The sequence below is a fragment of the Nomascus leucogenys genome, chromosome 16 (assembly GCF_006542625.1).
Source record: "Nomascus leucogenys isolate Asia chromosome 16, Asia_NLE_v1, whole genome shotgun sequence".
Classification (NCBI taxonomy): Eukaryota; Metazoa; Chordata; class Mammalia; order Primates; family Hylobatidae; genus Nomascus; species Nomascus leucogenys.
In genome coordinates, this window is record NC_044396.1 from 94,852,004 (window position 1) to 94,922,923 (window position 70,920).

At 46.6% G+C, this 70,920-nt stretch overlaps 2 protein-coding genes and 1 pseudogene across 3 annotated transcripts; 2 read left to right on the forward strand and 1 right to left on the reverse strand.

The window, feature by feature from the left end:
- Positions 1-1,386: 1,386 nt before the first annotated feature.
- On the forward strand, positions 1,387-13,524 carry GML (glycosylphosphatidylinositol anchored molecule like). Its single transcript, XM_030795376.1, has 4 exons — positions 1,387-1,445; positions 7,101-7,195; positions 7,803-7,910; positions 13,067-13,524. Exons 2-4 carry the CDS (start codon positions 7,123-7,125, stop codon positions 13,360-13,362), a joined length of 477 nt encoding a protein of 158 aa, XP_030651236.1. The 5' UTR covers positions 1,387-1,445; positions 7,101-7,122; the 3' UTR covers positions 13,363-13,524.
- A 15,805-nt stretch (positions 13,525-29,329) lies between these two features.
- On the forward strand, positions 29,330-29,894 carry LOC105739174 (annotated as a pseudogene).
- A 12,585-nt stretch (positions 29,895-42,479) lies between these two features.
- On the reverse strand, positions 42,480-49,931 carry LOC100605657 (cytochrome P450 11B1, mitochondrial). Of its 2 annotated transcripts, XM_003282349.2 has the most exons (9): positions 49,689-49,931; positions 49,149-49,304; positions 47,123-47,322; positions 46,782-46,985; positions 46,340-46,494; positions 45,804-45,970; positions 45,325-45,403; positions 45,048-45,245; positions 42,480-44,610 (listed from the first exon to the last, which is right to left on the reverse strand). In XM_003282349.2, the coding sequence occupies exons 1-9, from the start codon at positions 49,925-49,927 to the stop codon at positions 44,497-44,499; spliced, it is 1,512 nt and encodes a 503-aa protein (XP_003282397.2). In that variant the 5' UTR covers positions 49,928-49,931; the 3' UTR covers positions 42,480-44,496. The 2 variants fall into 2 exon arrangements, with proteins under 2 accessions (XP_003282397.2, XP_003282398.2); XM_003282350.2 differs by lacking the exon at positions 45,048-45,245 and having other exon boundaries at positions 49,689-49,928.
- Positions 49,932-70,920: the final 20,989 nt, after the last annotated feature.

Sequence of the window (70,920 nt, forward strand, 5' to 3'; positions counted from 1 at the left end):
CCTCAGTTTTCCCACTCACAGATGAATGAGTGCCCTTAGCTGTCCCTTCCCTTCCCGCTCCGGTTTCCTGTATGCAATGTGCTCAGCCTTCCAAGCCCCAGGAGGAGCAGGGATGCTCATGCTTCTTTATGTTCCCCTAGGGACTGGGGGTTAGCAGACCTCACCCCAACGTGTGAGGTCCTTTGGGCTCTGTCTGCTGGGGAGCCTGGAGCCATGGATCCTCCAGGTCAGCCACTACCTGGTCGCATGGGGGCTTTTCGGCAATATGCACTATTTATCTTCTTTATAAAAAAGAGACAGTTACTCTCTTTTTTTTTTTTTTTTTGACAGAGTCTTGCTCTGTTGTGCAGGTTGGAGCGCAATGGCGTGATCTCGGCTCACTACAACCTCCACCGCCCGGGATCAAGGGATTCTCCTGCCTCAGCCTCCTGAGTAGCTGGGACTACGGGCACACACCACCACACCCAGCTAATTTTTGTATTTTTAGTAGAAACAGGGTTTCACCATGTTGATCACTCTGGTCTTGAACTCCTGACGTCAAGTGATCTGCCCGCCTCAGCCTCCCAAAATGCTGGGATTACAGGTGTGAACCACCGCGAATTTAAAAAAGCCTTTTCTTTGTTCTTTGGACATACTGAAGGCCAGCCAGTGTGCCCCCATGCCCCTAATTGCAGTTATTTCCTCCCAAATAAAACATTTCAATTTCAGAAATTCACCTATTTTATATGACTTCGACAAGAGACAAGCCACACTGTGTAGGAGATGCTCGGGTGAAGCCAGCTGTCCCTGACCACACACAGCTTGAAGGCAAAATGGCAGGAGCTCAAGCGAAAGCCAGGCAGGTCTCCCCCTGAAACGTCTGCACACGTGGGCGCTGGCGGGGCTGAAGGGCAAGGGCACCACTCAAGCTGGCTTCGCTGAGGGTTAGGGACAGGGCCGGCTCCAGAGGCGACGGGGTCACACCCTGAGCGGAGGGGCTCCCGGGGTCCCCAGGGGTTATGGTGATGGCGGGACCACCTAGAGGGAGGGTCCAGGAACGAGGCGGGTGGACTGAGACCTTGAGGGCAGGGTGGGCCTGGGCGGTGCCAACAGGCTGCCGAGGGTGGCTGCTGTCCCGTTTCTCCAGCAGCCAGGGCCGTGGGCTTCTAGAACATTCCCCGTGGCTTTCCTGAAGGGAGCGTGGATGGAGCCAGGGTGTGCAGATTTCTGTGAGAAATATTTTCACCTGGGAGCCCCAAGGGGGACCCTGCCAACCTTTGAACACTGGCAGATGGGCTGGAGGCCTGGAGCCTGGGGACGGGGCTTTGAGGGTCCGGCAGGAGGGCGGAGCTGTGCGGCCGGTGGAGGCCCCGGAAAGTTCCAGAAAGGGGGTGGGGCGGCCGGCGCGGGAGGCTCAGATCACTGGAGGCGGCGGGCACGCACACTGCGGGCTCCGAGGGGCACAGGTCAGTTTTCTGAGGCGGGTCGGGACCCAGGCGTGAGACGAGTCTGCCCAGGGGCCCAGCTGAGGCAGCCGTGCCGGGAGCCACCTCGTCAGCCGCTCGGGCCGCCAGGACGCCGCCTGGGGGTGCGCCGCGCTTCCCTGGATGGGGTGCCCCCACTCCCCTGCGAACTCCACTCCCCTCGGAGTCCCAGGGAGACCCCCCGAACTCAGCTCCTCTCAGGGGTACCGGGGGACCCCTCAAACTCCATTCCCCTCAGGGTCCCAGGGATACACCCCAACTCAGCTCCTCTCGGGGGTACTGGGGGATCCCTCAAACTCCACTCCCCTCAGGTTCCCGGGGAGACGCCCCCTACTCCATTCCCCTCAGGGTCCCAGGGATACACCCCAACTCAGCTCCTCTCGCGGGTACTGGGGGACCTCTCGAACTCCACTCCCAGCAGGGTCCCAGGGAGACCCCTCAACTGTGCTCAGGGGTCCCAGGGAGATGCCGGCACCCCAACTCCGCTTCCCTCAGGGGTCCCAGGGTCCCCCTCCCCTTACAGCTCAACTTCCCTCGAGAGTCTGGGGGTGGGAGCCCCCGCTCAGTTCGTGAGCCCCCTTCCCTCGGGGTGTCCCGGGGGCCGCCCCACCCCCACACTGTCTGTGATTCCCCAAGGCGGGGGTCTCGGGCCGCAGCCCTTTCCACGTTCTGCTGCTCATTGTTTTCTGGCTCTTTGCTTTCGAAGGAGAGAAGGAGGCCTTCGTTTCCGGTCTTTTTTCCTTTTCTAATGGAGCCCTGCTTTTCCTTCCGTGTCCCTTCAGGCTTCTTCTGCCAGGTTTCTATTTTTCATTCTTTATTATTACTTTGCCCAAAATATTCTTGACTTCTATTGAGAAGGATTTGGGGGTCCATTTCTTATCCGGAGGTGTGTTCTTAATCTCCAAACAGATGAGGATTTTCCAGTTAATCCTTCTAGGGGTGACTTATTGCTTAATGCCACCATAGTCAGAAAATGGACTCTGAGTGTCCGAAACTGCATTAGGCTCTGAAGTATCTGTCCTTGTCACCTCTTGCAATGTTTTTCGCCTGGAAGCCTGCACTTGCCGACGCTGACATAACTGTTTCTGCCTTTCAGTTCTACAGCCTCCTTTGCTTTGTGATATTGTCATATAATTTATTTCTATATATGTTATAAACTCAATATTTCTTGTAGTGGGTCTGCTGATAATAAAATATTGCAACTGTTTTTGTCTGAAGCCATCTTAAGCTTACCCTGTATTTGCCCCGTGCATCTCTTCGTTTCACAGTTCCTGAGTTGTCACCTTTGTGATAAACTAGTAATAGTAAGTAAACTGTTTTCTTGTGCTCTGTGAGCTGTTCTAGCAAATTATCTAGGAGGAGGTGGTCTTGGAAACCCTTGATTTATAACTGGGCAGTCAGAAGTACACGTGGCCCAGACTTGTGATTGGAATCTGAAGTGGGGGCATTAGGGTGGGACTGAGTCCTTCACCTGTGGGGTCTGCCATACTCAAGGCAGTGCCAGAATTGAATTGAAATGTTGGACAGTCAGTGTACGGAGAGTTGGAGAACTGGTTTGTGTGTAAAAACTCACATATTTAGGGTCAGAAGTATGGTGGTGTAGAAATAATTCATACTATAGTCCCTTATTTCTGCCTCTTACACATCCTTTTATTTTTAAAATTTTTTCATCTTTAAAAAATCAATTTAGTAATCTTTCTCTTTCTCTTTAATGCTCTCATTAGAATTTTTAAAGTACTCGTATGCTAATGTCAACATTTGAGTGAACTGTGGGTTTATTTCTATTGTTGTTTTATTGATTAGCAATAATTTATTCCTAATTCTTACATATCCTGTGATGTTTTTACTGAATGTCTGGCGTTGTGTACAAAATAGCTGGAAAGCTTGGAGGTGGTTGTATGTTACTACTGGGGATGTGTGCCCTCTCCTCTCTCCAGGAGCCTGTGGGAAGGCCTGGACTACTGGCTTGCTCAAAGGTGGAGGCCAGTTGGGATGCTTGCAGCTTCAACCTGACCCTGGCTGCCTCTGGAACCAGCCCTGTCTCTAACCCTAACTGAAGCCATCTTGAGCGGTGCCCTTCCCCTTCTCCTACAGAGTGTGGCTTGTCTCTTGTTGAAGTCAAATAAAATAGATGACTTTCTGAAATTGAAATATTTTCTTTGGGAGGAAATAATTGTAATTAGGGGCATGGGGGTAGATGGGCTGGCATTCAGTATGTCCAAAGAACAAAGAGAAGGATTTTTAATATTTGCAGTGGCTCACACCTATAATCCCAGCACTTTGGGAGGCTGAGGCAGGCAGATCACTTGAGGTCAGGAGTTCAAGACCAGCGTGGCCAACATAGTGAAACCCCATCTCTACTAAAAATACAAAAATTAGCTGGGCGTAGTGGCGTGTGCCCATAGTCCCAGCTACTCAGGAGGCTGAGGCAGGAGAATTGCTTGAACCCGGGAGGTGGAGGTTGTAGTGATCCGAGATCACGCCATTGCACTCCAACTCCAACCTGCAGGACAGAGCGAGACTCTGTCTCCAAAAAAAAAAAAGAAACTATGTCTCTTTTCTATAAAGAAGATAAATAGTGCATATTGCTGTCTGAGTTTCATTGGCACTAGTAGGATTTTGGGGAGCCGGCAAGCTCTGGTTGATGAGTGAGTGAGTGACAGCAGTGGGTGAACCGAGGCTTAGAGTTGCAGCAGGTGGTCTCAGTAGCCATCAGATAAAACTGGTTTCAAGTTACCGCAGGCAGTTTCAGCAGTCAGGCCTCAGAGAAGTACATTCTTGGAGCAATGTTTTCTATCCTGAGTGCTGAATGGTCTCCCCACCTGGCACTTTACCTTAGTTGGGTGTGACAAGGGCGACCCAATTTGTATGGTCAGCTTTCACACCGAATCCTCAGCTCGGACGGGTTTCCCTTTCTAGGCTTTGACTTTCCCCTTGAACCTCATCCCACACACCTGTTCCATCTGGGCCACTGCCTAATGATGGAGCCCAGTGGTGTGACTGTGGCAGGCTCCCTCTAGGGGCACTTTGTATCCTGGGATCTGCCACACTGGGGGGATTCTACTTGGCCTTCTGTGACTCCCCAGGGTCCCTCCCACCACAGAACTTGGAGGCTCTTCCATGGGAAAACTGGCTTGATCTTTAGGGTACCTGGAGATTCTGGGCCACTTTGGTCCCCCGTGAGCCAAGACAGCACTCTGGTTTGCATTCCCTACTGGAGTCCCTGTCTGTAGCCAGCCTGGCTTTCAGCTGGTGCCCAAACTGACAAATGTATCTGCAATGACAAAGGGTACCCTGGGAAGGGCTCGCCCTCTTCGGAATTTCGGTTTACGTGGGCCTTGGTGCTTCCACATCTGTCCAAGGCCCTTTCAAATGTGACTTTTAACTCTGTAGATTGATTTGCCCGGTTGTCACATTCTGAATAGCCACAACCTACTGCACCCCATGTAGAAGTGGAAGTGACCTGATTTTTTTCCTGACTTTTTAAGGCTGTATGTTTACATTTGCATCCAATCATTCCTGTATGGGAATTCCTTGGGAGTCTAACTTGGAGATTTTGTTTCTTCTGCCTTTGCTCCTGGGGGCTTAATCACTTCTGTGCCTCTGGTTGTCAGTGGCACTTTTGTATTTGTCATTAGTCAACCGGAGGCTGGGGGTCTGAGTGGAGGGTATGTCCCCCTTCAGTGATGGTTTCTGTTGGCTTCCCAGGATGAGGATGACTCATGACCACTTGCAAGTGGTTTTTGTGTCAGGAGTTTATGATCACACAGTCATACACGTTCTAACTCCAGACTGACTGTTGAGAAAGCCTCTGGGTAAGGAATTCCTGGGAAACACACTGTTTTCATGCATCCTTTGGAAGATGAGGCCCAAAGTTACCAGGGTCTCTGCTGATGCTGATGATCCACATTTTCTAGCCCACTCGGCTTCTCTGACACCTTTAGCCTTGAGGATCCATGCTCTGTGAAGGATCCAAGCTCTCATTTCCCACTCACCTCGCCCTGGCTCTGTCTCCAGGACCTGTTCTGCTATAGAATCCTAAAGCTCTGGGCGCTGGGTGTCAACCTGTGCCCCAGGAAATCATACTGTTGTTACTGTGGACTTTCCAGTTTGCTTTCTTCTAGTATTCCATTGTAGCTCTTGGGTATTTTCCCATCTGCCCCACGATCCAGCTGGAAATCAGTGAACACATTTGATGGCAGTTTTCCTGCATGTGCTCTGGGCATTGACAGTGGAAGGGTGTTCAGAATGTCTGCTGTGCCCTCGTGGAGGAAGAGGGCCTCAATGTACATGCCCTGGGTCAGCAGGTGCCCTTGAGCCCGGCTTTGGGAGCAAGTGTTGGATGAGTGAAGGAGGCATCCAGGGAAAGCAGGCAGGACAGAGTGGAGACGGGGCTGCTGGGTCTCAGGGGAATGGGCATGGAGTGGGCAGGAGATCCACCTAGGGAGGCTGACTGGCCGGGCGAGTCAGGAGCCCCTTCCAAGGGTGGACACTGACAGGCCCCCAGTCTTGGTCTCCTGCATCTCAGAGGTACCAGCCCATCTTTTTTCCCAAATTTGATGACCTGGGGCTAGGGGCATTTTGAATCTCAGCCTTGCCCACTGGAGCTGGACTTGGTACACAGGGTGGGGCAAAGTGGGTACTGGATCCTGATCGTTCCTATCCCTGGGGTGTGGCTTCTTGCTACACAGTCAGCTTCCGGTTCTGTAGCCCCAGCTGCTCCTGCAGTGGGGGGAGCTACAAATCAGGCTCTGACCCCCTCCAGGTGGGGCCTTAGCATGAGGGGAGTCATCAGGCATCAGCAGCTGTGCCCAGGGAGTTGCCCCACCGAGCACTGAGGACTGACCTGCTCCCAACCAGGGAGATGGAGCTTCCCCCTTGAGTCGGGCTGCTGAAGGGGGGTAGGGGATGGAGACAGTGCGTTTGCAGGAGTAAGGGTGCAGTCGGGTCCCTGCGAGAAAATGTCTCGGTGATGGCGACTGATTGGTGACCTGGGGGTCACCAATCCTGAGCCCACATTTCTGAGCCCACAGTGCTGGCATCAGGACTCAGGTGTGAGGTGCCCCAGACCCTCCCCTTGCCAGTAATTAGCTGATGGCTCAGTGATGCCCAGGGTGAAGGAAGACTTGATTTTGGGAGGGGAGTTCTCTCGTGGTGACACTGAGGATGCCTTCAAGTTGGGCTTCTGGCATGTTCTGTCCTCGCGCCCCTTCTGTAGTCACCTCAGCCCTCATGTTGCTGAGTTGTGTGTGAGAGCGGGAAGCGCGTCAATGGGCAGTATCGGAGAACATTTCACAAGTCGCTTTTGAGGTTCAGAATCAACCAGTAGATACAGAAAAATATTTTGGAGCATGGGGACCCTTGGGTGAGCTGCCACATGAAGCAGCCCCAGGACCTCCCTGGCTCGAGGAGTGACAGCGAGTTTGTCTGAGGTGAGGGCACAGGCCTGGCAAAGCCTTGTGTGTGGGTGAGACCTACCCGACCCCAGTGCCTTACCCGAGGAGCTGCTGGCCCAGTGGGGGAGGCATTCAGGTGCGCAGAGTCAGGGAGACTCATGAGGCCGTTGAGGCCAGGGGCATAGAGCTGGCCAAGGAGCCATGGGTCACTAACGTGTTGTATGGGTCTCCTTACCTTCAGGTCCAGGCTCCTGCGTGAAGTGATGCTCCTCTTTGCCTTACTCCTAGCCATGGGGCTCCCATTGGTGGCAGCCAATGTCACCGTGGGTTCTCAGTGTAAGTATCCTTCCCTCTCACTGTCCTGGAGAGGACGAGAATTCACCTGGGGCTGCTGGGGGTCACTGGAATGATTGGCTGCAACGTGGAGCAAGTCTCGGCCAGCTGGGGCCTGCATTGTCTGTGTAATCAGGGGTGGGCACTAGGGCAGTCCAGGAGTAGTCATGAGCAAGAAGAGGGTTAGGATGGAGGAGCAGCTGACCAGGGACCAAGGGGGAACCTTGATGTGGCCCTTCCCGTCAGCGCCAGGCAGGAGGGGCTGTGTCCAGGGAAACCCAGGAGGATGCCGGACCCCTGTGAGTATCCAGTCTTCCTTGGCGAGGTGGGCCAGGTCTGCAGAGCATAGCAATCCCATATGTGACCACCAGTGGCGCTCTCTGGAGCCTGCGTTGGAGAACAGGGAAAGCTCTCCTTGTGCCTGGCCTCCCTCCCAGAAGCTAGCCTGGGCCAGACTCAGACTGCATAGAGAGCTGAGCTGTGCAGGCTAGGAGAAGTCCTTGGCAGCAGAGGGGAAGGGCTGGCCATTGAAGAAGGGTGGAGTGAGCTGGTCATGGGTGGAAAAGGCGTGGTGGAGCAGAAGCCTGAAGCCTGCTTTCTCCCCTCTCAGGGACTTATAATTTGAGATGCCATGACTGTGCGGTCATAAATGATTTCAACTGTCCCAACACTAGAGTATGTCCGTATCATATTAGGCGCTGTATGACAATCTCCATTCGTAAGTACCTCTTTGTCATTTTGACACATTGTAGATTAGTCCCCTACCTGGGTAGCTTCTGGGGCCAGGGCCAGTCTGCTTTCTTCTCTGCACCCAGCTCTGTTTCCCCTTCCCTTATGTCCTCGAATCCTGAGTGCGTTTCTGCACGCTTTGGTCTCAGCCTCATGATAGGCCAGCATGCATCATCTTGTAGAGCCAGGTACTCTGCAAAGTAGTACAATCTGTCCACACATCTGCAGTGTCTCCAGTGGGTAGGAGCATTGCTGGACCTCAGAGCCTCTACTGTCCCTGGTTGTGTGTGTAGACGCCCGATGCTGCCTGGGCGAGTCCTCACTGGCCATTCAATTTCTGGTAGTCTAGAGAGTGCTTCCAGCTCGGCAGGTCAAAGCAGTGGATGGGCCATGGACTCCCCTCAGGGAAAAACCTACCACACATAGATGGGAAGGCCAAGCATGAGGTCAGGGCACAGCCTGCACTTCCAGGATGCTCTTGCTGCTTCCTCAGAGCCCTCTCTCCCCAGGGCCCTAACCTGCAGAAGATGTATGGCCAGAGGCCCAGTGACCAATGGAGCAAGCAGGGAGGGTGCAGCCAGTGTACGTCCTGGTGCACAGGTGGAGGCATTGTCTGGGGCCCTGCTCAGGGCCTTTCCTCTAGCCCTTTTGTCCCCGGTGTCTGTGGTTGTGCTTGCAACTTCACATGTCATTCTGTGTTCCAAGCTTTGTGCAAAAATAATCCCCTGATTACCACCTCGGTGTGGTTTGGCTATGTCCCCACCCAGATCTCATCTTGAATTGTAACTCCCATAATCCCCGTGTGTCATGGGAGGGACCTGGTGGGAGGTAGTTGAATCATGTGGGTGGTTACCCTCATGATGTTCTCATGATAGTGAGTTCTCACAAGATCTGATGGTTTTATAAGGAGCTTTTCCCCGGCACTTCTCCTTCCTGCCATCATTTGAAGGATATGTTTGCTACCCCTTCTGCCATGATTGTAAGTTTCCTGAGGCCTCCCCAGCCATGCAGAACTGTGAGTCAATTAAATCTCTTTCCTTTATAAATTGCCCAATCTCAGGCAGTTCTTTATAGCAGCGTGAGACGAGACTCATACACACCTCTTCTTCAGACCAACTGCTGATTTGGGACATGGGCAGGAGGCTGAGAATCTGGGCTTTGTCTCCACAGTGGCCACTGCTGGGGACCTTGATGGCGTGGTTTTGTCATGTTGGGATTACTGCCTCTAAATGAGGCTGAGAACTATCTTTCCCATAACTCCCTCATGGGGTAATAGTTGGCAAAAAGAGGAACTTGAGTGAGATTTGCAAGGTGTGGGTGAAGCAGAGATCACTCTTCTGGAAGGTCACGATGGTTTAGTGAAGTGATGGACACTGGTGGACTCCAATCTGTCCTCCTTCGTGTGGACCCCATCTTCTCCACTTTTGAGCCTTTGACTGAAAGCAATTCCTAAGACTCCAGCAGGTATTTGGCCACTGGCCTGCCTAGGTGATGGATACTTCAGTGGAGCAGTTTAAACACCTCTGCAAGAGACTCCTCTGCACAGCCTTACTTGAGAGGATAATGGTGCATGGCCTTTGATATTGCCCTGCAAAGTTGGGCTGTTCCAGCCTGCCCCAGTGTAAGTGACCTAGCTCTGAACTGTTCCTCTGATCTTCAGCCTTACCTGACTAACTTCCTTTCTTGGCTCCCCCATGGTCATGGCAGCTGTAACACTTTTATTTAATAACTTAGACCTAGACTGTTTTAGAGGCTCCATTTTCCTGAATGAACCCTGATGGATATTAGGACAAAGAAGTTGGGAATGCTGAAATGCTGGGACATTTTTCCTTTCAGGAGATTTGCTGATTTCTGGGGCTGTGCAGGGTGGTAAGCAAAAGACCTCTATGGAAAGAAACTCAGGCAGTGTCCTGAGACAAGGGGCCTGGGTATGAGGCATATAGGAACTCTGCACTATCTCTGCAACTTTTCTGAAAACCTAAAACTATTTTAAAATAAAAGGTTCATTCACACACACACACACACACACACACACACATACACATCATAACCCCACTACCTTGTGGATTCAATAACAGAATTGCAATGTGGTTTACAATTTAAAACCCATCAGTTTAATTCACCATGTTAACAAAGAAAAGGGCAGAGATGATTGTAGATGCTGAAATGTTTTGATAAAATCCAACACTCTTTCCAAATCCCTGAGGGAAATGTCTACCATCACCACTTCTATTCCCAATGGAACTGGAGTTCTTAGGTAGTTCAGTTAGGCAAGAGGAAGTATTAAGTCTCATGGAGAGGAGAAAGAAAGAATTTAAAGTGCTTACTATTCATCAGAAACAACAAACTTCAAATAACAAATATCTTTAGGAAAGATCCTGGATACAAGATAAGTATTCAAAAATCAGTTTACACAATCAATTGTCCTTTTGTACGTCAAGAAACAGATTGAAAATGAAATCCAAGGAATGGTGCTCTTTAAAGTATCACAACATCAAGTACCACAAATCTAACTGGATTTGTGCAAGATTTCAACACTCAAACTGCAAGAACACTATTGAAGACTTAAAACACCATTAAAGACTTAAACACATGGAATTGTACACTATACTTATGGATCATGAGAGTCAAAAGAGTAAGGATATCTCTTCTCCAATTAACCTACAAATCCAAAAGAATTTCAGTCAAAGTCTCAGCAGGGGTGTGTTTGTGCTTTGACAAGTTGGTACCGAATGCTTTTTGAAAATATGAAGGGCTAGGAATAGCCAAAGCAGTCTTGGGGAAAAAGTAAAAAGCTCGAGGACTTGTGCTCTGAACTATTAAATTATTCATGTAGTTTCCTTAATCAAAACGGTTTGGTGTTGGATCCTGTGGTCAGGATTGAAAAATACAACACTAGAAGAGAAATAATTCAGAAAAAGCCACGTACTTCTGGTTTCTTGATCTCTGACAAAGTTGACCCTGCAGTGCAGTAGGTAAAGAAACTTCTCTCTGCTGAGTAGTGGTGGATATGTCAGATATTTATACACAATATTTGCACCATATGAAAGAAGCAGTTTCAGGTGGTTTGTAGATCTCAATGTAAATATTAAACCAATAAAGTTTTTAGAGAAAAATGTAAAATGCTGTATTTGTGACTTTTAAGAATTAAGAATTTAAAAAATTGAACAAAATAGTGCTAGTCACATAAGAATGAAATTGATAGGTTGAATTACCTTTAACTTCAAAACTTCTGTTCCTAAGAAGATACCTGTGAAATAGTAAAACCGCAAGCCACAGATGAGGAGAAAGCATTTCAAAACGTGTATTTACTAAAGTACTTGTATTCATAATATAATGAACTTATTCCTATGAATTAATAAAAAGCTGATCAATGGAAATTTAAACAAAAGCCTTAAAGGGAATTTGCCAGAAAATGGTATCTGAATGTGTAACATACATAAGAAAAGTTGTTCACTGTCGTTCTTGAAAGAAATGCAGCTTAAAACCACAACACAATAACACCACAGGAAATGACTCAATATCCTAAAATGATCATACCAAGTGTTGTCAGGGTTCTGAAGTGTGCTCAATCCCTCAGACTATAGATAAGTTCAACCCAGTGTAGAAAACTCTTCGACGTTGTCTGCTAAAGCTGCGTATCAAACACTGAGACTCAGCGCTTCTACTCCAAGGTGCATAGCTAATTATAAAAAAGCTTATACAGACTCACCTCAAGGCAAATACAAGGCAAGAGTATTCATTGCAGCACTATTTGGAGTAGACAAAAACCATAAACAACCTTAATGTCCATCAACAATAAATTGTGGTATGTTCACCAATGTAATGCTATGCAATTATGAGAATGAACAACATACAACAGTGTGCAACAATAAGGATAAATTTCATAAACACAGATTACAGCAAAAGAAGCCATCCACAAAAGCAGATATAATGCATAATTTCATTTCATAAAGTTCAAAACCAAACAGAACTAACCTATAGGTTTAGAAGCCCATACATTTCCTGTCTTTGGCCTGGGCTGCTCACAGCAGTGTCTGCATGGAGGAACAGAGTGAAGAGTCCTGGGGCTGTCTTGCAGCTCTGTTTCTGATGCTGCATGCTGAGTACTGGCTGTGGGCACTTGGTGAAAATCCATTGAGTTGTGGACTTATGGTCAGGCACATTTCTGTAGAATGTTGAACTCCAATAAACTTTTTAAGTGGAAAATAACAGAAAACAAGTGACTGGTTCGTATTCATCAGTTGTTTCTGGTGTTATAGAGGAGATAAGACCCAGAGCCATGAATAGATAAATCAATTTTGGTAAGTTCCAGAATAAAGTATTTGTGTAAACACTGGATAGACTTCAAGGGGAACAGAAGTAGTGATGAGGGCCAAGGTATTTAACCCAGGGATTCTTGAAGGAGGTGTTAGATGGAGCTTTGGTCAGGTGGCACTGGTCAGCTGAGGCCACTGGACAAGCCCTCTAGTGAAGGTTATTGATCACATTAGTCGTGATCACATTAGTTGCGATCGATAACCTTCACCAGAGGGCTTGTCCATCAGATAACATGTACCTAGTTGGAATGGTGCATCAAGTCTGTACTGGGGAGGAGGTTGGCACCAAGGGCTCAAGAGCATTTATATGTTGGTCCAGGAGACTGAAACACCAGGCTAAGGGTCCCAGGAAGGAGTTTACCCTAGAATCTTGCCAACTGCAGAAAATCTAGTTAAGGCTGCATTAATATGGGCACCTCTGTTGAAGGTCCATGTGATCTCTAGACCATAAGTGAAACATGATTTCTGGTCTGCATTTAATTTCTAGGGCTCTAGAATTCTTACCACAAAAAAATGAACAGAACATTTCATTGTGCGTAGCTACATGACAAGGTACCATGATATCATTTTGGGAGGGCCAGAGGCCTAAAGATGGCAGCTTACATAGAAAACTGTCTCCAGAAGAAGTTGTTCTGGGAGTGATGAGACCCGCTAGTGGACTTGGATATTCTCTCTCAGTCAAGTGCTCTAGACAATGTTGTCACAGCTAGGAGTGTAGAATGTGTACATGGAGCTAATTATGGTTGAATGTGAGGTGTATGTGCTTCAATATTTACAAGCAGAAAATGTGAAATCAATTATTTTCATTGCTGCTTCTTTTTTTTAGGCATAAATTCTCGTGAACTACTAGTTTATAAGAACTGTACAAACAACTGCACATTTGTATATGCAGCTGAACAGCCTCCTGAAGCCCCAAGAAAAATCTTCAAAACTAATAGCTTCTACTGGGTTCGTTGTTGTAATACCATGATTTGCAATGCAGGAGGGCCTACTAATCTTGAAAGGGACATGTCACCCGATGAAGTAACTGAGGAGGAGCTTCCAGAAGGAACTGTGAGGCTGGGGCAGTCAAAACTGTTCCTGAGCTTTGCCTCTATCATAGTCAGCAATATATTGCCATGAGGACCCCTCCTTGGAGGGTCTGACCATCTTCACCGGTTCCGCAGAGAAATGTTGCTCTCCATTATTCCCTTGTAAGCCAGAGACCCTTATCCACTGCTCCTCTAGGTGGCCCATTTATGGTTTGTTGTAAGAGAAAAATAAAAAAAAATATTGTTTAGTGGAGATGTTCATGAGCATTTGTTTGCCTGCATGTACTTGAGCACTCATAGTGGAGTCTCTGTTCATATCTGTTCTTCCCTCCCTTGCTCTGTATTCAGGGATTACTTTGTGGTTTTATTATAATCAGTTGCTGTAGCTATTATTGATTTTGGTAGTTTTGTCTTTGCGCTTCATACTAAAGTTATGAGTGGGTTGCACACTGCAGTTACTGCATTGCAATATTTTGGTTTGTCTGTGTACTTAATTTTACCTTGGGTTTTATACTTTCAGATGTTTTCTTTTTATACATGAGTGTTTTTTTCTTTCAATTTGAAGAGCTCCCTTTAGCATTTCCTGTAAGACAGATGTGGTGGTGAATTCTCTCAGCTTTTGTTTGGGAGAGACTTCATTTCTCCTTCATATTTGGAGTTCAGTTTTGCTGGATACATTATTCTTGGATGACAGTTGAGGATTTTTTTTTTCTGTTCAACACTCTCAAAATGTCATACCACTCACTCCTGGCCTGTAGAGTTTCCCTGAAGAATTCTGTTGCCAGATGAACTGGAGCTCCTTTACATGTCTGCCTATTTTCTCTTGCCACTTTTAGGGTCCTCTTTTTGTCCTTGACCTTTAAGAGTTTGATTATTATATGTGTCAGGGTAGTCCTATTTGGGTCAGATCTCTTTGGCGTTCTCTAACTTTCCTGTACCTGAATATTTATCTCTTCCTCAAGTTTTGGAAACTTTTCTGTTATTATTTTTTGATCAGCTTCCTACGCCTGGCGCTTGCTTAACTCCGTCTTAAACACCAGTAATTCTTAGATTTGGTCTTTTGAGGTAATTTTCTATATCTTATAGGTTATCTTCATTCCTTTTCATTCTTCTTTCTTTTTTCTCCTTTGTGTACTTTCAAATAGCTGTCTTCAGGTTCATTGATTCTTACCTCTGCTTTATTTATTTTGCTGTTGAGAGCCTGTAATGAATTTTTCAGTTCAGCAAATATATCCCTCATTTCCAAGGTTTCTGTTTGACTTTTTAGATTATTTCAATGTCTTCGTTAATTATTTCTCATAAATTTCTGAATTGCTTTTCTTTGTTATCTTGGAGATCACTGAGTTTCCTTAAAACTACTATTTTGAATTCTTGGTCAGAGAATTCACATATTGCTCTCTCTTTAGGGTCAGTTATTGGTTCCTTGCCTTGTTCGGTTGGGGAGGTCATGGCTCCCTGTTTGCTGTTGTTTCTTGTGAACGTATGTCTATGTCCTTGCACAGAAGAATTATGTATTTATTTCAGACTTCTCTGTCTGGCTTCTTTTTGTTTCTTTGTTTTTTTTTTTTTTTTGTTTTGGTTTTTGTGTGTGTGTGTGTGTGTGTGTGTGTTTTAAGACAGGGTCTCACTCTGTCACCCAGGCTGGAATGTAGTGGTGATCGTGGCTCACTGCAACTCCACATTCCAGGCTCAGGTGATCCTCTTATCTCAGTCTCCTGAGTAGTTCAGACCAGCTAATTTTTGTATTTTTTTATAGAGATGAGGTTTTCAGTGTTGCCCAAGCTGCTTTCAAACTCCTGGGCTCAAGCAATCTTCCCACCTCGACCTCCCAAAGTGCTGGGATTACAGGTGTGAGCCACCACATCCAGCCTGGTTTTTACTGGATATGTTTCATTAGAGATCTTTGTAATTTATCTGTTTCTTTCCTTTTTCTTTTTTCCCGTTAGGTTGCTGCCTCCTTTTCTGCACTAGATGGCAACTTAAGCCCAACTTTGCCTTGGTTCTAGTCAACAGTAGAGTACTGCCAGTCCCAAAGAGAGAGGCCCCAAGGGGATGTCCTGGTCATGTGGGAAGGCTGACCAGGGCTGCATGCCTGGGGGCCTATGGGACTTACTTCCTATAGCATGGCACTGTGAACAGCCACCCTGATTTGGTGTCTCCTTTGGCTGAGTTACACAGCAGAGTTTTCAAGGGTGGGATGGGAGTCCCATTTCCCTTTCTGTCTCTGACTTTCCTCAGAAATATTTTTCCCTTCGGGCACTCCTGATGATACCTCTGGGTTGAAGCAGGGGCATGTTTCCTGCCAGGAAACCCAACATGGGAAGGAAGCTGGTTGTCTGCCTCCATGCCACTTTGTCCAGTGTAGAAACTGTGAGTCAGGGGGAAATGTTCTGCACATTTGGTGCTGAGCAGACTGGGGAGAGGGACATTGTGGGCATGTAAATCCTGTTTTCTTACATCTGCTCTAGGAGTTTTCTTACTTGTCTGTGGCCCCAGGAACTATCTCATCCTCATATTTGAGTCCTGGAATATTGCTGGTGATAATCTCAGTGCTGTGTATTTGGTTTTGGTTTTCTTTGAGATGGGAGGGAAGCCAGCTTGCTTGTACACTGCCATCATGGAAACTTGGACTTGTGTTCTCTTAGGTATATTCCTAGTAGTGGAATTGTTGGGTTCTATGGTAACTCTCTAGATAATTATTAAAGAGACTATGAGACTGTTTTCCAGAGTGGCTGCACCATTTTACAGTCCCACCAGCCATGTATGAGGGTTCTAGCACTTGTTATTACCTGATGTTTTTTTATTTTAGTTTTTCCAGTTGATGTGAAGTGCCATCTCATTGTGGTTTTGATTTGCATTTCCCATATGACTAATGACATTGAGTATCTTTGCCTGTGTTTTTTGGCCATTTGTTTATCTTCCTTGATTGTAAGAGTACTTTATATACTCATGATACAAATCCCTGATCACATAGATGATTAGCAAATACTGTCTCCCATTCTTTGGGTTGTCCTTTCACTTTTGAGAGTGTCCTTTGAAGCACATGTTTTCAATTTTGGTGAAGTCTAAACTATCTATTTTTTCTTTTCTCGCTCATATTCTTGGTGCCATGACCTTCACCAAACCCAAGGTCAGTGAGGATTAAATCTATGTTTCCTTCTAAGACTGTTATTTTTTGCTCTTATGATTAGATCTTTGATCAATTTCAGATTAATTTTCATATATGGTCTGAGATAAGGACCCAACTTCATTCTTTTCCACATAGTTATCAAGTTTCAATACCATTTGTTGGAAAGATTATTCTGTCCCCAATGGATGGTCTTGGCACCTTTGTAAAAAAGTTAGGTGACAGGGTTGGTCCGTTCCAAGATGGCCATACATGAACAGCTCCAGTCTGCAGCTCCCGGTGTGATCGATGCAGAAGATGGTGATTTCTGCATTTCCAACTGAGGTACCTGGTTCATCTCATTGGGACTGGTTGGACAGTGGGTGCAGCCCACGGAGGGCGAGCCAAAGGACGGGGCATCGCCTCACCTGGGAAGCGCAAGGGGTCACGGGATTTTTCTTTCCTAGCCAAGGGAAGCTGTGACAAACTGTACCTGGAAAATCGGAACACTGCCACCTAAATAATGAGCTTTTCCAACCGTCTTAGCAAATGGCACACCAGGGTATTATATCCCACGTCTGGCTCAGCGGGTCCCACGCCCATGGAGCCTTGCTCACTGCTAGTCCAAGATTGAACTGCGAGGCAGCAAGCCTGTCTGGGGGAGGGGTGTCCACCCTTGCTGAGGCTTGAGTAGGTAAACAAAGCAGCTGGGAAGCTCAAAGTGGGTGGAGCCCACCACAGCTCAATGAGGCCCACCTGCCTCTGTAGACTCCACCTCTGGGGGTAGGGCGTAGCTGAACAAAAGGCAGCAGAAACTTCTGCAGACTTAAAAGTCCCTGTCTGACAGCTCTGAAGAGAGAAGTGGTTCTCCCAGCACGGTATTTAAGCTCTGAGAACAGACAGACTGCCTCCTCAAGTGGGTCCCTGACCCCTGTGTAGCCTAACTTAGAGACACCTCCCAGTAGGGGCCAACTGACACCTCATAGAGCTGGGTGGCCCTCTGAGATGAAGCTTTCAGAGGAAGTATCAGGCAGCGATATTTGCTGTTCCACAGCCTCTGCTGGTGATACCCAGGCAAACAGGGTCTGGAGTGGACCTCCAGCAAACTCCAACAGACCTGCAGCTGAGGGACCTGACTGTTAGAAGGAAAACTAACAAACAGAAAGGAATAGCATTAGCATCAACAAAAAAGAACATCCACACCAAAACCCCATCTGTAGGTCACCATCATCAAAGACCAAAGGTAGATAAAACCACAAAGATGGGGAGAAACCAGAGCAGAAAAGCTGAAAATTCTAAAAACCAGAGCACCCCTTCTCCTCCAAAGGGTCACAGCGCATCACCAGCAATGGAACAAAGCTGGATGGAGAATGACTTTGACGAGTTGGCAGAAGTAGGCATCAGAAAGTTGGTAATAACAAACTTCTCCAAGCTAAAGGAGGATGTTCAAACTCATTGCAAGGAAGCTAAAAACCTTGAAAAAAGATTAGGTGAATGGCTAACTAGAATAAACAGTGTGGAAAAGACTTTAAATGACCTGATGGAGCTGAAAGCCATGGCAAGAGAACTATGTGATGCATGCACAAGCTTCAGTAGCCAATTCGATCAACTGGAAGAAAGGGTATCAGTGATTGAAGATCAAATTAATGAAATGAAGTGAGAAGAGAAGTTTAGAGAAAAAAGAGTAAAAAGAAACGAAGCCTCCAAGAAATATGGGACTATGTGAAAAGACCAAATCTACGTTTGATTGGTGTAGCTGAAAGTGAGAGGGAGAATGGAACCAAGCTGGAAAACACTCTTCAGGATATTATCCAGGAGAACTTCCCCAACCTAGCAAGGCAGGCCAACATTCAAATTCAGGAAATACAGAGAACACCACAAAGACACTCCTTGAGAAGAGCAACCCCAAGACACATAATTGACACATTCACCAAGGTTGAAATGAAGGAAAAAATGTTAAGGGCAGCCAGAGAGAAAGGTTGGATTACCCACAAAGGGAAGCCCATCAGACTAACAGTGGATCTCTCGGCAGAAACTCTATAAGCCAGAAGAGAGTGGGGGCCAATATTCAACATTCTTAAAGAAAAGAATTTTCAACCCAGAATTTCATATCCAGCTAAACTAAACTTCATAAGTGAAGGAGAAATAAAAATCCTTTACAGACAATCAAATGCTGAGAGATTTTGTCACCATCAGGCCTGCCCTACAAGAGCTCCTGCAGGAAGTGCTAAACATGGAAAGGAACAACCAGTACCAGCCACTGCAAAAACATGCCAAATTGTAAAGACCATAGAAGCTAGGAAGAAACTGCATGAACTAATGGGCAAAGTAACAGGCTAACATCATAATGACAGAATCAAATTCACACATAACAATATTAACCTTAAATGTAAATGGGCTAAATGCCCCAATTAAAAGACACATACTGGCAAATTGGATAAAGAGTCAAGACCCATCAGTGTGCTCTATTCAGGAGACCCATCTCACGTGCACAGACACACATAGGCTGAAAATAAAGGGATGGAGAAAGATCTACCAAACACATGGAAAGCAAAAAAAAGCAGAGGTTGCAATCCTAGTCTCTGATAAACAGACTTTAAACCATCAAAGATCAAAAGAGACAAAGAAGGCCATTACATAACGGTAAAGGGATCAATTCAACAAGAAGAGCTAACTATCCTAAATATATGCACCCAGTACAGGAGCACCCAGATTCATAAAGCAAGTTCTTAGAGACCTAAAAAGAGTCTTAGACTCCCACACAATAATAATGGGAGACTTTAACACCCCACTGTCAATATTAGACAGATGAACGAGACAGAAGGTTAACAAGGATATCCAGGACTTGAGCTCAGCTCTGCACCAAGCAGACCTAATAGACGTCTACAGAACTCTCCACCCCAAATCAACAGATATACATTCTTCTCAGAACCACATCACACTTATTCCAAAATTGACCACATAGTTGGAAGTAAAGCACTCCTCAGCAAATGTGAAAGAACAGAAATCGCAACAAACTGTCTCTCAGACCACACTGCAAGCAAATTAGAACCCAGGATTAAGAAACTCACTCAAGGCCGGGCGCGGTGGCTCACGCTTGTAATCCCAGCACTTTGGGAGGCCGAGGCGGGTGGATCACGAGGTCAGGAGATTGAGACCACGGTGAAACCCCGTCTCTACTAAAAATACAAAAAAATTAGCCGGGCATGGTGGCGGGCGCCTGTAGTCCCAGCTACTCGGAGAGGCTGAGGCAGGAGAATGGCGTGAACCCAGGAGGCGGTGCTTGCAGTGAGCTGAGATCACGCCACTGCACTCCAGCCTGGGTGACAGAGCGAGACTCCGTCTCAAAACAAAAAAAAGAAACTCACTCAAAACTGCACAACTACATGGAAACTGAACAACCTGCTCCTGAATAACTACTGGATAAATAACGAAATGAAGGCAGAAATAAAGATGTTCTTTGAAACCAATGAGAACGATGACACAATATACCAGAATCTCTGGGACACATTTAAAGCAGTATGTAGAGGGAAATTTATAGCACTAAATGCCCACAAGAGAAAGCAGGAAAGATCTAAAATTGACGCCCTAACATCACAATTAAAAGAACTAGAGAAGCAAGAGCAAACACATTCAAAAGCTAGCAGAAGGCAAGAAATAACTAAGATCAGAGCAGAACTGAAGGAGATAGAGACACAAAAAACCCTTCAAGAAAATCAATGAATCCAGGAGCTAGTTTTTTGAAAAGATCAACAAAATTGATAGACTGCTAGCAAGACTAATAAAGAAGAAAAGAGAGAAGAATCAAATAGACAAAAATGATAAAGGGGATATCACCACCAATCCCACAGAAATACAAACTACTCTCAGAGAATATTATAAACACCTCTATGCAAATAAACTAGAAAATCTAGAAGAAATGAATAAATTCCTGGACACATACACCCTCACAAGACTAAACCAGGAAGAAGTTGAATCACTGAATAGACCAATAACAGGCTCTGAATTTGAGGCAATAGTTAATAGCCTACCAGCCAAAAAGAGTCCAGGAGCAGATGGATTCACAGCCGAATTCTACCAGAGGTACAAAGAAGAGCTGGTACCATTCCTTCTGAAACTATTCCAATCAATAGAAAAAGAGGGAATCCTTCCTAACTCATTTTATGAGGCCAGCATCATCCTGATACCAAAGCCTGATAGGGACACAACAAAAAAAAGAGAATTTTTTAGACCAATATCCCTGATGAACATCGATGCAAAAATCCTCAATAAAATATTGGCAAACCGAGTCCAGCAGCATATCAAAAAGCTTATCCACCAAGATCAAGTTGGCTTCATCCCTGGGATGCAAGGATGGTTCAACATATGCAAATCAATAACTGATTTTACATCACATAAACAGAACCAAAGACAAAAACAACATGATTATCTCAATAGATGTAGAAGAGCCTTTGACAAAATTCAACAGCCCTTCTTGCTAAAAACTCTCAATAAACTAGGTATTGATGGAATGTATCTCAAAATATTAACTATTTGTGACAAACCCACAGCCAGTATCATACTGAATGGGCAAAAACTGGAAGCATTCCCTTTGAAAACTGGCACAAGACAGGGATGCCCTCTCTCACCACTCCTATTCAACATTGTGTTGGAAGTTCTGGCCAGGGCAATCAGGCAAGAGAAGGAAATAAAGGGTATTCAATTGGGAAAAGAGAAAGTCAAATTGTCCCTGTTTGCAGATGACATGATTGTATATTTAGAAAACCCCATCGTCTCAGCCCAAAATCTTCTTAAGCTGATAAGCAACTTCAGCAAAGTCTCAGGATACAAAATCAATGTGTGAAAATCATAAGCATTCTTATACACCCATAAGAGACAAATAGAGAGCCAAATCATGAGTGAACTCCCATTCACAATTGCTTCATAGAGAATAAAATACCTAGGAATCCAACTTACAAGGGATGTGAAGGACCTCTTCAAGGAGAACTACAAACCACTGCTCAATGAAATAAAAGAGGACACAAACAAATGGAAGAACATTCCATGCTCATGGATAGGAAGAATCAATATCGTGAAAATGGCCATACTGCCCAAGGTAATTTATAGGTTCAATGCCATCCCCATCAGCTACCAATGACTTTCTTCACAGAATTGGAAAAAACTACTTTAAAGTTCATATGGAACCAAAACAGAGTCTGCATTGCCAAGACAATCCTAAGCCAAAAGAACAAAGGTGGAGGCATCATACTACCTGACTTCAAACTATACTACAAGGCTACAGTAACCAAAGCAGCATGGTACTGGTACCAAAACAGAGAAATAGACCAATGGAACAGAACAGAGGCCTCAGAAATAACACCACACACCTACAACCATCTGACCTTTGACAAACCTGACAAAAATAAGAAATGGGGAAAGGATTCCCTATTTAATAAATGGTGCTGGGAAAACTGGCCAGCCATATGTAGAAAGCTGAAACTGGATCCCTTCCTTACACCTTATACAAAAATTAATTCAAGATGGATTAAAGACTTAAATGTTACACCTAAAACCATAAAAACCCTGGAAGAAAACCTAGGCAATACCATTCAGGACATAGGCATGGGCAAGGACTTCATGACTAAAACACCAAAAGCAATGGTAACAAAAGCCAAAATAGATAAATGGGATTTAATTAAACTAAAGAGCTTCTGCACAGCAAAAGAAACTACCATCAGAGTGAACAGGCAGCCTACAGAATGGGAGAAAATGTTTGCAATCTACTCATCTGACAAAGGGCTAGTAACCAGAATCTACAAAGAACTTGAATTTACAAGAAAAAAATCAAACAACCCCATCAAAAAGTGGGCAAAGAATATGAACAGACACTTCTCAAAAGAAGACATTTATGCAGCCAACAGACACCTGAAAAAATGCTCATCACCCCTGGTCATTGGAGAAATGCAAATCAAAACCACAATGAGATACCATCTCACACCAGTTAGAATGGCAATCATTAAGAAATCAGGAAACAACAGGTGCTGGAGAGGATGTGGAGACATAGGAACACTTTTACACAGTTGGTGGGACTGTAAACTAGTTCAACCATTGTGGAAGTCAGTGTGGAGATTCCTCAAGGATCTAGAACTAGAAATACCATTTGACCCAGCGATCCCACTACTGGGTATATACCCAAAGGATTATAAATCATGCTACTATAAAGACACATGCACACGTATGTTTATTGTGGCACTGTTCACAATAGCAAAGACTTGGAACCAACTAAAATGTCCATCAATGATAGACTGGATCAAAAAAATGTGGCACATATACACCATGGAATACTATGCAGCCATAAAAAAGGATGAGTTCATGTCCTTTGTAGCAACATGGATGAAGCTGGAAATCATCATTCTGAGCAAACTATCACAAGGACAGAAAACCAAACACCGCATGTTCTCACTCATAGGTGAGAATCGAACAATGAGAACCCTTGGACACAGGGCAGGGACCATCACACACTGGGGCCTGTTGTGGGGTCAGGGGGCTGGGAGAGGAATGGCATTAGGAGAAATACCTAATGTAAATGATGAGTTAATGGGTGCAGTAAACAAACAGGGCACATGTATACATATGTAACAAACCTGCAGGTTGTGTACATGTACCCTAGAATTTAAAGTATAATTTTTAAAAAAAGGTGACCATAGATGTATGGCTTTATTTCTGGACTCACGATTCTGTTCTATTGATCTATATGTCTGTCCTAGTGCCAGTATTTCACTGTTTTCATTATTGCTACTTTGTAGTAAATTTTTAAATTGGGAAGTGTGAGTCTTTCTACTTTATTCTTTTTCAAGACTATTTTGGCATTTATGGGTCTCTTGCAATTCCATATGAATTTTATAATCCGCTTACCAATTTCTACAAAGAGATTCTTTGGGGATTCTTTGAGACTGTGATAGGGATTGCATTGGATCTGTAGATCGATATGAGGAGCATTGTCATCTCAGCAACATCATGTATTCTGACCCATGAACATGGATGGGATGCTTTTTCAGTTATTTAGATCTTTAATTTTCTTCAACAGGGTTCTGTAGTTTTCAGAGCATAAGAGTTGAACTTCTTTTGTTAAATGCATTCGTAAGTATTCTATTCTTTTTGATGGTATTGAAAATGGACTTCTTTTCTTAATTCCTTTTTCAGATTCTTCATTACTAGTAGATAAAATACAAATGATTTTTGCATATTGATCTCATACCCTGAAATCTTGCTGAACTACTTTTGTTAGAAATAATACTGTTTTTAGTGGGCTTCTTAGGATATTCTATATGAAAGATCATGTGAAGTTTGAAGAGATGGTTTTACTTTTTCTTTTTCCATCTGGCTGACTTCTTTTTATTTTTATTGCTGACTTGTTCTGGTTAGAACCTCTAATACAGTGTTAAATAGCAGTGGTGAGCAGATGTCCTTGCTCCTGATCTAACTTAGGAGGAAAGCAGCTAGCTTTTACAATTAAGGGAGAAGTTAGCTGTGAGGTTTTCATAAATGACTTTTATGAGGTTGAAGAAGCTCCTTTCTATTTGTAGTTTGTTTAGTATTTTAAAATGAAGTTGGTGGTAGATTTTTCAGATGCACTTTCCGCATCTATTGAGATGAGAATGTGATTTTTGTTTTTTATTCTACTGATATGGTTTATTGCAATCATTAATTTTGGAGGTTAAACCAACCTTTTCTTCCTGGAATAAATCCCACTTGTCCATGGTGTATACTTCTGTTTATATATTGCTGGATTCAGTTCGCTAGTATTTTACTAAGGGTCTTTGAAGGAAGCTGATGGCGGGGTGGGGTCTGAGTAGGCCCAGAGAATTTGTCAGGGCAGAGGAGATGGGGCTGGGACAATGCAAGGCTCCAGGTGAGGACTCCCACTTTCTCCACCATCCTCAAGGTATGAACAAACAGGAGGGATATTCTTGCAGAGACTCCTCCGAGGACCCCACATTCTGTGCTCCATCTGTGTCTCCCTGCTCATTGCCCTGCCCTGCCTGGCAGCCACTCCACCTTGCTGGCCCTGGCATGGTTTCTCTCAAGGAAGGTTTGTCTGCTGGCAAAGTGTCCTCCCAGCCCTATTGACACACGCCATCTCATGTGCCTCCATGAGATGAACCTCTGTGAATTTTGACCTTCTTACAGTCTCCACCACTGCCTCTGGGCAGCTCCCACAGTCCTGACTCCTTGCAGATGCAGCAGGAAGTCTTCAGATCCCCTCGGCATTTGATGTTTCCTTTGCTTGTCTGCTCTTGTATCTCCCTCTTGTATCTCCCTCTTGGTCCTCACAGCCATTGACAAGGTGGCAAGCACCCTCTCATCTGCTGCCCCACACGGTGGAGATGGGGGAGGCCCACGCCCATTGATCAGCACTGCTGGGGCTAAGTCTGTTGGACCAACCAGGTTGTCCACACGTCGCTGTGCCACACCACTGATCAGGGGCCTCCAGACTTGGCATCCTGCTGCCTTTTCCTAGACCCTGTCTTTGAGACATCACAAACACTCCACCCAACCCAAGCCCCGCCACACAGGCAGTAAGTCCCACCTCCCCCACATTCACAGAGACCAACCTTCCCACCTCCCCAGCACAGGCACCCACACCCAATCTCGCTCTCTCTCTGGCCTTTGCTGCTTTTGTAAGCGGTTCACTGAATGCATGTGAACCACGTGGGACACAATCTCCCGACGTTCCCACTTTCCCTTCAAGGCTGCACTGTGAGTCCCTGCACTGTTGATCACCCTCATCTTCATGTGAACCTGAAAAAATTCATCTCCGCAGTGGCAAAAACTCACCTCGCATGTGCCTGGACCACATAGGCACAAACATTCTCCAGTCAACAGGCATTTTGGTTGCTGTTTCCTCCATTTTCAATTTCTTTTTCTTCTTTGTATTGGTTTTTGATTTGAGACAGGGTCTCAGTCTGTCACCCAGGGTGGAGTGCAGTGGTGATCACAGCTCACTGCAGCCTCGAACTCCTGGGCTCAAGCGTTCCTCTCACCTCAGCCTCCCGAGTAGCTCGGACTATAGGTGCCGCCACCGTGTCTGGCTAATTTTTAATTATTGGTAGCAATGGGGCCTTGTTGTGTTGCCCAGACTGGTCTGGAACTCTCTGCTTCAAGTGATCTTCTGCCTCAGGCTCCCAAATTGCTGGGATTACAGGTGTGAGCCACCACGCCCACCCATTGTTCTGTTTGTGTTGCATTTTTCTGTTTGTGTTAGTGACACCACTGTCACTAATGCCATGGCCCTAGGAGTAAAACCACTGCAGGAAAGGAGATTTTATGTCCAAGGCTATAAATGAGGGGCTGCTGCTTTCTGCACCAGCCCTAACACTCACGGTCCTCTTGGCTGGGATCAGGAGACACAGCTGCAAGTGGACAGCCCTGCTGCTCCAGAGACTGCTGGGCACACAGGCTTCTGGCCCAGGGCTACTGGAACTCAGCACGGGGCAGGCGGATGGAGGGTGCTGGGTCAGGGCTGAGGTTTGAGTTGCTTCTCAGAGCTGGGAGAGGAACCTGAGAACTTTTCAAAATATCATGGGGTGCAGACTTGGACACTAGGTTTGGGGCCAGAAAGGATTGGAATGAGCAGGACCCACAGACCCAGGGGAGGTGGAAAGTTCTGCTGCAGGCCTGAGGGGTGGCCCAGCCTGGTTCACAGGAGTCCCTGAAAGTGGGGGCCTGGTCTGTCTCCGGAGAGGAAGTCCCTCTTCCTCCACAGTGCACCTTGGGGCTGTCCAGCCTATTCGAAGACAGTTGCTCTGGCCTTGGCCCATGACCGCAGCCCCAGGATCTTCTCCAGGCGGCTCTGGCACCCTCCCAGCAGGGAAGAACATCAGGGTGGGGGGCTCCTGGACCACCAGGGTGCCCTCTGCCTGCCCCTCTCTGCTGCCTCTGGGGCTTGGCTGGGCCCTCACTCTACAGTTGAGTTAAAGGGAAGTGTTCTGGGTCAGCCTTGTCAGACCATTTCCTCCCCAGGGGGCAGACTCCAGAGGGGTACGGCCAGACCTATGGGCAGGGAGAGGGGCCCGGAAGTGAGGTGGAGAGGGGCCCTTGGGACCTGCACCCCTTCACTGCATCAGCAGGGCGACATGACTGAGGCTCTGCGGGAAGTGAGTTCCGGGATTTGCTTCCAGGTTTCAAGGTAAGGGCATTAGGGAAGCCACAGAGTCTAGAGCAAGTCCAGGGTGCTGGTTCTGGCACCTCCACGCCTCAGCTGCACCCACAGTGTCCTCTGCATGGGAGGGGCCTTCTGGGGTCCCCTGGGGCCCCAGCCTCCTTGTGGGTGGGCTGAGGAGGGATGGGAAATGCTGGCTCATGGCCACAGGTTCAGAAACCCCCAGAACAGATGAGAACAGACCCAGCTGATGGGAGAGGGGAGGGTGCCCACAGGCAGGGACGGGCAGGAGGACTGTCCAGCGTGCCCGGGCAGATTGCACCACCACTCCAAGGACGTGCTAGGAAGTCCGATGGCATCAGCCTGCCCAAGGCCAGCTCTGACATGACAGCGGGAGGCACTCGGGGACACACAGCACATCACAGCTGCTGAGGGGTCGAGGCCTTTGAGATTCCCGAGGAAGAATGGGGAGTGGGGAACTGATTAAAGTAAAATGAAAAATAACAAATGGGTCTTTGCCCTCCCCTGTGAAAACCCTCCCAGCACCTCATCTGGCTCCCTGCAGCCCCCAGCCCAGGCCTCGTGCCCCCTTGCTGCCCACTCCTGGCCAGGCCTGCCCCCCTGTGTCCCGGGCTGGAAGCCCCTTCCCCTGACTGCACTGGCGGCTGCCTTTGGCTTCCCCTTCAGCTTCGCCCCCCAGCGAATTCCCCACTCAGCCTTGCGGTGCCCGCCACGGCCCCATCTGCAGTTGGAAGGACTTGACTCGGGTGTTAAAAACATAATCAGAAGGCAGAAGCCACAGTCTACCCATTCCCCACACAACTACCCGTAAGTACCCGCTGAAATGCAAGCCGTCTTCATGTCCCTACACCCTGGCTCCAGTCACCAGCAAAATGCACAAGGGGGCCTCTGGATGTCCCTGTGAGCATGACCCAGAGAAAAGGAGCCAACAGGCAGTCCCCAAGTTAGCCTGCAAGATCTGTGGCCCCGACGAGAATGCTGAGGGGTGACTGCCAGTAAGGGGACAGAGGGGACAGACTGCCACACTTGCTCTCTCTGCTTTCCAAGCCACATGGTGACTGCAGCCAGGCGGCATCGCCCACTTGGCTGGAAGTCTCCCACCGCGGTCGGCCCTTTCTGCCTGTGGGATGGTGCAAGTTGAGAGGTTTCCTAACTGCAGTGCTGCGCGGGATGGGACACACACCCTCCCTGGGCCTGTGGAGTCCTGGGGATGCGCAGCTGTGTGAGCAGAGAGTATGAAAGGGCCCCTTCCTCTAGGCTGGCCCCAGGCCACGGCTACTGCAGGGCAGTCCAGCCCCACTGTGGCCTCGGCTGGTGTGGCGATGCAGGCTCTGACCTGCATCAGGGTGCCCCAGGGCACCATTCCCAGGGCATCAGGAACCCTGTCATCCTCCCCCATGGCCAGCTGCCGCCCCCCTCAACTTGGAGTGAGTGCCTTTCCAAGGGAGGGTGGACAGGCAGTGCCAGGTGCCACTGATCTGTCCTCCCAAGGGAAGGTGGGGGCCCTGGCGAGCAGCTCAGGCCTGGCAGGGCAAGCGACCAGGCGTGTTCCCCTACCCAGGGGTCTAGGCTGAGGGTCCCTAGGGCTTTGGCGGGTCCCCCTGGAGTCTCCAGGCTCTGACATGGGAGGGTTGGAGTCAGAGGAGCTGAGGCAGAGCCCAGCGGAGCAGATCTCGGGATTTCCTGGTCCTGGAAACTGGAAAAGGCCACAGCGTGTAGAAGCCACTGCGGGGCAGCAGGAGGGGTGTAGTCTCCCTGGGGCTGGGGCTGCTCCGCCTCAGGCTGGGCCGCTGGGCTCAGGGCTTGGAGGGCACATCTGAAGGGTGTGAGAAGTGAGAGCTCTGCGGTCCCTCCGACCCACTGGGGGACGTGAGGCCGGGGACCGCACACCCTGGACCTCAGTTTCCTCCTGTGGAATGGGGACAGTGACAGCAATGCTCCCTTCCTGGGACTGCTGCAGGCTTCTGTGAGACAACACATCACCAAACCACAGATCCCCCTGCAAGGTTCTGTGCCTGGCGTGTGGCTGCTGGAGGGAGTTCATGGGACAGTGGGGACCCTGAGAACGGCCCTCAACTCAGTCATCACAGGCCCCTCATGGCTCTATGAATCTGAACTACGGACAACACGTTTTAGGACAGAAAAGGGGGATATGAGCCGCTGGCACAGAGCCCCTGCCCGGATGAGGACAGACTCAGGCAAGCACTGCTCGTCTTCCAGCCTGGGTGTGGCTCCCAGCACCCGGCCTCTCGTGGTCTCCTGGGTATTCCCAGCTCCTTAGCAGGACCAGTGAGGTGAGCCCAAACCTGGCCTCGGACATGTTGTCATCTCCTTCTGTGCCACCTTGTGCCCCTGGGGACTCACGGAATTGCCCCGAGAGGACTGAACCCCTCACTGGGAAGGGCCTGTGTGGGCTCTTGTTCCTGCTCCATGTACTCAGCATAGGGCCTGGAAGAGGAGGTGAAATGCCAGTGGGGTAATTCGGGAGGTGCAGCCCCCGCCCTGCCTTCCAGTGTGGGACCTTGCTCCAAGGAGATGAGTAACGCAAGGCTCTTGGATAAGATAAGGGCCCATTCATCTTGCACCTCTCCGCCCTGGAGGAGGAGGGAGGGGACTCTGTCCCCTGATTTCTTTCTCCATGCACCCCTAATCAGTCCCCACCTACTTCCCAGACCTCTGCCCTCACTTTCTCAGGCATGTTCAGGGCCGGTTCTCCCATGATATGATCCGTTTCCAGGGCAGGTTCCAGACAAAAGGATTTGGGCTGAACAGGGTGGAGGGAGCATTGGAATGGCACTCAGGGCAAAGGCAGAGGTGTGCCTGGCAGCGCCCTGGCTGGCCCCGTGAAGGACATGGGCACCGGGCACCAGAGCCGCCTGGGTCCCCAGGACAGTGCTGCCGTTTGAAGCCATGCCCCGGCATCCAGGCAACAGGTGGCTGAGGCTGCTGTAGATCTGGAGGGAGCAGGGTTATGAGCACCTGCACCTGGAGATGCACCAGACCTTCCAGGAACAGGGACCCATTTTCAGGTAAAGCCCTCCCTGGCCCTCACTGGGAACACCCAGAGCTCTGCCCCTGCTGCCCAGGACCCTGCCGGGCACACAGCACTGCCATTCCCAGCAGGTCCCGGCACTGCAGGGTGGGGCCAGGGGGTACATGGCCCCGTCCAGCAGGGCCTCATGCTTGGCCCCACAGGTATGACTTGGGAGGAGCAGGCATGGTGTGTGTGATGCTGCCGGAGGACAAGGAGAAGCTGCAGCAGGTGGACAGCGTGAACCCAGGCCGGATGAGCCTGGAGCCCTGGGTGGCCTTCAGACAACATCGTGGGCACAAATGTGGCGTGTTCTTGCTGTAAGCGGCGAGTTGGGAGCTGAGAGCTGGGAGCAGGGTGGGCAGCCTGGGTGTAGGGGGGAGGCGAGAGAGGCAGGACCCAAAAGCACATCTGCCCTGGGCCCCTGTGGTGGGCAGTGAGGGTGAGCACCCGGCCCAGAGGACGGCCATCCCATGGGGTCGCGTCTGCCCTGTGGGTTGGGGAAGCCGGGCAGTGGTGGAGAAATGGGCATGGGCACCTCTGCAGAGGAGAAGACGCAGAGCAATGAGCCCTTCTGTGTCGTGAGAACCTGCTCTGCACCGACCTCGGCGTCTGCTTTCTCTTGCGGTCTGGGGACTCTCCTTCCCACAGGTCAGAAAACTGAGGCCATGAGAAGAGGACCCCCACTGGCCCAGGTCACAGGCTGTGAGTGCTGAGCCTGGTGTTTGCCGGGGCCGCAGCCTCCCTCGGGGCACTCAGGGTCCCTGCAAACCTTCCTGATGGGGACAGTCTGTGGCAGAAGGCAGGTGGGGATGCAGGTGGCTCTGCAGGCTCCTTGACCCACGATGATCCAGTGGAAGAGCTATCTGCAGAACTGATTGATTTCTACGTTGAAGCATCCTTGCATTCCAGAAATAAATCCCACTTTGTCCTGGTGTACAGTTCTTTCAATGTGCTATTCAGTTCTCTTTGCTTCAGTATTCATCAGGGATATTGTCGAGAATATTTATCAGATATATTGGCCTGAAGTGTTTTTCCTATAGTAGCTTTGTCTGGCTATGGTATCAGGGTAATGCTGGCCTCACAGAATGAGCTGGGTGCATAGGACTTACAATTGCCATTGTGTGAACTGTTTCTTGTATGTCTTACAGCTTTTAGGTTCCTCATTTCTGGCCCTACTGCCTTCCTTTGTGCTAGTTAAGTTTTTGCAATGACACAGTTTGGTTCCGTTCTCCTTTTCTTTTGAATATATTCTAGAGATTTTTCTGAAGGTTACCATAGGGATTGAGTATAGTATCCTAAAGTTATAGCATCCTATTTTAAACTTATAACAAATTAACTTCAATTACATACAAAAACTCTACTCCTTGCAGCCCTGCCCTTTACTACTTTGCTTTTTAAAAAATTTTTATTGATACCTAATAATTGTACATATTTTATGAGTTGCATGTGATATTTTGATACATCCATACAATGTGTAGTGATCAAATTAGGGCAATTGGTATATCCATCACTTCTAACATTTATCATGACTTAGTGTTGGAAACATTCCAAGTTTTCTCTTCTAGCTATTTTGAAATACACAATAAATTAACTGTAGTCACCCTACTAGGCTGTTGAACACTAGAACTTATTCCTTCTATCTAACTGTATTTTAGTACCATTAATCAACCTCTCTTCACCTCCCCTTCCCTTCACAGCCTCAGGTAACTATCATTCTACCATTTGTCTCCATGAGATCAACATTTTTAGCTCCCACACATAAGTAAGGACATGTGATACTTGTCTTTCTGTGCCTGGCTCTTTTCACTTAACACAATGACCTCCATATTGCTGCAAAGTACAGGATTTCATTCTAAGGCTGAATAATATTCCATGGTGTATACGTTGCACATTTTCTTCATCCATTTATCTGTTAATGGACACTTAGGTTGATTTCTTATCTTGACTATTGTGAATAGTGCTGTGATAAACATAGGAGTGCAGCTATCTCTTCAATATACAGATTTCCTTTCTTCTGGATATATATCCAGCAGTGAGATTGCTAGATCATATAGTAGGTCTATTTTGTTTTTGAAGAACGTCTATACTGTTTTCCATAGCGGCTGTACTAACTTAGATGCCCACCCACAGTGTGCCTGTGTTTCCCTTTCTCTGCATCTTCACCTGCATCTATTATTTTCTTTTGATAATAGCCATTTTAACTGGGGTGAGATGATATCTCATTGTGGTTTTGATTCATATTTCCCTGATGATTAGTGATGTGGAGTATTTTTTATATAGCTGTTGACCATTTGTATATCTTCTTTTGAAAATTGTCTATTCAGATATTTTACCCATTTTTAAACCAGGTAATTTATTTTTTTGCTATTGAGTTGCTTGAGCTCCTTATATATTCTGGTTATAAATTCCCTGTCAGGTGGATAGTTTGCAAATATTTTCTCCCATTCTGGGGCTTGTCACTTCACTCTGTTGATTGTTTCCTTTGTTGTGCTGAAGGTTTTTAGCTTGATGTAATCTCATTTGTCTATTTTTTGCTTTGGTTGCCTGTGCTATTGAGGTCTTACCCCAAAATTTTTTCCCAGACCAATGTCCTGAAATGTTTCCCCAATGTTTTCTTCTATGAGGAAGACATTGCACTTAAATGTCTTACATTTATTTCTTTAATACATTTTATTTGATTTTGTATATGGTGACAGGGTCTAATTTGATTCTTATACATATGGATATCCAGTTTTCCCAGCACAATTTATTGAAGAGACTGTCCTTTTCCAACTGTATGTTCTTGGTGCCTTCGTTCAAAATGAGTTGACTATAAATATGTGGATTTAATTCTGGGTTCTCTGTTCTGTTCCATTGGTCTATATATCTGTTTTTATGCCAGTACCATGCTGTTTGGGTTGCTATAGCTTTGTAAAATATTCTAAAGTCAGGTAGTGTGATGCCTCCAGCTCTGTCCTTTTTGCTCAGGATTGCATTAAATATTTGGAAACTTTTATGATTCCATATGAATTTTAGGATTTTAAAAAAATATCTGTGAAGAATGTCACTGATATGTTGATAAAGATTGCATTGAATCTGTAGGTTGCTTTAAGTAGTATGGACATTTTAACAATATTATATTTTCCAATCTATGAGGATGAAATATCTTCCTTTTTTCTGTCCTCTTCAATTTCTTTCATTATTGTTTTATAGTTCTTATTGTAGAAATTTTTCACTTCTTTGGATAAATTTGTTAGTAGGTATTTTATTTATTTTTTGTAGCTGTTGTAAATGGGATTGTTTTCTTGATTACTTTTTCAGATTGTTTGCTATTGATGTGTAGAAATACTACTGATTTTCTTATGTTGACTTTGTATTCTGCAAATCTGCTGACAGTGTTTATCAGTTCTAAGAGATTTTTCATGGCATCCTTAGGTTTTTATAAATATGGAACCACATCTGTGAACAAGGATAATTTGACTTCTTCATTTTCATTTTGGATGTCCTTTATTTTTTCTCCTGCTTAATTGCTCTGGCTAGGACTTTCAGTACTATGTTGGATAGAAGTGAAGAAAATGACTATCCTTTTCTTGTTCCAGATGTTAGAGAAAAGGCTTCAATTTTTTTCCATTCAGTATAATATTAACTGTGGGTTTGTCATATATGGTCTTTATTGTTTTGATGTATGTTCTTTCTATACCCAATCTGTTGGCAGTTTTTGCCATGAAGGAATGTTAAATTTTATTGACCGATTTTTTAGCATCTGTTGAAATGATCATGCTTTTTTCTTGATTCCATTGATGTGATGTAGTATGTTTACTGATTGGCATCTGTTGAGCCATCCTTGCATCCCTGGGATGATTTCACTTGATCAAGCTGGATGATTTTTTTAATGTGTCACTCAATTCAGTTTGCTAGTATTTTTTTTGAGAATTTTTGCATCTATGTTCATCAGTGATATTGGCCTGTAGTTTTCTTTTTTGGTTGTGTCCTACTTTATGTCAATGTCATAGATCATACTTTTATGTATTGTGTACCCATTAACATGTATCTATAATTATTGTTATGCTCTGCCTTTTAAATCCTACAAAAGATTTAAAAGTGGAGTTCACAGTAATGCAGGTTTTTATATTTGTCCATGTATTAAACTTTACCGGAGAGCTTTGTATTTTTGTATGGCTTTGAGTTACTATCTAGTATCTTTTTATTTCAACTTGAAGGACTCTCTTTAGTCTTTCTAGTACAACATGTCTAGTAGCAATAAACTCCCTCAGCTTTTGTTTATCTGGGAATGTCTTACATTCTCTTTCATTTTTGAAGGACACTTTCACTGGCCATAGTGTCTTTAGTTGACAACTTTTTCTTTTAGCACTTTAAATATATCATCTACTGCTCTCTAGATGGCAAGACATCTATGGCAAGGGTTCTACTGAGAAATACTGATGATCTGACAGAGATATCCTTATATATAAAAAGTCTGTTTTCTCTTGCTGTTTTCAAGAGTCTCTCTTTGTCTTTGACCTTTGACAGTTTGAATATGTGTCTTATTGTTGGTCTTTTGAGTTGATCCTTCTTGGAGTTTTTTGAACTTCTTGGATTTGTCTATCCTTCTTTCTTCAAATATGGAGATTTTTCAGACATTAGTTCTTCAAATAAACTCTCTGTCCTTTTCTCTTTCCTCTCTTCAAATATTGATAGTTTATCTATTGGTGCTTCATGATGTCCCATAAATCCCTGGCTCAGTTCACTTTTCTTCGTTCTTTCTTCTTTTTCTCCTTTTACTTAATAATTTCAAGTGACCTCTCTTCAAGTTCACTGCTTCTTTCTTTTGCCTGTTCAAGTCTGCTGTTCAACCCTGCTAGTGGAGTTTTAAATTAAGTTATTGTATTTTCTACCTCCAGAATTTGTTTGGTTCTTTCCAAAAATAATTTCTATCTCTTTGTTGATATTCTTACTGTGTTCGTAAGTTGTTTTCCTCATTTCATTAGTCATCTGTCTACGTTCTCTTTTTACTCATTGAGCATATTTAAAATAGCTTAAAATTCAAATAAGTCAGAGGCCTGTGTTTCTTTTGGGTCAGCTTCTAGAAGACTAATTTTTTTCCTTTGGGTGGATAATGTTTTCCTGTTTCTTTGTAAGCCTTGTGATATTTTGTTGGGATTTGGGCATTTGAAAAAACTGCCACCCCTCCTAGTCTTTGTGGACTGGCTTCATGCAGGCAGAATATCTTCCCTAATCAGCTGGGCTTAAAGGCTCAGGTTCTCTGAAATATTTTACAGGGATGTGTCCTTCTTGGACCTGTATGTGTGTTTTTATTCCAGTTCCTCATTTATACAGCTGCTTTTATATACCTGTATTAGTCAAGGCTCTCTAGAGGGACAGAACTAGTAAGATAGATGTATATATGAAGGGGCATTTATTAAGCAGAGCTGATTCCCACGATCACAAGGCAAAGTCCCATGATAGGCTGTCTGCAAGTTGAGAAGCAGGGAAGCCAGTCTGAGTCCCAAAACCTCAAAAATAGAGAAGCCGACAGTGCACTTCAGTCTGTGATCGAAGGCCCAAGAGTCCCTGCCAAACCACTGATGTAAGTCCAAGAGTCCAAAACCTGAAGAACTTGGAGTCTGATGTTCGAGGACAGGAAGCATCCAGCACAGGAGAAAGATGAAGGCTGGAAGACTCAGCAAGTCCACTTCTCCCACCTCCTTCTGCCTGCTTTATTCTAGCCATGCCAGCTGTCGATTAGATGATGCCAACTCACATTGAGGGTGGGTCTGCCTCTCCCTGTCCACTGACTCAAATGTTCATCTCCTTCAGCAACACCCTCATAGACACACCCAGGAACAATACTTTACCTCCTTCAATCCAATCAAGTTGACACTCAATATTAACCATCACAATACCCCATATATACATTGCTTTTTCTCAGAAGCCTTGGATTTCTACTGTACTTTTCTTCTTTTAATTTCTTGCCCCAGTCACCTAAAGGTCTGCAGACTTCCTGTATCTCTAAAGTATGGTGGTGCCCATCACTGCTTTCAGTGGCCTCCAAGCTGGTATCCAATCTATGCCTGCATTCTTATCAGCACTCTGAGTCAGGCAAGGCAGAAACAAGTCCCTTGGACAATCCCCAAACAAGCCAGAGCATTGCAATACATTTCCACCGTTTTCCTTTAATCCCAAGGGAGGAACTGGGAGTTGGGTAGTTTTCTTCCGACTATACCACACTGTGCTGGGAGATGGTGGGCCAAGGTGAGAAAAATGTCATGAAATTTTGTACTTGTTTGAGTGGCTTTTTTTTTTTTTTTTTTTTTGACGGAGTCTCGCTCTGTCGCCCAGGCTGGAGTGCAGTGGCGCAATCTCGGCTCACTGCAAGCTCCGCCTCCCAGGTTCATTCCATTCTTCTGCCTCAGCCTCCCGAGTAGCTGGGACTACAGGTGCCCGTCATCACGCCCGGCTAATTTTTTTTGTATTTTTAGTAGAGACGGGGTTTCACCATGTTAGCCAGGATGGTCTCGATCTCCTAACCTCATGATCCGCCCGCCTCGGCCACCCAAAGTGCTGGGATTACAGGCGTGAGCCACCGTGCCCGACCGAGTGACTTTTCCTTAATTAGGCATTCACTTGGTTGCTTGCAACTTCTTAACTGGTTTCCAGAGTTCTCAGAAATCTATTTTAGTCCATATAATGTTTATTTAGCGTTTCGGTGGAGAAGCAAGGGCTTGGAGCTTCCTGCTCCTCCATCTTGCTGACAACACCTCCTTTTCGTTTTATTTTCAGGTTGTGTACGTGAAATGGTTACTGAAGTAGGAACTATACAAAAAGATATATATTCAGGGAAGTGTCAGAAGTGGCATCACACCATTCAGTCTCTCCTTCCCATCCCATACCCACACCCTGTATGTAAACAATCTCAATAGTTCTAGTTTAGCCTTCCTCTTTTTCTTTACTTTCTTTTTCTTTCCTTTCTTTTTCTTTCTTCTTTCTTACACAAAAGGCAAAAATTGTACACACAATTTTTAATAGATCCTGGAAATTGTTCTGATGATAATCACAGGAGTTTTCTTCCTTCTTTTTATAACTACACAGTTGTCCTTTATATAGATGTACCATAGTTTATTCAACCACTACTGTGTATATGAACATTCAGCTTGTTTCCATTGTTTTGCAATTACAAACAATGCTTCACTGAGTAGTCTCATATATTTATATTTCCATATATATTTTGAAATAATTTTAGAGTTATCCAAGACTGTCAGAAGAGTACAGAGTTCCTTTATCCACTTCACCTATCTTCCTTTGAGTTAGCATCTTACATAATCACAACATATTTCTCAAAACTAAGTAACTACTTTATTACAGCAATATTAACTAAAGCACAGAATGTGTTTGTATTTTACCAGCTTTCCATTAATGTCCTTCCTGGGGTTTGTTTCGAGGAATAATCCATGACACCACATTGCGTTTGGTGAATACGTCTCCTTAGTCTCCTTTAACCCATAACTATTTCTCAGTCTTTCCTTGTTTTACATGACCTTGATACTTTCAATTCTGGTCAGCTGTTTTGCAGCATGCCAATCAATGTGGATTATCTGATGTTTTTTCATGATTAGCCTGAAGTTACATATCTTAGGGAAGAATACCATAGAGACGAAGAGCTAAGGGCGTGTGTGTGTGTGTGTGTGTGTGTGTGTGTGTTTTCACACAATTTGGGGGGCTGGTAAGTTCAAAATCTGTAGGCCAGGTCAGTAGGTTGGAACCTCTTGGGCAGGAGTTGATGCCACAGTCTTGAGGTAGAATTTCTTCTTCTCCAGAAAACATTAATTTGGCTTTTAAGCCCTTTCAACTGATTGGATAAGATCCACCACGTTTTTGAGAGTGATCCTAAACTTCTTTACTTAAAGTCAATTTATTGTTGATGTTAACCACATCTACAAAATACCTTCACAACACATAGTGATATGGTTTGGCTGTTTTCCCATCCAAATCTCATGTTCAGTTGTAATCACCAGTGTTGGAGGTGGAGCCTGGTGGGAGGTGACTGGATCATGGGGGCGGAGTTCTCATGAATGGTTTAGCACCATCCCCCCTTGGTACTGGACAGTGAGTTCTCAGGAGATCAGGTTGTATAAAAGTGTGTAGCACCTCTCCATGCTCTCTTACTCCTGCTCCAGCCATGTAAGAAGTGCCTGCTTCCTCTTTACCTTTCGCCATGATTGTAAGTTTCCTGAGGCCCCTCCAGAAGCTGAGCAGAAGCTTCTATCCTTTCTGTACAGCCTGCAGAACAATGAGGCCATTAAACCTTTTTTTAAAATAAATTACACAGTCTCAGGTATTTCTTTATAGGAAGGTAAGAACAGACTAATACTCATAAATCATGTTTGATTGAGTTACTGGATACTGTATCCTACTCAAGTTAACATATACAATTATCATAGCCATTAGGACAGAAAAGTTGTATTGCTGATTCTGCCAGCTGAAAGCAAATTACTTCTGGTGGTCATTACTAATAGAAATTTAGAAAAAAAAGCATTTGTCAGTCAATACCTGCATACTGGTGTCTTAGTCTATTTTCTGTTGTTTATAACAGAATACCTGAAACTAGGTAATTTGTAAATAAAAAGAAATTTATTTTTCACAGTTATGGAGTCTGAGAAGCTTTCAGGTTGAGGTGAATCTGGTGAGAGTCTTTTTTTTTTTTTTTTTTTTTTTTTTGAGACAGAGTCTCGCTCTGTTGCCCAGGCTGGAATGCAGTGGCGCGATCTTGGCTCACTGCAAGCTCCGCCTCCCAGGTTCACACCATTCTCCTGCCTCAGCCTCCCAAGTAGCTGGGACTACAGGTGCCCACCACCACGCCTGGCTAATTTTTTGTATTTTTTAGTAGAGACGGGGTTTCACCGTGTTAACCAGGATGGTCTTGATCTCCTGACCTCATGATCTGCCCTCCTCAGCCTCCCAAATGGTGAGAGTCTTATTGCTGGTGGAGACTCTCTGAAGGGTCCCAGGGTGGTGCAGGGCATCACATGGGGAGGGGCTGAGTGTGATTGTGTGTGCTAGCTCAGGTCTCTCTTCCTCTTCTTATAAAGTCACCAGTTTCCCTTGGATGACAGCCCATTAATCCAAGAATGGATTAATATATTAATGGGGGCAAAACCCTTCATAGTCTAATCACCTCCCAAAGGCAACACCAATCAACACTGCCACTTCTGGGTTATGTTTCAACATGAGTTCTGGAGAGGACATTGAAATCATAGCAACTAGGTACCAGGAGACATACTAATTTGCTACAATAATGAAATGATATTGGGTACAGAAACTGCACTTGGAGTCGCCATCTGGCTAAGTTTACAGTACTTTATTGTCATTCTAGAAGATCCATCTGTCTTCTGCTCAGTCCAAATAATCTAGTTGAATGGGAGTAGGGTGGGAATCATCATCCCTCCACTCTTCAAGTCCTTGATAGTGACACCAACATTTGTAATTTTTTCTGCAAATACAATATTGCTTTTTATTTATGGTTTTCCTGGGCAGAAGCAATTCTAGCAGCTTCCATTTGGCTTCTCCTATAGTAATAGCCTTGCTTCACAGGTCAAGAGACCCTTGTGGGATTTTGTCAGGACCTGAGTATGTCTATTCCAGTAATGCATTCTAAACTGAGGGAAATAAGCACTGGATGGGTTTTTGAGCCCATTGGATCCACTGGGAGATGGACCTGAGCTAAAATTCCATTAGTCATCTGAGTTCTATAATCCCTTATATTTGGGGTCTCCTGAAATTAGTGTCAATTCAGAGCCTGTGTTTAGAAATCCCTGAGAAGTGTGACGGTTTCCTTTTCCCCAGTGCAAAGTCACCCTGGTAAAAGGCTGTGAGTCTCTTTGGGGGAGGATGTGAGAAAGATTAATAGTATAAATTTTTGGCAGCGTCGTGGGGTCTGTTCCTCAAGAGGAACTGGCCTACCCTTCAGTCGAGTGGTTCTGGGTATGTAAACTGGCTCAGTGTGGGAATTGATTCAGGGGCCATGACTCTGCTTTTATGATTCCGGTTCAACTTCTGTCCACTTGACCTAGAACTCCTCTGCTTATACAGATCAAATAAGGATTTAGTGGACTCCATACCTATTTATTTGGCATCTAGGAACACTGTGATCAACTAGCCAATGCCATGTGCCTCTGCCAGGCAGATTCTTCTGAGTACGGCTTTGACCGTGCTGTTCATTATTGCGGCCATGCCAGCTTATCTGGTTATTAAGGATTGCCACATGGCCCTGCTGCACCCCTCCCACTGCAATTATTTCCACTGCCTTTAAGGATCCCAGTTAAGTGACAGCAGTTCCCACTATAATGCCTGACCTACAGAGAAGAGTGCCCACAGAGCTCTTCAAGGATAAAAAAACTCCCTTCCCAAATTTATTTCTGACAATCATGGTGAAAGATAACGTCCTTGGGCCTCCAGGGATGAGTGGCCTCCGTGGATTGGCACAGATCTTATATGATCAATCTGCTTTATCATTTCGCTCCCCTTCAGGCTTTGGGTATGTTCCTCTACAGTGAACTAAGATTGTCCTGGCATTCATTTCGTGTGGGCCATATTTTGTTCATATTTCAGCCAACCAACCAAACTATTAGAGCCCATTTCTAACTCTGAAGCTATCCAGAATCTCTGCTTGGAGGGCCCACATCAATAAATTCAGCCTGAATCTAACTTTTCTTTTGTTCGACCATGATCCCACCCACTTGAAGTTCATTTCCATTTGTGTTCCCCTGATGCATCTGCATGTACTGGAAATGGCACATGGTTGTTTTAGAGTGTAGCACAGCTCCTCCTGGGTCACACTTTTCCCTCATCTTTTGGGGCCTGCTGGTACTTAAGTGTAGCTCTAGGTCTAGAAGGAAAGAGAGATGGTGGAGTAGGTTCTGAGACAAATCAACAGTGTCTTACAAGGCAGCTCCCTCAGGGAGGCCATTACAGGTTCTTCAGGCAAAGCAGAGTTTCTGCCATCCTCAAGGACACCTTCCCCTGTGCTGCCTCAGACTCGTGCTCTTCTGCACGCAACACTCACATACCTTCACCTAGGAGAGTGAGAAGGCTGGAGCTGGGGAATTCTTTTCTAGCCAGAGGTGGACGTTTCCAAGGACAACTCTTAAGGAAGAAGAGAGCCCAACAGTCCTTCTCTATCAGTAAAAGGGCTGAGACATGTGAGCAGGGCTAGACTGTGCTCTTTTCCAAAAAAGACCCTGCCTGCTATCTTGGATATCTGGGTCCTGGCGCCTCCAAACCCTATTGCCAGTCCTTGTTTTTTTGATTTTGTTTTTTTGTTTTTTAAATTCCACTGCTGGATACATGTACAGGAAATTTTTCAGGATAAGTGCAAGGAAAACTGCAAAATGCTGTTGAAAGTGAAAGTGCCCATACAAAAGAGTCCCCAGAGAGCTTCTTCATTTCTTTCTATCATGTGAGGACACAGTAAGAATGTCCTATCTATGACTCAGGAAATAGACCCTCCCCAGACACCAAATCTGCCAGCACCTTGATCTCAGATGTCTCAGGCTCCAGATCTGTGAGCAACAAATCTCTGTTGTTTCCAAGCCACCCAGTCTGTGGTACTTTGTTATAGCAGCTTGAATAAACTAAGACAGAAGATTGGTACTGAAAAATGGGGTGCTGCTGGATAATTGGGTAGAGGCTAGAAGGGTTTTGAAGTGCATGCTAGAGAAAGCCTATGTCACCATGAGCAGGCCCTGAAGGATGCTGCTGGTAAGGGCTCAGAACAAGAGGAGGAGGGCTGTAGAGAAAGCCTCCATCTTCTTAGAGAATATCTAAGTGGCCATGGACATAATGGTACTAGAAATATAGATGATAAAAGCCATTCTTATGGAGTTTCAAACAGAAATAAGGAACATGTTATTGGAAACTGGGGGAAAGGTAGTCCTTGTTATAAAGTGGCAAAGAACTTGGCTGAATTGACTTTATGTCCTAGTGTTTTATGTAGAGTAGAACTGGTTAGTAATTAAATAAGATATTTGGCTGAAGAGATTTCTAAGCCAAGTGTTTAAGGTGCAACTTGGTTCTCTTGAATGTTTATAGTAAAATAGAAGAAGAGAAAAATAATTTGAAGATGGATTTTTTTTAAATCAAAAGGGAAGCAGAACTTAAAGATTTGGGAAATTGCCAGTCTGTCCATATTGCAAAATATGAGAAAGCATGTTCTGGAGAGAGCACCAAGGGTGTGGCCAAGGGACCATTTGATAAGATTAGTATGGATCAGCCAGGTGTTGTTCACCAAGACAATGGAAGAATGAACCTGGAGGCATTTTAGAAATAACTGGGGCTGCCACTATCACCACACACCCAAAGTGCAGTAGTCTGGGGGGACAGAATATTTTTAAAGGATGGGCTGTATTTTTCTGTAAGACCTTGGCACTCACTCCCTTGTGTTACCTCAAGGCTCTGCTCCCCACATTCTGGAGTTCTGTTCATTGACCACCCCAAGTGGGCTCCATTGAGCTTATGTGTGTCATGTGCCACAGTGGCTGCCCCTCCAGAGGGCACAGGTAGTAAACATTGGTGGTGTCAACATAGGGTCATCTCCGCTGGAGTGAAGGTTGCATGAGCTGTGGGGTGTGGAAGCCTGCACCTGGATATCAAAGGGTGGAGTGGCCCACAACTTCAGGCACAAGACTGAGGCAGAGGGCTGCTGTGAAAGCCATGCCTAGTGGAGGCAGCGGAGCAGGACAGCCCAGGATCCCAGGTAGGTGGAGCTACCGGTGAGTCATTCCAGTCTCCTGCAGGAATGCAACTCCAACTCATGAGAGCTGCACTGCAGCTGCACCCAGCCAAGCTGCAAGGGCAGAGCATCCTGAAGCCCTGGGGGAAGCAACCCCTGCACCACTATGTTCAGAAGATGGAAAATCCAGTCAAAGGAGATTATTCTTGAGGCTTAAGGTTTAATACTGGTTTGTCACATTCAATTTTGGAGTTGCTTGAAACTTGTTACTCCTTTCTTCTTTCCTGTTTCTCCTTTCTGGAATGGGAATGTTTATCCTATGCCTCTCCAACCACTGTATTTTGGAAGCACATAACATGTTTGATTTCATAGGTTCGCAGCAAGAACAGTTGGACTCAGGATAAATTGTACCTTGAGTCTTACCCATATTTGACTCAGATAACATTTAAACCACACTTTGGACTACAATTTTAAAGTTGATGCTAAAGAGTTAAGATATTTGGGGCTATTGGGGAGAAATGCATGTATTTTGTATATGAGAAAGATGTAGATTTTAGAGAACCAGAAGCAAAATAGTTTAATCTGAATTTTTGTGTCTGCCTCCAGAATTCATAGGCTGAAATCTAGTCACCAAGGTGACAATAATAGCAGGGCAGGGCCATTGAGGGGTGAAGGGAATGCAGGCAGTGCCCTCTTGAATGGAATTGGCATCCTTATAAAAGAGGTCTCTGTGAGCTGTCTTGCCCTTTTCCACCACGTGAAGAAACAGCAAGAAGGTTTTATCTATGAAACAAGAGGTGGGTCCTCACCAGACACATAACCTGCTAACACCTTGATCTCAGCCTTCTAAGCCTTCAGAACCACGAGAAATAGAATTCTGACGTTTGTCAGCAACCCAGTCTATGGCGTTTCCTTAGAGCATCCTGAGTAGATTAACACCAATAACTCTACCTAGGTGTGTTCCCACCCTGGGTCACTTCCTCTCCCTGTACAGGCTGAGTCCTGCAGGGCGTCCTGGAACTACTGACACCACTGGAATGATGCCATAGGGATTTCCCCTTTTATGGGGGAACGAATGCTCTGATCCTCGTCAGCCACCAGGAGCTGGCTGCGGTGATCTTTGCCCTGATGAAAATCCATGGAGATAAAGACAGTCTGGCTGGGCACGTTCTCACCCTGGTGCACTTCCTCTCCCTGCACAGGAGCACTGGGGAGTGGCCAGTTCAGGAGGGGTCAACTCTCTCTGCTGGGCTAGGAGCACGTGAGGCCCAAGGCAGGTTCACATTGGGAACTGCAACCTCCCTGTGCCCACCCCAGGTCGTGGCACATGGCATGGCTCCGTATCAACCAGAGGAATGAGTCAGTAAAACTCATCTGAGTCCTTGTTGGCCCAATCCTGTCTTTCCTGTTGCCAAAAACATTTCTGGAACCACACCCAAGGTTCCCACCCCACATGACTCTTCCATCTCCTTACAGCATCCTCGGGACCTTCCCCAGGGGACAGCACAGGAAGCAGAGGACCCAACGCCCACTGCTGGAACAAGGCCTGGTCCATAAAAGACGAGGCCTGGGGCATGAGGCTGACATGATCAGCTGGGGAACACACGCCCCTCGAGACCCAGTATCACTTGAAAATGGGGATGTCAAGACAAGTGACCACAGGGTCCTTTTTACCCTGCAGGACCCTATTCCAGGGTGACAACTTTCAGAGAGCTCAGGGCATGCTTGAGCTGCCTGGGGGCAGGCTGCAGGAGGCAACTTGACTGGACTCTGAGATGCTGGGATCCCGCTTAATGACTCTGACACAGTCTGCACAGGGGCCCTGGCCAGGGGGAGAGGGACAGGGACATGTAAGACTAGACAGGAAGGCAAGGGACAAAACAACAGCACCCTTGCACGGCCACACGAGGAGCCTGGAGCCAGCGCTGGGAGAGATGGGGGCAAACTGCCCAGAGGACACTGCTTGCTGGAGAAAGGGCCAGGTGGGGCTGGGGACAAGGTCAGGCCCTGTCAGCAAGATCTTCCCCAACTGTGCCCTGGCATTGCTGCTTAGCCTGGCAAACCCTGGTCCTAGAGGCCCTCGGGAGTTCCATTTGTGCTGGGGCTGGTTAGACAGAGCAGTGACTCAGGAAGCTGTGCACGTGGGAGAGAAGAGGGGTGGCCTGGGGTCAGGCAGAGGAGGCTGGTGGCCAGGCTGGGACCCTGGGTGCAGAGACGTGATTAGTTGATGGCCCTGAAGGTGAGGAGGGGGAACGTGCTGGGCCTCAATATGAAGCTGTAGACCATCTTTATATCCTCTTGGGTTAGTGTCTCCACCTGGAGGTGTTTCAGCACCTAGGACAGAAGCCGGGTTTCCATCTGGCCTGGTCCACAGCCCATGGACGTGGTGCAGCCTCCTCAGACCCTCAAAGTTGCAGGGATTATGCTGAAGGGGGAACAGCAGCCTGGGCCCCAACCTGTTTCATTCCTGACCAGCTCCACCTTATTGCCCAAGCCCCATTATCCTGTACAGGCTCCACCCAACTTCCCCGGTTCCCACCTGACCCTGTTTAGCAGCAACCTCACTCAGATGGTATGCTCCTCACCATACCAACTCCTGCCCAGGACCTACACAGCCTCAACCGGGCCCAGGTTCTCCCAGTAACCGCTCTGCCCAGTCCAGGAAACATGCAGGCCACTCCCACTCTGCCGAGGCCAGTCCCACATTGCTCAAGCCCCGCCCATGCTGCCCAGACCCCGCCCAGGCCCCTCCCCAGCCCGGGCCTGCTCACGTGGTGCAGCAGCAGCAGCATCTCTGCCTCTGCCAGGCGCCGCCCGAGGCACTGGCGCATGCCAAAGCCAAAGGGCACGTGGTAGAAGTTCCTGCCGGAGCCCCTGATGTCTAGCCAGCGCTGGGGGTTATAGCGCTCCGGCCTCGGGAACAAGGCGGGGTTGCGACCCAGAGAGTAGAGGAACACGCGCACCAATGTCTGCGGACGGTGCAAAGCGGGGATCAGGGAATGATTGGGGATGGAGGTTCTCAGCTGGAGGGGTGTGGGGCTCACTCACCCCAGCTGGGATGTGGTAGTTCTGAAGCACCAAGTCTGAGCTCGCCACTCGCTCCAAAAACAGACCCACAGGGTAGAGCCTGGAGGCGGGGGCATCCATAGAAAGGGTCCTCAGCTGGACGGGGCTTCACGTGCCCTCTGCACCCTTCCTACCCAAGACCCCGCAGAGGTCCCAGATCCATGGGAAGCCCAGGTAGTGAGGAAGTGCTTCCTTGCACCTGCTGAGCCCGGCCACACCTCCCCTAACTTGAGCAGCCGCAAGCCCAGAGGGACATGCCCCACGTTAATCCCCAGGGCGTTGAAGAGGGATTCCAGAGGAAGAAGAGCTCCCTGTCCTAGAGGGGGAGGAAGAGCAGGTGCAGGGGAATGCGCTGCTGGGTGACGCTGCTTATCAGCCCCAGATTCTGTCTGCCACCACCCAGTGGGGGCTGCTCTCCAGCAGGGGGCCAGGGCCACAGGGAGGGCTCAGCCAGCACCCACCTCAAGGTCTCCTTGAGGGCCGCCCGCAGCAAGGGCAGCTCGGTGGTTGCCTTCTGGGGATGTTCACTGATGCTGGCTGCGGCGGCCAGGCTCTCCTGGCGCAGGGCCTGCTGCACGTCGGGGTTCCGAGCCAGCTCAAAGAGCGTCATCAGCAAGGGAAACACCGTCTGCAGAAGCCATGGCTGCAGGGTCAGACCTTGCACAGGAGGACTCAGCCCCCGGGACACCCCTCCCAGGACAACCTCCCTCTGAGGGGTGGAGACATGCATGCCCTGAGCATGACAGAGCCCTGGGACCCAAGACTTCAAATCCTAATGCCCATCCAAACCCCTTTCCCTGAGTCCTCCACAGAAAGGAACCCCCGTTCCAACCAAGGCAACCTGCAAATGTGTTTATCACATCACAATCCCATGTAAGAAATGTGGGGCCCGTAGCCTGGGGATGGGACACGTGGGTGCTGTGTGGCATTGGCAGGCCCTGCCTGGGAGGCAGGCTTGGCATCACCCTCTCTGGGTGGGGCTGGTTGCCGGCCTGACCGTGTCCACGCTCCCTGCAGTGAGTTCCATAGAGTTGGCCTTGATGGCATCTGGCGACAGTTCCGCATTCAACAGGAGCTCCGCCACGATGCTGGTGTACTGTTGAGGGCGGTTGAAGGCCAGTTCCTGATAGATTTTCTGGATACAGTTGTCGCCTGTCCGGGCAGCAGGAGGCACCCCTCAGACCTTGGTGCTGGGAAGTGTCCTTCAGTGTCCTCCTCCTGCCCAGCCTGCCCCGACACCCAAGTCTCCCTGCTCTCATCCCAAATTCTCCGGATCAGCCCAGCCCAGCCCCAGCCTCAACACCAATCTCCCTGGCAGGACGGTGAGGAATCCCCTGCCCCTCCCTGTGATCTCCATTCCCCGCTGGGCGGTGGAGAGGGAGAAATTGGGCCCCCGTGGTGTCCCTTCCCCATAGCACTGCCCGGGTCCCTGGCCTCACCGTACTGGAAGATGCAGTCCCAGGCCTCAAAGTGCTCCTTCCACACCTTGGGGCTGGTCCAGCGAGACAGGCTCCTGGGCATGAACATGAGCTGGACGGTGGATTTGAACATGACCTCCAGGGCATGGAGGAAGTTCAGGCTGGCAGAGCTGGGGCTGTGGCCAACCAGGCCCAGCCGCTCTCCAAAAAGAGCTAAGTTGCTGGCTGCGGGGAGGATGCGCTGCTGAGCACAAGGCAGCCCCGGGCCTCCTGGCTGCCTCCCCCCACTCCCTCCAGTCACCCATCCCCGTCCCTGGCCACTCCAGGGTCTCTGAGGCTGGACCTTCCCGCCTGGCCCACACCTTCTATGGTGTAGTGGAAGATGCTGGGCTGGACGTCCAGGGTCAGGCTCCCCCGGGCGTTCTGCAGCACCTTCTTCCTGAGGGCCTGGGAGAAGTCCCTGGCCACCGCATCCACCATCGGGAGGAACCTCTGCACGGCCTTGGGCGACAGCACATCTGGGTTCAGCCGCAATCGGTTGAAGCGCCATTCAGGCCCATTCCTACAGAGGCCAGGGCAGAGCTTGTGAGGCCGCCCCAGCAAGACACAGGCCCTGACCGTATCCCATCCTCCTTGTCCCCAAGGGGAATCGGCCTGCAGGGAGCCGACTGGGGGCCCTGGTGGAAGCTGCCTGTTTGTGTTGGAGCTGCAGCCTTTTCTCAGAGTGGCCTCCAGGTGCTGGGCAAAGGCCACTCAGGTCTAAGCAGGGATGAGACGGTAGCTTCTGCCCGCAGGTGCTGACAGGGTAACTGAGGTCATTCCCGGGACCTGGTGCCCCAAGTCTGGTACCACCTCACCCATGCAGGCCCTCCCTGTAGTGGCGGGGAGGGCTTTTCTCCAAGAAAGGAGGTGACCCCTGTTGTCAAGCTTTCCCCACCTCACCCACACAGTGTCCTGAGGGGAAAGCCCCTGGCTGCCCTCTCCTCCCCGCCCTTCACTGCCCTGGGCACAGTGCCTCTGGGGCAGCAGCCTCTGCCTGTCTCTGTGAAGCATCTGTATCTCCTGCAGGACAGAAACCACGCTGTGTGCCTCATGCCATCCTCACCCACAGCCCAGAGTGCGTGGGGGCTCCATGGATGCCCCCAGGGAATGGTGGGCAGGAATTTCCCCTGTCAGCCACATTCCTGCAAAACTCCTTTATTTATGTCCAGCTGGCTGCTGTCAGCTGTTGACAATGATGACAGGCAGAAGATGCACATGCACACGTGTGCCCATGCAAGACCTCAACACCATGTGTGAAGAGACACATGTACACGTGTGCACAGACACTACACCCATGCCAGCACCTGCACATGCACACACAGAGACACTCGTGCACACACCACACATCATACATGCACACACACAGACACGTGCACATGCACATGCACACACAACACGTGCAAATGCAGGTACAGAGAAACACACAGCATGTGCACAGATGCAAGACACACACATACACAGGTGCGCTCCCCTTCCTTCTGTTATGCGCACCCAGCTTCCTGCACCTGCCTTCCTGCCTCCTGACTCCCAGGTATCGTCTGTCAGCCAGCCTCAGTGAAGGCCCCCACCCTTGGATGCCCTTTTACCTAAACCCTGCTATTCTCAAGAGCGGTCTCCTCCTGCCATGGAATGAGGGCTCTCGCCACTGTGACATCCTCGTCCAGTCCTTCCCCCGTCCTAATGACAACATCCCTGCAGGTGACCGACTCCAAGCATCAGCCTCTCCCTGCCCACCTGACCAGGCGCCACCCTCTCCACGGGCCAGGAAACATCCTCCCCAGTGCCATCAACCACCCCACCTCGTGCCTGGCTTCTGAGAACAACGGAGCCACCAGCCACCTGCGTCCCCACCTGCCTCCTGCCCCAGACTGTCCCCATCAGGAAGGTTTGCCGGGACTGCAGGGACCCTGAGCACCCTGAGGGAGGCTGCGGCCCGGGCGAACACCAGGCTCAGCACTCACAGCCTGTGACCTGGGCCAGTGGGGGTCCTCTTCTCATGGCCTCAGTTTTCTGACCTGTGGGAAGGAGAGTCCCCAGACCGCAAGAGAAAGCAGCCGCCGAGGTCGGTGCAGAGCGGGTTCTCACTACACAGAAGGGCTCATTGTTCTGTGTCTTCTCCTCTGCAGAGGTGCCCATGCCCATTTCTCCATCACTGCCCGGCTTCTCCAACCCACAGGGCAGACGCGACCCCACGGGATGGCCGTCCTCTGGGCCGGGTGCTCACCCTCACTGCCCACCACAGGGGCCCAGGGCAGATGTGCTTTTGGGTCCTGCCTCTCTCGCCTCCCCCCTACACACAGGCTGCCCACCCTGCTCCCGGCTCTCAGCTCCCAGCTCCCCGCTTACAGCAAGAACACGCCACATTTGTGCCCACGATGTTGTCTGTAGGCCACCCAGGGCTCCAGGCTCATCCTGCGGGGATGCAGGCTGTCCACCTGCTGCAGCTTCTCCACGTCCTCCGGCAGCATCACACACACCATGCGTGCTCCTCCCAAGTCGAACCTGTGGGGCCAAGCACGAGGCCCTGCTGGACGGGGTCGTGTCCCCCCGGCCCCACCCTGCAGTCCTAATCCAAAGTGTCTCCTGTCCACCCTCCCCGCTCCTGGATTAGCGGCTTCACAGCTGAAGCCCTCCTGCTGCCTCCCTGGAACCTCTCAACTTCAGTGCCTCTGAGTCCTGCCCTCTCTGCAGCGAGCTGGGGTTTGCTCTGTACTATCCCCTGCCCTGGCAGCGCCACAGACCAGCACGTGCTGCACTCCCTCCCCATCCTCCAAAGGATGCAGAGTGCCGGGACCTGCTGGGAATGGCAGTGCTGTGCCCGGCAGGGTCCTGGGCAGCAGGGGTAGGGATCTGGGTGTTCCCAGTGAGGGCCAGGGAGGGCTTTACCTGAAAATGGGCCCCAGTTCCTGGAAGGTCTGGTGCATCTCCAGGTGCAGGTGCTCATAACCCTGCTCCCTCCAGATCTGCAGCAGCCTCAGCCACCTGTTGCCTGGACGCCGGGGCATGGCTTCAAAGGGCAGCACTGTCCTGGAGACGCGGGCAGCTCTAGTGCCCAGTGCCCGTGCCCTTTGCAGGGACAGCCAGGGCACTGCCATGAACACCTCTGCCTTTGCCCTGAGTGCCATTCCAATGCTCCCTCCACCCTGTTCAGCTGCAATCCTTTTATCTTGCCTGGTGCCTTGCCTTGGAGAGGGATCACGTCATGGGAGAACTGGCCCTGGATCTGCCTGAGAAACCGAGGGCAGAGGTCAGGGCTGGAGGCAGGGACTCATTGGGGGTGCATGAGCGTAGACAGGGGAAGAGGACTCTCCCTCCTCCTCCAGGGCTGAGAGGAGCAAGATGGATGGGCCCTTATCTTATCCAAGAGCCTTGGGTTACTCATCTCCTTGCAAGGTTCATAGCAGAAAAGGAGGGAATGAGTTGGCATGAATTGTATTAAACCTCATGTATTTTTTTTACTTTTCAAAAATTTTATTTCATTAACTTTTAGTTGACAATTAAAATTACATGTATATAGGCGGGGCGCGGTGGCTCACGCCTGTAATCCCAGCACTTTGGGAGGCCGAGGCGGGCGGATCACGAGGTCAGGAGATCGAGACCATCCTGGCTAACACGGTGAAACCCTGTCTCTACTAAAACAATACAAAAAATTAACCGGGCGCAGTGGCGGGCGCCTGTAGTCCCAGCTACTCGGCAGGCTGAGGCAGGAAAATGGCGTGAACCCGGGAGGCAGAGCTTGCAGTGAGCCGAGATCGCGCCACTGCACTCCGGCCCGGGCAAAAGAGCGAGATTCTGTCTCAAAAAAAAAAAAATTACATGTATCTATCCTGTACAACATGATGTTTTGAAATATGGATATAAAATCTGAAATATAATTTCAGCCACAATCAAGCTAAATAATGTGTTTATTAGCTCAGACACTTATTTTTGTGCGTTTAGAATACATGAAGTCTACTCTCTTAGAGATTTTCAAGTCCATGGTTATTAACCATGGTTCCACGTCACATCATCAATCTCTTGGCCTTTTTCCCCCCGGCTAACTGAAACTTTGTATCCTTTCACCTGCTGACCAACGTCTCCCCACCGCAGCCCTCCAGGTACCTCTGCCTCCCTGCCCTCAACTGCTGGTAGCCACCATTCCACTCTGTTTCTGTGGGTTCTATTTTTTTAGATTCCACAGTATAAGTGAGATTATGTGTTGCCGTTTGCTTTTTTTGTGCCTGGCTTATTTTTTATTTTTATTTATTTATTTATTTATTTTGAGACAGAGTCTCACTCTGTCACCCAGGCTAGAGTGCAGCGGCGCGATCTCGGCTCACTGCAAGCTCCGCCTCCCGGGTTTATGCTATTCTCCTGCCTCAGCCTCCCCAGTAGCTGGGACTACAGGCGCCCACCACCACACCCGGCTAATTTTTTGTATTTTTAGTAGAGACGGGGTTTCACTGTGTTAGCCAGGATGGTCTCGATCTCCTGACCTCGTGATCCACCTGCCTCGGCCTCCCAAAGTGCTGGGATTACAGGCGTGAGCCACCGCACCTGGCCGTGCCTGGCTTATTTCACATAACCATTTTCCAAGTTCATCCGTGTTGTCACAAATAATAGATTTCCTTATTTTTTAAGGCTGAATTAAAGCCTTTGTGTCTATATTCCACATTTTCTTTATTCATCTGTTGATGGACACTTAGGCTGACTCCATGTCTTGCCTATCGTGAATAATACTGCAATCAACATGGGAGTCCAGGTATCTCTTCAGCACACTGATTTCATTTCCTTTATCTATATAGATTCATCGTGATATGGGTGAGTCATATGGTAATTTTATTTTTAATTTTTAAGAAACTTCCATTCTGTTTTCCATAATGGCTGTGATAATTTACATTCCCATCAACAGAGTACTAGAATCCCCTTTGTCTGCATCCTCACAACACTGTCATCTTCCCCCTTTTTTATAGAGGCCATTCTAACCAGTGTCAGGTGATACTTCCTTTTTATTTCTTTTTTTTTTTTTTTTGAGACAGAGTCTCACTCTGTTGCCCAGGCTGGAGTGCAGTGGCGCAATCTCGGCTCCCCACAACCTCCGCCTCCCAGGTTCAAGTGATTCTCCTGCCTCAGCCTCCCGAGTAGCTGGGACTACAGGCACGTGCCAACATGCCTGGCTAATTTTTGTGTTTTTAGTAGAGCCGGTGTTTCACTATGATGGGCAGGCTGGTCTCAAACTCCTAACCTAGTGATCCACCTGCCTTGGCCTCCCAAAGTGCTGGGATTACAGGCATGAGCCACCATGCCCCACCGGTGATATTTCATTGTGGTTTCAATTTGCATTTCTCTGATGATTACTGATGTTGAGCACCTTTTCACATACTGTCAGCCATTCATATGTCCTCTTTTGAGAAATATACTTGACTTTGAAATATACTATAAAGCTATAGTAACCAACACAGATTGGTATGGGCACAAAAACAGACACATCGATTAATGGAACAGAATGCAGAGCCCAGAAATTAATCCATTCATTTAAGGTCAATTGATTTTTGACAAAGATGCCAAGAACATACACAGGGGAAAGGACAGGCTTTTCAACACACGGTGTTGAGAAAACTGGATATCCATAGGCAAAGAATAAAATTAGACCCTTATTGCACTAGACTGTTCTTGCATTGCTATAAAGAAATATCTGAGACTGGGAATTTGAGAAATAGATTGAGAAATAGATATTCAGGTCCTTTGTCCATTTTTTAATCCAGTTACTTGTTTTCTTGCTATTGAGTTGAGTGCCTTATGTATTTTGGATATTAAACCCTTATCAGATATAGATTTGCAGATATTTAGTCCCCATTTCTCTTCACTCTGTGGATTGCTTTCTTGGTTGTGCAGAAGATTTTTTTTTTGTTTGATGTATTCTCTTTGTCTATCATTGCTTTTGTTGCCTATGGTTTTGTGTTAATATCCAAAAAAAATTTGCTAAGACCGGTGTCATGGATTCTTTCTTCCATGTTTTCTTCCACGATTTTTAATGTTTCAGGTTTTACATTTAAGTCTTTAATTCATCTTGAGTTGATTTTTCTGTATGGTGGGAAATAAGTGATATCTTAAAAATTTTTAATGTGGTTTGGATGTGTGTCCCCTCCAAATCTCATGTTGGAATGTGATCTCCAGTGTTGGAGGTGGAACCTGGTGGGAGGTATTGGGTCATGGGGGCAGATCCCTCATGAATGGTTGAGAGTGTCCCCTTAGTAGAAAATAAGTTATCTGAGTTCACATGAGATCTGTTGTTGAAAAGAATGTGGCACTTTACCCCTCGTTTTCTCATGCCCACTCTCGTCATCTGGTACACTGGCTCCTCCTTTGCCTTCCTCCATGATTATAAGCTTCCTCAGGCCTCACCAGAAGCTGATAAGATGCCAGTGCCATGTTTCCTTTACAGCCTGCAGGACCGTAGCCAATTAAACCTCTTTTCTTTATAAATTACCCAGAAATTCCCAGTCTCAGATATTTCTTTATAGCAATGCAAGAACAATTTAGTGCAATAAAGGTCTAATTTTATTCTTTGCCTATGGATATCCAGTTTTCTCAATACCGTGTGTTGAAAAGCCTGTCCTTTCCCCTGTGTATGTTCTTGGCATCTTTGTCAAAAATCAATTGACCTTAAATGCATGGATTAATTTCTAGGCTCTGCGTTCTGTTCTGTTAATCTATGTGTCTGTTTTTATGTCAATACCAATCTGTGTTGGTTACTATAGCTTTGTAGTATATTTCAAAGTCAAGTAGTGTGATGCCCCTCAGCTTTGTTCATTGTTGCTCAAAACTGCTTTGGCTAATTCAGGATTTTTTGTGATAACAATTTTAGGATTGTTGTTTTCTATTTCTTTGAAAAATGTCATTGGAATTTTAATCGGAATTGTATTAAATCTGTAGATTTTGGGGGGTATATGGACATTTTAACAATATTCTTCCATTTGATGAATACTGGATTTCTTTACATTTTTGTGTCCTCTTCAATTTCTTTATTTTTCATGTTTAATTTTTGTGAATACATAGTAGGTGTATATATTTATTGGGTGTATTAGTCCGTTCTCATGCTGCTATGAAGAAATACCTGAGACTGGGTAATTTATCAAGAGTACAATCATGGTGGAAGGCACCTCTTCACAGGGTGGCAGGAAAGAGAATGAGTGCAAGCACAGGAAATACCAGACGCTTATAAAACCATCAAATCTCATGAGACTAACTCATTATCATGAGAACAGAGAGAAACTGCCCCCATGATTCAGTTACCTCCACTTGGTCCTGCCCTTTACACGTGGAGATTATGGGGATTACAATTCAAGGTGAGATTTGAGTGGGGACACAGAGCCAACCCATATCATGGGGTATATGTTTTGATACAAGTATGCAATGTGTAATAATCACATCATAGAGAATGAGGTATCCATTTCCTGAAGCATTTATCCTTTCTGTTACAAGCAATCCAATTTGTATTAGTCCATTGTCACATTGCTACAAAGAACTACCTGAAACTGGGTAGTTTATGAAGAAAAGTTTAATTGACTCACAGTTCTGCAGGCTGCACAGGAAGCACGGCTGGGAGGCCTCAGGAAACTTACAGTCATGGTGGGAAGTGAAGGGGAAGCAAGCATGTCTTACCATGGCAGAGCAGGAGGGAGGGAGGGAGGGAGAGAGAGAGAGAGAGAGAGAGAGAGAGAAGGGGGAAGTGCTACACACTTTCAAACAACCAGATGTCATGAGAACTCTATCATGAGACAGCACTAGGGGAATGGTGCTAAACCATTAGAAACACCTTCATGATCCAATCACCTCCCACCAAGCCCCTCCTCCAATAATTTATGATAATTTACATTTCCATCAACAGGGTACAAGAGTTCCTCTTTGTCCACATCCTCCTAACACTTTTCAATTATGGGGATTGTCAATCATGGGTATTAAAATTAGACATGAGATTTGAGTGGGGACATAGAGCCAAACCATATCATTCTGTCCCTGGCCTCTCCCAAATCTCATGTCCTTCTCACATTTCAAAATACAATAATCCCTTCTCAGCAGTCTCACAAAGTCTGAACTCATTCCAGCTTTAACCAAAAGGCCAACATCTCATCTGAGACAAGGCAAGTTCCTTCCACCTATGAGCCTATAAAATAAAAAAAAAATCAGTTACTTCAAGGATATAATGAGTACAGGCATTGGGTAAATGCTCTCATTCCAAATGGGAGAAATTGGCCAAAACAAAGGGGCTACTGGACCTATGCAAGTCCCAAATCCAGCAAGGCAGTCATTAAATCTCGAAGCTCCAAAATATTCTCCTTTGACTCCGTGTCTCACACCCAGGTCATGCTGATGCAAGAGCTGGGCTCCCAAGGCCTTGAGCAGCTCCACCCTTGTGGATCTACAAGGTACAGCCCCTGTGGCTGTTTTCACAAGCTGGCGTTGAGTGCCTATGGCTTTTCCAGGTGCATGATTTAAGCTGTCAGTGGATCTACCATTCTGGGGTCTGGAGGATGGTGGCCCTCTTCTCAGAGCTCCACTGAGCAGTGCCCCAGTGGGGACTCTGTGTGGGGGCTCCAACCCCACATTTCCCCTCTGCACTGCCTTAGTAGAGGTTCTCCATCAGGGCTCTGCCCCTGCAGCAGACTTCTTCCTAGACATCCAGCTGTTTCCATACATCCTCTGAAATCTAGACAGAGGCTCCCAAACCTCAACTCTTGCCTTCTGCACACCCACAGGGCCTCACTGATTAAAACTCACAAAGGTTTGGGGCTTCCATCCTCTGAAGCAATGGCCTGAGATGTACCTTGGCCCCTTTTAACTATGGCTGAAGCTGGAGTCACTGGGATGCAGGACACCATGTTCTAAGGCTGTGCAGATCAGCAAGGCCCTGGGCCTGGCCCACAAAACCATTTTTCCCTCCTAGGTCTCCAGGCCTGTGATGGGAGGGACTGCCACAAATATCTCTGAAATGCCCTGAAGGCATTGTCCCCATTGTCTTGGTGATATGGTTTGGCTGTGTCCCTACCCAAATCTCATCTTGAACTGTAGTTCCCATAATCCCCATGTGTCATGGGAAGGGCCCAGTGGGAGGTAATTGAATCATGGAGGCAGTTACCTCTGTGCTGTTCTTGTAATAGTGAGTGAGTTCCCACGAGATCTAATGATTTTATAAGGGGCTGCCCACCCTCACCCTTCACGCTACACTTCTCCTTGCTGCTACTATGTGAAGAGGGATGTGTTTGCTTCCCCTTCTGCCATGATTGTAAGCTTCTTGAAGCCTCCCCAGCCCTGCAGAACTGTGGGCCAATTCAGCTACTCAGGAGGCTGAGGCAGGAGAATGGCGTGAACCTGGGAGGCAGAGCTTACAGTGAGCCGAGATTGCGCCATTGCACTCCAGCCTGGGCGACAGAGCGAGACTCCGTCTCAAAAAAAAAAAAAAAAAAAAAAAACTGTGGGCCAATTAAACCTCTTTTCTCTATAAATCACACGGTCTCAGGTATGTCCTTATAGCAGCATGAGAAAGGATAAATACTTTTGGCTATTAACATTTGGCTCTCCTTTACTTATGCAAATTTCTGCAGCCTTGAATTCCTCCCTAGAAAATGGGTTTTTCTTTTCTACCACACGGTCGAACTACAAATTTTCCAAGCTTTCATACTCTCCTTCTCTTTTAAATATAAGTTCAAGTTTCAGATAATCTCTTTCTTCATGCATATGAGAATATACTTTTAGAAACAGCCAGGTAACTTCTTGAATGTAGCTGCTTAGACATTTTTTCTTCCAGATGCCCTAAATTATTTCTCTCAAGTTCAAAGTTCCACAGATCTCTAGAGCAGGGGCATAATGCCACCAGTCTCTTTGCCAAAGTATAGCAAGAGTGACCTTTATGCCAGTTTCCAATAAGTTCCTCATCTCCATCTAAGAACTCATGTGCCTGGCCCTCTCTGTCCATATCACTACCAGCATTTTGGTCGAAGCCATTCAACAAGTCTCTAGGAAGTTCCAAACTTTCTCTCATCTTCCTGTCTTCTTCTGATTCCTCAACTTGTTCCAACTTCTGCCTATTCCCCAGTTCCGAAGTCACTTCCACCTTTCCAGTTATCTTTATAGCAATGCCCCATTTCTCTGGTACCAATTTTCTGTATTAGTCTATTCTCACACTGCTATAAATAATTATCTGAGACTGGGTAATTTATAAAGAAAAGAGGTTTGGTTGACTCACAGTTCTGCAGGCTTTACAGGGAGCATAGCTGGGAGACCTCAGGAAACTTACAGTCATGGCAGATGATGAAGGGGAAGCAGGCACGTCTTACCATGACAGAGCAGGAGAGAGAGAGTGAAGGGGGAGTTGCTACATGCTTTCAAACAACCAAATCTCATGAGAACTCTATCATAAGACAGCACAAGGGGGATGGTGCTAAACCATTAGAAACCACCTCTCCATGATCCAAGCACCTCCCACCAGGACCCTTCTCCAACACGTGGAAATTACAGTTCGACATGAGATTTGGGTGGGGACACACAGCCAAACCGTCTCACAATTATACTCTTTTAGTGATTTTTAAGTGTACGATTAAATTGTCATTGATTATTATCACCCTGTTGTGCTATCAAATAGCAGGTCTCATTCATTCTTTCTGTATTTTAACCATTCTAACCTCACCGTCACCCCTCACTACCATTCTCAGCCTCTGGTAACTGTCCTACTCTGTACCCCATGAGTTCAATTGTTTCAATTTTTACATCTCACAAATAAGTGAGAACATGCAATGCTTGTCTTTCTGTGCCTGGCTTATTTCAATTAATGTAATAATCTGCAGTTCCATCCATGTTGATGCAAATGACAGGATCAAATTCTTTTTCATGGCTGAATAGTACTCCATTGTGTATATTTACCACATTCTCTTTATCCTTTTATCTGTTGATGCACACTTAGGTTGCTCCAAAATCTTGGCTATTGTGAAACAGTGCTGCAATAAACATGCTAGTGCAGATCCCATATACTGATTTCCTTTCTTTTGGGTATATACCTAGCAATGAGATTGCTGGATTGTATGGTACCTCTATCTTTAGTTTTTTGAAAAACCACCAAACTATTTTCTATAGTGGTTGCACTAATTTACATTCCCACCAACAGTGTAGAAGGGTTCCCTTTTCTCCACATCCTTGCTAGCATTTGTTATTGCCTTTTGGATATAAGCCATTGTAACTGGGGTGAGAAAATATCTCATGGTAGTTTTTATTTGCATTTCTCTGATGATAATGATGTTGAGCAGCTTTTCATATGCCTGTCTGCTGTTTGTGTCTTCTTTTAAGAAATGTCTATTTGAATATTTTGCCCATTTTTAAGTTGGATTATTAGATTTTTTTTCCTATAGAGTTGTTTGAACTCCTTATATATTCTGATTATTACTCCTTTGTCAGATGGGTAGCTTGCAAATATTTTCTCCCGTTCTGTGGGTTGTCGCTTCACCTTGGCAATTGTTTACTTTGCTGTGCAGAAGTTTTTTAACTTGATGTAAACCTATTTGTCCATTTTTCTTTTGGTTGCATGTGTTTGTGGGGTATTACTCAGGAAATCTTTGCCCAGACCAATGTCCTGGAAAGTTTCCCCAATGTTTTCTTGTAGTAGTTTCATAGTATGAGGTTTTATATTTATGACTTTAATCCATTTTGATTTGATTTTTGTATATGGTGAGAAACAAGGATCTAATTTCATTCTTCTGCATATGGATATCCAGTTTTCTCAGCACCATTTCTTGAAGAGACTGTCTTTTCCTTGGCACCTTTGTCAAAAATGAGTTCATTGTTGTGTATGGATTTTTTTCTTAGCTCTCTGTTCTATTCCATTGATCTATGTGTCTGTTTTAATGCTAGTACCCTGCTGTTTTGCTTACTATACTTCTGTAGTATAATTTAAAGTCAAGTAATGTGATTTCTCCAGTTTTGTTCCTTTGCTTAGGGTAACTTTGGCTATTCTGGGCCTTTTGTGGTTCCATACAGATTTTAGGATTGTTTTTCTATTTCTGTGAGGAATGTCACTGGCATTTTGAGAGGGACTGCATTGAATCTGCAGATTGCTTTGGGTAGTATGGACATTTTAACAGTATCAATCGTTCCAATCAATGAACATGGAATATCTTTCCATTTTTTGGTGTCTTCTTCAATTTCTTTCATCAGTGTTTAATAGTTTTCCTTATAGAGATCTTTCACTTCTTTAGTTAATCTCAGGTATTTAATTTTATTTGTGGTTATTGTAAATGGAATTACTTTTTATTTCTTTTTCAAATTGTTCACTGTTGGCATATGGAAATGCTACTGATTTTTGTAAGTTAATTTTGTATTCCGCAACTTTACTGAATTTGTTTATAAGTTCTAATAGATTTTTGGGGAGTCTTTATGTTCTTCCAAATATAAGATTATATAATCTGCAAACAAGGATAATTTCACTGCTTCCATTCTAATGTGGATGCTGTTTATATCTTTATCTTGTCTGATTGTTCTAACTAGGACTTCCAGTACTATGTTGAATAACAGTGATGATAGTGGCCATCCTTGTCATTCTCTAGATCTTGGGGGACAGGCTTTCGGTTTTCCCCCATTCAGTATGATACTAGCTGTGGGTCTGTAATATATGGCTTTTATTATGTTAAAGTATATTCCTTCTACAACCAGTTTTTTGAGGGTTTGTTTTTATCGTGAAGGGATGTTGAATTTTATTAAATGTTTTTCAGCATCAGTGGAAATGTTCATACAGTTTTTATCTTTCATTCTGTTGATAGGATGTATCACACTGATTGATTTGCATTTGCTGAACCATTCTTGCTTCCCAGAGATAAAGCTCACTTGGTCATGATGAATGGTCTTTTTAACGTATTGTTGAATTCAATTTGATAGTATTTTGTTGAGGATTTTTGCATCAATATTTATCAGAGATATTGGCCTTTAATTTTTTTATGTGTCTGTCTGGTTTTGGTATCAGGGTAATAGTGGTCTTGTAGAATGAGTTCGGAAGTATTCCTTCCTCCTTTATTTCTCAGAATAGTTTCAGTAGGATTGGTGCTAGTTCTTCTTTAAATGCCTGGTAGAATTCAGTGGTGAAGCTATTGAGTCCAGGGCTTCTCTTTACTTGGAGACATTTTATTATGGAGTAAATCTCATTACTTGCTATTTGTCTGTTCAGGTTTTTTGTTTCTTTCTTCAAGGTTCTATCTTGGTAGGTTTTTGTGTCTTGAAATGTGTCCATTTCTTCTAGATTTTCCAACTTATTGGCGTGTAGTTGCTCATAGTAGCCACTAATTATCCTTTGAATTTCTGCAGCATCAGTTTTAATATCTCTTTTTTCATTTCTGATTTTATTTATTTGAATCATCTCTCTTTTTTCTTAGTTGGGCTAAAGTTTTGTCAATTTTGTATATCTTTTCAAAAAAAGACCCCAACTTTTTGTTTCATTGATCTTTTGTGTCACTTTCTTCATTTCAATTTCATTTATTTCTGTTCCTTAGGTTTTATTTGAAGTTGTTTTTCTTTTTTGATAGGCACGTACATCTATAAAGTTCCCTCTTAGTACTGCTTTTGCTGTATCCTATAAATTTTGGTATGTTTTGTTTCCATATCATTTGTTTCAAGAAATTTTTCAATTTTCTTCTTAACTTTTTCATTGACCCACTGGTCATTCAGGAGGAAATTGTTTAACTTCCATATATTTGTATAGTTTCCAAAATTCTTCCTGTTAATTGATTTCTAGTTTTATTTTATTGTGGTCATAGAAGATGCTCAATATTATTTCAGTTTTTTGAATGTTTTAAGATTTGTTTTTTGACCTAACCTATGGTCTATCCTTGAGAATGATCCATGTACTGAGGAAAATAATGTGTATTCTGTAGCTGTTGGATAAAATATTCTGCAAATATCTACTAGGTCCATTTGGTTTATAGTGCAGATTAAGTCTGATGTTTCTTTGTTGATTTTCTGTCGGGAAGATCTGTCCGATAGTCAAAGTGAGGTATTGAGGTCTCCACTTACTATTGTATTGGGGGTCTATCTCTCTCACCACAGTTGGGAATCTGCTAAGCCTCACCTGAAGCCAGCAAGTCTCAGATTCTCACCTAAAGCCTTTGATGAAGAACCTGGGTATAGCTGCTTCTTATTCAAGGTTCAAGGTCTCTTCAGTTAGCCGGTGATGATTCCTGCCAGACTTGGCCCTTCCCTTCAAGGCAGCAGGTTCCCTTCTGGCCCAAGGTGTGTCTAGTAATGTCATCTGAGAGCTAGGGCCTGGAAAGGGGACCTCAGGACTCTGACCAGTGCTCTATCCCACTGTGGCTGAAGCTGGTATCCAAGATGTAAGACAACGTCCTCCCCTTTCTTTTCTCTCCTCTCCTCAAGTAGAAGGAAGGGATCTTCTTTGGAGCTTCAAGCTGTGCAGCCTGTGGTTAGGAGAGGGGTGTGATGCCAGCACTCCCTTATCTTCCCCAGCTATTGCCTAAGTATCTCACGTGCCCACTGGTCCACTGGCTCTGGGCCCAGTTCAGCAGCAGGAGTTGCAGTTCTTGTGGCCTAGACTGCCTTTCAAGTTTGTTTAGAGGTGCTTTAAAGGGTACCTCCAAAGTCCTGAGGTCCCCTTTATTTAGAGGTGCTCTAAATAAACTTGAAACTCTAGTCTGTAGTAATGAGGCTTGAGGCAACTCCAGTTTGTACCACTGGGATCAGCAATTTTCCTCTGGCTAGGGCTGGGTTTTGTTTTGTTTCGTTTTTGTTTTGTTTTGTTTTGTTTTTGTTTGTTTGTTTGTTTTGTTCCTAACCTTCAGAACCTGTGAACTAGGGCTGGTTTAATGCTCTCTCCATTGGCAGGCATCAGCTGAGTTTGGTCTGGTTTTGCTTTCTGCTCTAGTAGGATAGCATTGAGTTCAATGCCTCACAGTTGCTGCACTCTCCCTCCCCCAGTGCACTGAAATGCACTCCACATCACACCACTGCTGCCAGGGGGACAGTTGGCTCAGCTTTCTATTCCACCACCTTGCTTCACCTCCTCTCCCCAATTTCTTTTAATAAGGTTTTATAGTTTTCAATGCATAGGTCTTTCACCTCCTTAGTTAAATTTATTCCTAAGTTTTTAAAATTTTGTAGCTATTATTAATGGGATATTTTTTCTTTCTTTTTATTTTTTTAAGAGATGGAATCTTGCTCTGTCACCCAGGCTGTAGCGCAGTGGCACGATTACAGCTCATTACAGCCTGGAACTCCTGGGCTCAAATGATCCTCCCACCTCAGCCCCACTCCCTAACCCCCTGAGTAACTGGCATTACAGGCATGAGACAGTGTGCCCGGAAAAATTGTTTTTTTTATTTCTTTTTTTTTTTTGGATAGTTTGTTACCAGTATGCAGAAATGCTATAAATTTTTGTCTGTTGACTTTTTTATCTTGCAACTTTATTGAATTTAGTTTAGTTCTATCAGTTCTTTAGGGTTTCTATTTATAAGATCATTGTCATCTGCAAATAAGGACAATTTAATTTCTTCCCTTTTAATTTTGGTGCTTTTTATTTCTTTCCCTTACCTAATTGCTCTGTCTAGTACTTCCAGCACTATGTTGAATGGAAATGGCAAGAATGGACATTCTTGTCTTATTCCTCGTCTTCCAGGAAAAGCCTTCAGATTTTCACCATTGAGTATGATATTAGCTGAGAGATTTCTATATATGGCTTTTATTGTGTTGAGGTACATTCCTTCTACACCTAATTTGCTGGGAGTTTCTATTATGAACGGATGTTGAATTTTATCAAGTGTTTTTCTGCATCTATTGAGATGATCCTAAGGCCATTCGTTTTCTTACTGTAGTGAATCACATTTGTTGATTTGCATATATTGAACAATTCTTGCATCACTGAAATGAATCTCAGTTAATCATGGTGAATGATCCCTTTAATCTGCTGTTGAACTCAATTTGCTAGTATTTTGTTGAGGAATTTTGTATCTGTGTCCATCAGGGCTATTGGCTTGAAATTTTATTTTCTTGTGATGTCTTTGTTGGGCTTTGGTATTAAGGTAATACTGGCCTTGTAAATGAGTTTGGAAGTATTATCTCCTCTTCAGTTTTTTTGGAAGAGTTTGAGAGCCTGGAGAAGAGTTTGAGCCGCCTGGAGAAGATCCCGGGGCTGCGGTCACGGGGCAAAGCCAGAGCAACTGTCCTCGAATAGGCTGGACACCCTCAAGGTGCAAGTGGAGGAAGAGGGGCTCCCTCTCCGGGGCAGACCAGGCCCCGGCTTTCCATGCTGTGGCAATCCACACTGTTAATCCTACCAGGTAATAAAGGAAAGGACTCCTGATACACAAAACGATTTGAGAGAACCTTGAGGAAATTATGGTGAGGAACAAAAGGTAATCTTGAAATTATACATATTGTATTATGTATGTAGGTCCATGCATTGAACATTTGTGAAATAACATAATTATAGCACCGGAAAATAGTCTGTCTGTTGCCAGGAGCAAGGGTTGGGGCTGGGTGAGTATAAAGTGGGGGATGAGAAAACCTGGTGTCGCTGATCTAGCTCCTCATCTTGACTCTGTTGGCACGTGCACTGCATGACCTGCCCTTTAGGATTTCTAACGCTTTGACATCTGGGGCCTGGCCGACCCTGAAGAAACGGCCGCTCTCAGGCCCAGCCAGCTCCTCAACAGTGAGTGGCCGGCCCATGACTGTGCCTGAGAGCGCCCACCCCACATGCTTCTTCCCTCCCTGGGGCTCTCATGCCCCGGCCTCATCCCCACCCCAGAGCCAGTTACTAACTACGCAGATCTCTGTGCCCAAGTCTGCTGAAATTGTTCAAGCCAGCCAGTCCTAAGCTTGCGCACTCTGTCCTTCCCGCTGCCTCTCACAGAAACCACTCTCAAGGCTCCTGCCCATGTTTTCCCCTCATACCCTCAGCCCCAGACCCGCCCTGGTGCTTCTGCACATGGCCTTGCCTGTTGTGACACGTCCCCATCACCTGCGAGTAACAGACGAGCTTTTCAGTGGCCATGGTCTCCCGATTTTTTGGCCTCACCATACCCGTGCCTTTTTAAACCTGCATCTTAATACCACTGCTGCAGGGAGCAGGTACTGTGGCCTCAGACTGGAAGGATACACCACCAGGCGATTCTTGGCTTCCTAATGGATTCCAACAGACAGGTGCTCCTGGGAGCATCATCCCCAAATTTAGGCCAATGGCCCAGCTCAGACCCGAGCTCAGTGGCGGCCAGGAAGCCGCCTGTTGGCATGCCTGCACCCTCTGTGCTGCTGCTGCTGGTGGCATTTGCCAGGCGTTGCTCTGGAGTCTCATCCCAAATTCAAAACTCAAAAGCTGAGTCTGCCCTCAGTTCAGGTCTGCACTGGGCCATTGGCCCACATTCAGAAACGATGGTCCCAGGGGCAGGCCTTTTTGATGTTGGTCTTAAGTTTAGGAAACTGCTTCAAAGAGCAAGGGCGACTTCCCTCCAGCGCGGTGGGACGTGCCTGCTGCGCTGATGGGCGACGCTGACGAGCGCTGGGCAAACTAAGTTATTATTTCCCTGTAATTTCAGCGCGTCCCACGGGGTGGAGGGAGAGTGGAGGGAACGCTGCTCCCCAGCCTGGCCTCAGTGTGACGGCGGCCTCCGCAGGAACCACAGCAGGACCGTCTGCAAAGCTCTGTTCCTGAGCTCACGGGGGCTGCTGCTTCCCCCGCTGTGGTCTCCATTTGTCCCCAGCCGAACGCCATCCCTGGAGACCAGGAGCTCAGTGTTTAATAAAAAAGGGGAAAGGAGAGGGGCACTGGGGTTCGGCTCCCTCAAAATCCCAAGGAGGTGAGGGTGGGGTCCTGCTAATCAGAGGCCGTAAAATGCCTCTTCCGTGCTCACGGACGCAACGTGCAAGCGCTCCATACTCAAAACAAAAAGCCTGGAACATCAGTCGGGGACCCTAGTGCTCTCCGGGTGTTAAACCCCAGCGTCTCTGAGGTGGACCGTGACACCCCAGGAGGGGACGCTGCTGCTCACAGAGCAGCCCCTGGGGCCCCCGAGGAGTTTATTAGCTCAACACTCCAAGGGGGGACAGAGCTGGGGACAGAAGATACAAAATGAAAAACTGAGAAAATTTACCTTCTTTTTTTTTTTTTTTTTTTTTAAAGAATAAAAGAGCCTATAGCTGCTGCACGCGGCCGGGCAGCTGCAGTGGCTCAGGAGGAGGTGCTGCCCTGCCGGAGACCGGCTCCGGGGCCCTTGCCTCCTTTTTCTTGTCAGCCAAATACAGAAAATGACAACCATGGCTATCAGGTGGCTAAAAGTCAAAAACAAACCAAAAACAATGAGAAAAGAGTAAAGAAAAACAAAAACAAAAACCCCAGATACAAAGGGAACAAATAAATTAGATACATATTCTAGTTTATTTTAATATCTTTTAGGTGTTTTAGATTTTAGTTAAGTATAACTATCTGATAAATACATATTTACAAGTATAAATAAAACTAAATTAGTTAAATAATTGACCCAACTGAAAATCCAAAATTTGTATACCAAAATTTATATACTGAAAAAAATAAGTTATACATATTATAAATATATATCAAACAAATATGTAACAAACTGTACATGCTAAAAGGACTTCTATAGCAGAAGGATAAAGTGCACTGAATGGATTTTGTGTCTCTACCCATGTGGATTTTAAATTAACTTTAGTGTTTGCTGAAACGGACCTGTTGACAATGCTTCATGAACTTAATCAATCCTGGAACTCAAATTATTCTTATATCTGAGGCTTCCACCCAATTTACACATTGTAGCTCCTACAACCTTAGGAAAGTAACTAAATACAAAATAGGGGAAAAAACAGGTGTGCCTCACTTTCCCTTGGTCATAGTAGCCTTTGCCCTATAATAGCCCATAATACTCATAGATGCTTTAACATGATGAATGATAATTAAAATAAAATGGAGACTTGGCACTTAGACGTTGGCTTGGTAAAATGGGGCTCTGGAAACCCCAGTTAAATAATTAATATTAGGCCAGGTGCAGTGGCTCATGCCTGTAATCATGGCACTTTGGGAGGCCAAGGCAGGAGGGAAGGATTGCTTGAGCCCCGGAGTTCAAGACCAGCCCGATTAAGAAAGCTTACTCTATCCTCTGTAAAGCCTAGGCAGCACAGGCAGACCCCAGCTCCACAAAAAATGAAACAGCCAATGTGGTGGTGCGCTCCTGTAGTCCCAGCTACAGGCTGAGCCTGGGAGGTTGAGGTTGCAGTGAACTGAGATTACTCCACTGCACTCCAGCCTGGGCAATACAGCCAAGACCTTCTCTCAAAAAAAAGATGGTTAATATGATCCAATGTAAGTTAAAGCAGTGCCTTCAAGAATTAAAACTTATAAACTTTATTGATAAGGAGATTATTCATCTGCCTCTCCACTTAACCACCCAAATATTCTGTCTCTGAAAGTGGCAAAAATAAAATAGGTTGATATGGTTTGGCTCTATGTCCCCACCCAAATCTCACGTTAAATTGTAATTCCCATGTATTGAAGGTGGGGCCTGGTGAGAGGTGACTGAATGGTGGGAGTGTTTCTAGTGGTTTAGCACCATCCCCTTAGTGCTGTCTCATGATGCAGTTCTCATGAGATCCGGTTGTTTGAAAGTGTATGGCACTTCCTCCGCCTCTCTCTCTCCTGCCCCATGTGAAGAGGGTGCTTGTTTCCCCTTCACCTTGTGCCACAATCGTAAGTTTCCTGAGGCCTCCCAGTCATGCTTCCTGTTAAGCCTGTGGAACTGTGAGTCAATTAATCCTCTTTTCTCCATAAACTACACAGTCTCAGGGAGTTCTTTATAGCAGTTTGAAAACAGACTAATACAGAAAATTAATACCAGAAGAGTGGGGCACTGCTATAAATATACCTGAAAATGTGAAAGCTACTTTGGAACTGGGTAATGGGCAGAGGTTGGTACAGTCTGGAGAGGTCAGAAGAAGACAGGAAGATGTGGGAATGAGATGAAGAGCTTATTGGGAACTGGAGTAAAGGTCACTCTTGCTATGTTTTAGCAAAGACTGGCGGCATTTTGCCCCTACCCTAGAGATCTGTGGAAATTTGAACTTGAGAGAGATGACTTAGGGTATCTGGCAGAAGAAATTTCCAAGCAGCAAAGCATTCAAAACGTGCCCTGGCTGTTTTTAAAAGTGCACACTCATAGGTGAGCATAAAGAGATTATCTGAAATTGGAACTTATATTTAAAAGGGAAGCAGAGCAAAAAAGTTTGGAAAATTTGCAGCCCAGCCATGTGGTAGAAAATAAAAACTCATTTTTGGGGGAGAAATCAAGCTTGCTGCAGAAATTTGCATAAGTTAAAAACAGCTGAATATTAATAGCCAAGACAATGGGAGAAATGTCTCCAGGGCATTTCAGAGACCTTCACAGCAGCCCCTCCCTTCTTGGGCCCTGAGGCTTAGGAGGGAAAAATGATTTCATGGGCAGGGCCCAGGGCCCAGCTGCTCTGTGCAGCCTTGAGACATGGTGCCCTGCGTCCCAGCTGCTCCAGCTCTAGCTGTGGCTAAAAGAGCCAAGATACAGCTTGGGCCATGGCTTCAGAGGGTGCAATTCCCAAGCCTTGGCAGCTTCCATATGATATGGAGTCTGCAGGGTGTGCAGATGGCAAGAGTTGAGGTTTGGGAACCTCTGCCTAGATTTCAGAGGATGTATGGAAATGCCTGGATGTCCAGGCAGAATTCTGCTGCAAGGGCAGAGCCCTCATGGAGAACCTTTACCAGGGCAGTGCAGAGGGGAAATATGGGGTTGGAGCCCCCACACAGAGTCCCTACTGGGTCACTGCCTAGTGGAGCTGTGAGAAGAGGGCCACCATCCTCCAGACCCCAGAATGGTAGATCCACTGACAGCTTGCATCATGTGACTAGACACATTGCAGATACTCAATACCAGCCTGTGAAAGCAGCCATGATGCTGTACCCTGCAGAGCCACAGGGATGGAGCTGCTGAAGGCCTTGGGGACTCACTTCTTGTATCAGCGATCCCTGGATGTGAGACATGGAGTCAAAGGAGATTATTTGGGAGCTTTGAGATTCAATGACTGCCTTGCTGGGTTTGGGACTTGCATGGGGCCTGTAGTCCCTTTGTTTGGGCCAATTTTTCCCATTTGGAATGGGAGCATTTACTCAATGTCTGTACCCCCCATTGTATCTTGGAAGTAGCTAACTTTTTTTTTATTTTACAGGTTCATAGGTAGAAGGGACTTGCCTTGTCTCAGATGAGAGTATGGAATTGGACTTTTGGGTTAATGCTAGAATGAGTTAAGACTTTGAGGGACTGTTGGGAAGGCATGATTGTGTTTTGAAATGTGAGAAGACATGAGATTTGGAAGGGGCCAGAGGTGGAATGATGTGGTTTGTGTATGTGTCCCCACTCAAATCTCATCTCAAATTGTAATCCCCACATGTTGAAGGTGGGGCCTGGTGGGAGGCAATTGGATCATGGAGGCGGTTTCTAATGGCTTAGCACCATCCCCTTAGTGCTGTCTCATGATAGAGTTCTCATAATACCTGGTTGTTTAAAAGTGTAGCACCTCCCGTCTTGTGCTTTTGCTCACTCCCTGCCACCATGTGAAGAAGGTGCTTGCTTCCCTTTTGCCTTTTGCTATGACTGTAAGTTCCCCGAGGTCTCCCAGTCATGCTTCATGCAGAACTGTAAGTCAACAAAACCTCTTTCCTCCATAATTACCCAATCTCAGGTAGTTCTTTATAGCAGGGTGAGAAAGGACTAATACAGATGCTTCATGGTGGATTGCTACAACCCCAATGCTGTGTCCCTCACCACTAAGGTCCACACACCCAAGATGCAATATAATTAAAATTACTGACTCTTTTCCAGTCAACAACTAGGAAACATTTTGCTATTGTAAGTTTGTCTAGCATGCTCTGTTCAATGCCTGTTTCCATGGCCTCTCGGCTGCAGTTCACCTTCATCTCAATAAGACACAGCTTGTTTTCAGGGCTACCATAGGGAGTCTCAGCACCTCCATGACAGCAGTCAGCAGACAGGATCCTGACGGCATCTGCCTTCCTCCGGAAGCACCTGGAGGACATCACATTGGAGACATCCTCCTCCACGGAGATTCACTCCACATGCTCACTAAGGACATCCAAGTCAACATCTTCTAGTTCTTTCTGGGTTCTGGTGCCAAAATATTCCTCACTTACAAACTTTACTTAAGCTCGCTGGTGCTTCTACTTGCAAAGCAGCCCACCTAAAATGGGGCCACCTCCAACAAAAGCCCCTGGAATCTGTCCACATTAAATCCATAGGCATCCTAGGCATTCTGGTGGGAGCCCTCAGAGGCGCCTTCACCACAGAAGCTTTGTGTTCTGGGAACTTCTTGGCTTCATATGTTCCCAGGGCCTCAATATCCCCACAGGCAGCCTTAAAATGCCCCCCAGGGGCTCAGGTGCACAGGTGGGATAAGGCTGTTCCCTGCCACAAGTCGCCTTTCCTGCCTGCTCCTGGCTGTGACCTAGTGACATTCAGAGCCTCCCCTCACACCTTTTGCTTGTGCACTCCACCCTGGCCCAGTAAAGGCATTTGCCCCTGGGTCCACACTTGCTCATCTCCTACTTGCTGCTTTGTGGGGCCACTCCCTGTAGCTCCTCCCCTACAGCCCTGTGTGGGGTTCCCTGCCTCTCACCTCTGGGAATAGGGAGTGGGATAGCCCTTCAATTCCATGTGCTTTTCCCAGTGCCATCTCCATGGCCACACTGAAATGACCCTTGAAGATCCTTGTGTTAGGCCATTCTTGTGTCACTATAAAGAAATACTGGAGACTGGGTAATTTATAAAGAAAGGGGGTTTAATTGGCTCATGGTTCTGCAGTCTGTACAGGAAGCATGGCGCTGGCAGCTGCTCGGCTTCTGGGGAGGCCTCATGGCAGAAGGCAATATGGAAGCAGCACTTCAAATGGTGAGAGGGAGCAAGAGAGAGAGAGGAGGTCCCAGACTCTTCTAAACAATCAGTCCTGGGCTGGGCACAGTGGCTCATGCCTGTAATCCCAGCCCTTTGGGAGGCCGAGCTGGTTGGTCACGAGGTCAGGAGTTTAAGACCAGCCTGGCCAGGATGGTGAAACCCCGTTTCTACTGACAATACAAAAATTAGCCGGGTGTGGCAGCATGCACCTGTAATCCCAGCTGTGCAGGAGGCTGAGGCAAGGAATTGCTTCAACCTGGGAGCCGGAGGTTGCAGTGAGCCAAGATCATACCACTGCACTCCAGCCTGGGTGACAGAACGAGACTCTGTCAAAACAAAACAAAACAAAACAAAACACCACTTGTGTGAACCCCTAGTGAGAACTCACTCATCACCAAGGGAATGGCTGAGCCATTTGTGAGGAATCCACCCCCATCATACAATACCTCCCACCAAGCCCCGGCCCCAACACTGGGCGGTCATGTTTTGGAAGGACACACATCCAAGCCGTATTAACCCTAAAGGAGACTTGATCCCTCCTTTTACAAACACACTTTGTCAGTTTCCTCTCAGGCCCCCTGGCATCTCTCTTGACCACTTTTGATGGCCATAAGGTGCCCAAGGGCTTCTGATGCAACAAACTGCTCTTCTCAGCCCTGTTCTGTACATCATAAAAAGATAAAACACGACAAAAACAAAACAACTTTCTACCTATTGAGGTCTCCTGGAAAGAAGCCCTCACAGACCCTGAGCCAGTGACCCTCCATCCCCAGCACCCACTATGCGTGGGTCATGGAAATAGCAGCCCACAAGTTCACCCCAGCTACTGAGGACACCTTTGGACAGATTGGAGCCAAAACTCGGACCTCCGCATATCCCACTTGCAGGAAGTGGGGGCTTTCCCTTTTCCCAAAGGCATTAACTAAGGGAATGGTAATGAGCATCCAGAGACTGCTCAATGGCACTGCCAACCAGCATGAAGTAATGGCATCAGTGGAATGCTGCTGCTTTGGCCAGGGCATCCTCTATGAAGAACAGGACCTAAGGGTCAATAACATTGGCCAACCTCTGGCAGTCATCCTAATGCTGGATGTCCAACAAATGTCCCCATCTTCCCACTTACTACTAATGGCTGGATTATGTCTAAGAAT

Bases quoted from the DNA above. Each gene is read 5' to 3' on its own strand.
- GML (XM_030795376.1), top strand. From the start codon at position 7,123: ATGCTCCTCTTTGCCTTACTCCTAGCCATGGGGCTCCCATTGGTGGCA. The intron at 7,196-7,802 runs GTAAGTATCCTT...CTCCCCTCTCAG, and splicing joins TGTCACCGTGGGTTCTCAGT to GGACTTATAATTTGAGATGC. The intron at 7,911-13,066 runs GTAAGTACCTCT...TCTTTTTTTTAG, and splicing joins CTGTATGACAATCTCCATTC to GCATAAATTCTCGTGAACTA.
- LOC100605657 (XM_003282349.2), bottom strand. From the start codon at position 49,927: ATGGCACTCAGGGCAAAGGCAGAGGTGTTCATGGCAGTGCCCTGGCTG. The intron at 46,495-46,781 runs GTGAGGCCAGGG...CTGCCCGGACAG, and splicing joins GGACTGCATCTTCCAGTACG to GCGACAACTGTATCCAGAAA. The intron at 45,246-45,324 runs GTGAGTGAGCCC...CACCGTCCGCAG, and splicing joins ACTACCACATCCCAGCTGGG to ACATTGGTGCGCGTGTTCCT.